General features: G+C 45.8%; 2 protein-coding genes across 2 annotated transcripts; both read right to left on the bottom strand.

Moving 5' to 3' along the window:
- Positions 1–31,954: 31,954 nt before the first annotated feature.
- LOC123053262 (protein SMAX1-LIKE 3) lies at positions 31,955–35,478 on the bottom strand. The gene is made up of 3 exons (XM_044476716.1): positions 34,044–35,478; positions 33,349–33,562; positions 31,955–33,224 (listed from the first exon to the last, which is right to left on the bottom strand). Exons 1-3 carry the CDS (start codon positions 35,243–35,245, stop codon positions 32,181–32,183), a joined length of 2,460 nt encoding a protein of 819 aa, XP_044332651.1. The 5' UTR covers positions 35,246–35,478; the 3' UTR covers positions 31,955–32,180.
- A 5,478-nt stretch (positions 35,479–40,956) lies between these two features.
- LOC123053261 (2-Cys peroxiredoxin BAS1, chloroplastic) lies at positions 40,957–44,121 on the bottom strand. The gene is made up of 7 exons (XM_044476715.1): positions 43,826–44,121; positions 43,661–43,735; positions 43,394–43,475; positions 43,243–43,322; positions 41,950–42,075; positions 41,699–41,812; positions 40,957–41,292 (listed from the first exon to the last, which is right to left on the bottom strand). Exons 1-7 carry the CDS (start codon positions 44,006–44,008, stop codon positions 41,176–41,178), a joined length of 777 nt encoding a protein of 258 aa, XP_044332650.1. The 5' UTR covers positions 44,009–44,121; the 3' UTR covers positions 40,957–41,175.
- Between the last annotated feature and the right edge of the window lie 27,968 nt (positions 44,122–72,089).

Genomic DNA, 72,089 nt, shown 5'->3' with positions numbered 1-72,089 from the left:
AGTAGCAAATTTCCCTCAAGTGGGTGACCTAAGGTTTATCAATCCGTGGGAGGCATAGGATGAAGATGGTCTCTCTCAAGCAACCCTGCAACCAAATGACAAAGAGTCTCTTGTGTCCCCAACACACCCAATACAATGGTAAATTGTATAGGTGCACTAGTTCGGCGAAGAGATGCTGATACAAGTGCAATATGGATGGTAGATATAGGTTTTTGTAATCTGAAAATATAAAAACAGCAAGGTAACTAATGATAAAAGTGAGCACAAACGATATTGCAATGCTAGGAAACAAGGCCTAGGGTTCATAGTTTCACTAGTGCAAGTTCTCTCAACAATAATAACATAATTGGATCATATAACTATTCCTCAACATGCAACAAGGAGTCAGTCCAAAGTCACTAATAGCGGAGAACAAACGAAGAGATTATGGTAGGGTACGAAACCACCTCAAAGTTATTCTTTCTGATCAATCTATTCAAGAGTCCGTAGTAAAATAACACGAAGCTATTCTTTACGTTCGATCTATCATAGAGTTCGTACTAGAATAACACCTTAAGACACAAATCAACCAAAACCCTAATGTCACCTAGATACTCCAATGTCACCTCAAGTATCCGTGGGTATGATTATACGATATGCATCACACAATTTCAGGTTCATCTATTCAACCAACACAAAGAACTTCAAAGAGTGCCCCAAAGTTTCTACTGGAGAGTCAAGACGAAAACGTGTGCCAACCCCTATGCATAAGTTCACAATGTTACGGAACCCGCAAGTTGATCACCAAAACATACATCAGTTAGATCACGTGAATATCCCATTGTCACCACAGATAAGCACATGCAAGACATACATCAAGTGTTCTCAAATTCTTAAAGACTCAATCCGATAAGATAACTTCAAAGGGAAAACTCAATCCATTACAAGAGAGTAGTGGGGAAGAAACATCATAAGATCCAACTATAATAGCAAAGCTCATGATACATCAAGATCGTGCCGAATCAGGAACACGAGAGAGAGAGAGAGAGAGAGAGAGAGAGAGAGAGAGAGATCAAACACATAGCTACTGGTACATACCCTCAGCCCCGAGGGTGAACTACTCCCTCCTCGCCATGGAGAGTGCCGGGATGATGAAGATGGCCACTGGTGAGGGATCCCCCCTCCGGCGGGGTGCCGGAACAGGGTCCCAATTGGTTTTTGGTGGCTACAGAGGCTTGCGGTGGCGGAACTCCCGATCTAGGTTATTTTCTGGAGGTTTCAGTATTTATAGGAATTTTTGGCATAGGTCTCACGTCAAGGAGGTTCTCGAGTCGTCCACGAGGCAGGGGCCCACGCCCAGGGGGTGGGCGCGCCCTCCACCCTCGTGGACAGCTCGGGACTCTTCTGGTCCAACTCTTTTGCTCCGGAGGCTTCTTTTGGTCCATAAAAAATCATCAAAAATTGGCACGTCAATTGGACTCCGTTTGGTATTCCTTTTCTGTAAAAACTCAAAAACAAGGAAAAAATAGAAACTGGCACTGGGCTCTAGGTTAATAGGTTAGTCCCAAAAATCATATAAAATAGCATATAAATGCATATAAAACATCCTAGAAGGATAATATAATAGCATGAATACTTCATAAATTATAGATACGTTGGAGACGTATCAGGGATCTTCATGGCTCGCACCCAGCCGGTTCTCGGTTCGACAGCCGCCGCGGCCATGACTTCCAGTGCAGCGGCGGTAACGGCAGCGGGTGCTGGCGGTTCAGCGTGCCCGCCGACTCAAGTTTTAACAGATCTGTTGGAAGCTCTGGCAACTCTGATGGAGGTGGATGTAACCCCAGATAACCAGGAGCAGCATAAGGCGGAAGTGGCTAAGCTGCGTGATGAGATAGCGCAAGCCAAGGTAGAGCTAGCAGCGAAAAACGCTAGGATGACCGCGGAGCGGGCCGTTTTAAATGCCCAAGCACAGCGGATTCAAGCAGATTGATACCGGTTCACGGTGGACCAGAACGCGTCAAATGAAGTCTTGAGGAGAAAATACCGGAGTCATCTGCCCTTGGTTTATGAGTCGAGGAACCTCTTCAACACACCTGGAGAAGTGGCCAGTAACCTGCCGGTGATGAACCAGACGGCTGAAGCACGAGGGGGTGGAACGCCGGGTCAGCCGCACGTGACAGGTTCTCCACATATGAATAACACCCCGCCTCAGGATGTGGTGACGCCGTCGGGTCATTATTCCACCCCTTTAAACAATATGATTGCCGCAGTTATGCAATTGGCGGCTCTGCCAGTCGAGGGCGAGACTCCGATGGCGGTTGAAACCCGAAGGGCCAGGGAGCTTCTTCAAATAGCTTTGGTACAGCAGCAGGCTTATTCCTATAGTCGTGACCGGATTCATTCGACCCCTCGTCCAAGCCGGAGCTACAGTAGGCACATTGACTCACCAGCAGTCTCGAGTACTGAGCGGCGCCATGACCAACCTCATGGGCATGACCCGGCACGCAATGGTGCCAATGCACAGGATTTGGTGGACCAGGGCAGAGCGCGCCGGGAGGCCGAGCTGGCGGCTCATCAGCACGCGTCGGTTTGACAGACGGCTTCAGTGGAGGCAGGGGTGACTTCTAGAGCTTGGGGTGTGCCGTGTTTAACAGCGGCTCTGCGAAACGAGCGTCTGCCCAAGGACTTCAAGGGCCCTCATAAGGTGCCTAATTACACAGCAGATCAGCCCCTTGAGGCTTGGGTGGAGAGTTATGAGATGGCTATGGAGATGCTGGATGTTAGTGAGGCTGCATACACTAAGTATTTCACCATGATGCTGGAAGGGATGGCTCGTACCTGGTTGAAGGGGTTGCCGACCAATTCTATCGGGTCATGGGCAGAGCTGAAGGCCCGGTTTATCCAGAATTTCAAGGATACATGCAAGCATCCTATGTCGATCGTGGATTTAGTTTCTTGTGTTCAAGCTGAGGGTGGGTCAATGACCAGCTGGGTGCGCCGGGTCTTGACTATCATACATTCTTAAGATAATATCAGCGTCGGCTCAGCAGTTTTAATGTTGGAGAAAAATTGTCATTTCCTTCCACTCAAGCAGAAGCTTGGGCGGCTTAAGCGTCATTGCAACGACATGCGGGAGCTCATGGCGGCTCTTGTCAAGTATGCCGACTCTGATAGTACCAAGGACCCCGACTCAGAGGATGAAACATCGGGAAAGGGAAAAAGAGTAGCGGTATGAGGGGACAGCAGTACAACCCGGCCAATCAAGGCGGCAACGGTAAGCGCAAAGCTGATGATTTTGTGGCTAACACCGGTGCACAGAATTATAACCAGCGTCGTAAGGGGAGGCCGGCTCAAGGGACAAAATTTGACCTTGAGGCAATACTGAATCAGCCATGTTCGAAACACGGAACGGAGCAGAGCCGTCTACCCATCTGTGGAAGGATTGCAGTATCATGAGACACTTTAGGGAATCCCTCCAGCACAACCATGGACCGAACGGCGGTTCAGGTTCCGGCTCTCATGGTCCGGGTCATGGAGGCGGCGGTTCAAGTTCCGGGTTTCAAGGCCAAGGCAATCAGGGTGGCTACAACCAGCAGAATAATCAGGGAAATCATCAGCAGCAACAGTCTGGTTATCAGAGCAACCCGAAGCAATTGAATAGTGGACAGTACCACGTCTTCACCACTAGCTTGTGTAAGCGGGATCAGAAGCTTCATAAGAGGGCAGTGAATGCTGTTGAGCCAGCGGTGCCACGTTACTTGCGGTGGTCGGAGCAGCCTATTGTGTGGAGTCATGAGGATCATCCGCCCCGGGTTGACAATCCGGGTCACCTGGCTCTAGTGGTGGCGCCTCAGGTTGGGGGCTATAAATTTACTAAGGTATTCATGGATGGAGGCAGCAGCATTAATATACTTTATTTGAAACCTTCCGTCGCATGGGACTGACCGACAAAAATCTTAAGCCGTCAAACACCATTTTCCATGGTGTGGCGCCGGGTAAGTCGGTGATACGTCCCCAACGTATCTATAATTTTTGATTCTTCCATGCTATTATATATTCTGTTTTGGACGTTTAATGGGCTTTATTATGCACTTTTATATTATTTTTGGGACTAACCTATTAACCGGAGGCCCAGCCCAAATTGTTGTTTTTTGCCTATTTCAGTGTTTCGAAGGAAAAGGATATCAAACGGAGTCCAAACGGAATGAAACCTTCGGGAACGTGATTTTCGGAACAAACGTGATCCAGAGGACTTGGAGTGGACATCAAGCAATGAACGAGGAGGCCACGAGGCAGGGGGCGCGCCCTCCACCCTCGTGGGCCCCTCGTAACTCTCCTGACCGACCTCCTTCGCCTATATATACTCATATACCCTGGAAACATCATATACGGAGCAAAAACCCTATTTCCACCGCCGCAACCTTCTGTACCCGTGAGATCCCATCTTGGGGCCTTTTCCGGTGCTCCGCTAGAAGGGGCATTGACCACGGAGGGCTTCCACATCAACACCATAGCCTCTCCAATGATGTGTGAGTAGTTTACCTCAGACCTTCGGGTCCATAGTTATTAGCTAGATGGCTTCTTCTCTCTCTTTGGATCTCAATACAAAGTTCTCCTCGATTCTCTTGGAGATCTATTTGATGTAACTCTTCTTTTGCGGTGTGTTGTCGAGATCCGATGAATTGTGGATTTATGATCAAGATTATCTATGAACAATATGTGAATCTCCTCTGAATTCTTTTATGTATGATTGGTTATCTTTGCAAGTCTCTTCGAATTATCAGTTTGGTTTGGCCTACTAGATTGATCTTTCTTGCAATGGGAGAAGTGCTTGGCTTTGGGTTCAATCTTGCGGTGCTCGATCCCAGTGACAGTAGGGGAAACGACATGTATTGTATTGTTGCCATCGAGGATAAAAAGATGGGGTTTATATCATATTGCATGAGTTTATCCCTCTACATCATGTCATCTTGCTTAAAGCGTTACTCTGTTCTTATGAACTTAATACTCTAGATGCATGCTGGATAGCGGTCGATGTGTGGAGTAATAGTAGTAGATGCAGGCAGGAGTCGGTCTACTTGTCACGGTCATGATGCCTATATACATGATCATACCTAGATATTCTCATAACTATGCTCAATTCTATCAATTGCTCGACAGTAATTCGTTTACCCACCGTAATACTTATGCTATCTTGAGAGAAGCCACTAGTGAAACCTATGGCCCCCGGGTCTATTTTCTATCTTATTAATCTCCCGTCAACAAGCTATTTCTGGCGCTGTTTATTTTGCTTTCTTTACTTTTAGTCTTTATCATAAAAATACCAAAAAATATTATCTTATCATCTCTATCAGATCTCACTTTTGCAAGTGGCCGTGAAGGGATTTACAACCCCTTTATCGCGTTGGTTCCAAGGTTCTTATTTTTTTGTGTAGGTGCGTGGGACTTGAGCGTGGTCTCCTACTGGATTGATACCTTGGTTCTAAAAAACTGAGGGAAATACTTACGCTACTTTGCCGCATCACCCTTCCCTCTTCAAGGGAAAAACCAACGCATGCTCAAGAGGTAGCAAGAAGGATTTCTGGCGCCGTTGCCGGGGAGGCTTACGCAAAGTCAAGTCAAGATTTGAACTCCCAACAACGAACCATTTCTGGCGCCGTTGCCGGGGAGTCTACGCACAAGTCAAGACATACCAAATACCCATCACAAACTCTTATCCCTCGCATTACATTATTTGCCATTTGCCTCTCGTTTTCCTCTCCCCCACTTCACCCTTGCCGTTTTATTCGTTCGTCTCTTTTCGCTTGCTTCTCGTTTGCTTGTGTTGCCATGTACCCTCTTTTTGCTTGCATCTTCGCTTGCTAAAGATCTATGGATCCTCATCCGCTTGCTAATCTTTTTAAGAGATCCAATTATGATGAACCAATTGCTAGTGAGTTTTGTGCACTAGATTATCTTTATGAAGTTTTGCTTGAAATTCGTGAATCTGAAAATTGTGATGAAGAAATTTATGAAGAGATTCACGATAGCTCCTTGAATAAAAGCATGATTGCAATGATTTTACTATAAATTCTCTTAATGTCAATTGTGCTAATAATATGCAAAACCCTAAGCTTGGGGATGCTAGTTTTGCTATGCCTACTACTTGTTGCAATTGGGGTGATTCTTCTTATGATCTTGAAAATTTATTTAAGCCCCATGATGAATATGAGATTGATAATAGTGTTAGATCCCACATATTTGGAGAATGTTCAATCTTATGGTATTTTTGATAAAAGTGGGTTTGGAGAGGTCATGACTTTAGTTAATGATAATCCCACTATTTTGGAAGAGTGTCAACTTCGCATGCATGTGGATCGTGTTGAGAATATGTTATGTGATAGCTATATTGTTGAATTTTCTTATGTTCGATCGGCTTTAGTTAGCAGCAATAGCAAAGGAATGCTCGATCGGGTTCAGTTAACAGCCATCGATCGATCGCTCGGGTTCAGTAACGCGTAGCCTGTAGTGCAATCACTCGGGTTCAGTAGGCGAACGCCTCACTCGGGTTCAGTTAGAGCCCAACGCCTCGCACCCACGCGCGTACGTGTATGAGAGAAACGCGCATCGCTCAGCCCCCGACCACCCATCGTAACCGGGAACTTCCCAATATTTTCCTCGCCCTCGCTTCTACCATGGTTTTTTCTGTCATGGACGGCCCAAAGAATGTCATGCAGCTGCGTCTCCGGCCCGCCCAGGACGAGAAAGCCCATTTTCTGTCATGATTTTTTGTCATAGAAGTACCATCCCACCACATCTATGATGATACAGGGTTTTTTCACAATTATCGTCATAGAAGTGTCATAAGCATGACAGGAAAAAAAATTCGTTTGGCCCAAGATGTCACGGATGTGTCTTTTTTTTGTAGTGATGGAGTGTGTTTATTGGTGGAGGGGGAGTAACCTTTACTTTTATCGCTTGGGAACCGCCACTAATGTGTTTAGCATGGAATATTGATAACTTTCGGTCGTGACGTAAACAGGAAGGGTGCATTTCTCAAAATTTCATTTATCTCTGTTTTAAAAACTTTGAGCTCTGGCACCGCTACATCCCTCTGCAAAGGGACTGTCTATTTACTTTTATGTTGCGTCATCACCTTCTCAAATAAGCGCCAGATCTGAGAGCACTATTGTCATCCTCTTGCATTGTGTATAGCTAATGTTGGATGCATCATGACTGGATCTTTTTTACCATGAAGTACAATGTTTAGTCATTGCTTGAACTTTGGAGGTGCTCTGCATTTATGTTTTGCGGTCTCAGAAAGGGCTAGCGAGATACCACTATTGTCATATTACATTACAACTGTTTTGACAAAGTGTTGTCATTTGAAATATTTTATTTTTGCTTTCTAGTTGCTTATGCCATTGTTGACATGGTTAGTCATAATCTTTGCTGAAAACTTGGGTGCTACTTAAGCTTATTTATGCAAACAAGAGCAAAAGAGTTCGTAAAAGTTTTTTTCCACTTTTAGTTTGTCAACTGAATTGCCTGAGGACAAGCAAAGGTTTAAACTTGGTGGAGTTGATAGGTCTCCGACGTATCTACTTTTCCTAACACTTTTGCTCTTGTTTTGGTTTCTAATTTGCGTGATTTGAATGAAACTAACCCGGACTGACGATGTTTTCAGCAGAACTACCATGGTGTTGTTTTTGTGCAAAAATAGAAGTTCTTGAAATGGAACAAAACTTTTTGGAGAATTATTTTACAATAAGTAGAAAATACTGGAGCCAAGAACCATCGGAGGGGGGCCCCCTGGGTAAGCACAACCCACCAGGGCGCCCCCCTCCAGGCACACCTAGGTGGGTTGTGCCCACCTGGTGGCCCCATAGACCCTGATTCGACTCCTTAAATACCTATATTTGGAGAAAAAATTAGGGAGGAAGAATTATCGCGTTTCACGAGACGGAGCCGCCGCCACCTCCTATTCTTCATCGAGAGGCCAGATCTAGAGTCCTTTGGGGCTCCGGAGAGGGGGATCTTCGGTCTTCGTCATCACCAACCCTTCTCCATCGCCAATTCCATGATGCTCCCCACCGGGAGTGAGTAATTCCTTCGTAGGCTCGCTGGTCGGTGAGGAGTTGGATGAGATTCATCATGTAATCGAGTTAGTTTTGTTAGGGCTTGATCCCTAGTATCCATTATGTTCTGAGATTGATGTTGTTATGATTTTGCCATGCTTAATGCTTGTCACTTTGGGCCCAGGTGCCATGATTTCAGATCTGAATCGTTTATGTATTCACCATTATATCTATGTTCTAGATCCGATCTTGCAAGTCATATTGACATACTAAGTGTTACGATCCGCAAACCCTAGTGTGACAGTAATTGGGATACTTTTCGGTGATGGTCGTAGTTTGAGGAGTTCATGTATTCACTCTGTGTTAATGCTTTGTTCCGGTTCTCTATTAAAAGGAGGCCTTAATATCCCTTAGTTTCCTTATGGACCCTGCTGCCACGGGAGGGTAGGACAAAAGATGTCATGCAAGTTCTTTCCATAAGCACGTATGACTATTTACGGAATACATGCCTACATTACATTTATGAATTGGAGCTAGTTTTGTATCGCCCTAGGTTATGGCTGTTATATGATAAATATCATCCAACGAATCCACCAATCCAATGCCTACGAATTTTCCATATATTGTTCTTGCTAAGTTGCTACTATTGTTGCTACTGTTACACTTGCTACAAAATCATTGCTATCAGTGTTACCGTTACTGCTACTATCATCACTACTATCACTATTATCATATTACTGTGCTACTGATCATATTGCTGCAGATATTTAATCTCCAGGCCTGGTTGAATTGACAACTCAATTACTAATATTTGGAAATATTCTGTGGCTCCCTTGTGTTGAATCTATAAATTTGGGTTGAATACTTTACCCCCGAAAACTGTTGCGATCCCCTATACTTGTGGGTTATTAGTGTTCCAGGTGGCGTGAGTTGTGAAACAATTCCACATTGCTTTAAATGAAGGCTAAACTCGTAACTTACATATTCGCCTCCGTGATCAGATTGTAGAAACTTTATTCTCTTGTTACGATGATTCTCCACTTCACTCTGAAATTCTTTGAACTTTTCAAATGTTTCAGACGTGTGTTTCATCAAGTAGATATAACCATACCTACTCAAATCATCTATGAAGATCAGAAAATAATGATACCCGCTGCGTGCTTCAACACTCATCGGACCGCATACATCAGTATGTATTATTTCCAATAAGTCATTAGCTCGCTCCATTGTTCCGAAGAACAGAGTTTTAATCATCTTACCCATGAGGCATGGTTCGCAAGTATCAAATGATTCATAATCAAGTGATTCCAAAAGTCCATCTGCATGGAGTTTCTTCATGTGCTTTACACCAATATGACCTAAACGGCAGTGGCACAAGTATGTTGCACTATCATCATCAACTTTGCATCTTTTGGCATCAATATTATGAATATGTGTATCACTATGGTCGAGCTTCAACAAGAAAGAACATTCATCAAAGGTGCATGACCATAAAATATATTACTCATATAAATAGAACAACCATTATTCTCTTATTTAAATGAATAACCGCCTCGCATTAAAAAAGATCCAGATATAATGTTCATGCTCAACGCTGGCACCAAATAACAATTATTGAGGTCCAAAACTAATCCCGAAGGTAGATATAGAGGTAGCGTGCCGACGGCGATCACATCGACCTTGGAACCATTCCCGACGCGCATCATCGCCTTGTCCTTGGCCAATCTTCGTTTATTCTGTAGCTCCCTGTTTTGAGTTAAAAATATGAGCAACCGAACAAGTACCAAATACCCAGGCGCTACTACAAGCATTAGTAAGGTACACATCAATAACATGTATATCAAATATACCTTTGTTCACTTTGCCATCCTTCTTATCCGCCAAGTATTTGGGGCAATTCCGCTTCTAGTGACCATTCCCTTTGAGGAAGAAGCACTCAGTTTCAGGCTTGGGTCCAGCTTTGGGTTTCTTCACGGGAGCGGCAACTTGCTTGCCACCATTCTTTTTTCTTCCCTTTCTTTCCCTTGCCTTTTTTCTTGAAACTAGTGGTCTTGTTAACCACCAATAGTTGATATGCTCCTTCTTGATTTCTACCTTCGCGGCCTTAAGCATTGTGTAGAGCTCGGGAATCATTTTCGTCATCCCTTGCATATTATAGTTCATCACGAAGCCTTTGTAGCTTGGTGGCAGTGACTGAAGAACTCTGCCAATAACACTCTCAACTGGAAGATCAATTCCCAGCTGAGTCAAGTGGTTATGATACCCAGACATTTTGAGTATGTGTTCACTGACAGAACTGTTCTCCTCCATCTTGCAGCTATAGAACTTGTTGGAGACTTCATATCTCTCAACCTGGGCATTACCTTGAAATATCAATTTCAGCTCTTGGAACATCTCATATGTTCTGCGGTGTTCAAAATGTCTTTGAAGTCCCGGTTCTAAGCCGTAAAGCATGGCACACTGAACTATTGAGTAGTCATCAGATCGAGCCTGCCATACGTTCATAACATCTGTAGTAGCTCCTGCAGCAGGTCTGTCACCTAGCGATGCATCAAGGACATAATTCTTCCGTGCAGGAATGAGGATAATCCTCAAGTTATGGACCCAGTCTGTGTAGTTGCTACCATCATCTTTCAACTTAGCTTTCTCTAGTAACGCATTAAAATTCAGGGGAATGGTAGCACGGGCCACTGATCTATAATATAGATATGCAAAAACTATTAAGACTAAGTTCATGATAAATTAAGTTCAATTAATCAAATTACTAATGAACTCCCACTTAAATTAACATCCCTCAAGTTATCTAAGTGATACATGATCCAAATCCAACTAACCCATGTCCGATCATCACGTGAGATGGGGTAGTCATCAATGGTGAACATCTCTATGTTGATCATATCTACTATATGACTCACGTTCGACCTTTCAGTCTCCAGTGTTACGAGACCATGTCTGTACATGCTAGGCTCGTCAATTTTAACCCAAGTATTCTGCATGGAAAAACTATCTTACACCCATTGTAGGTGAACGTAGAGTCTATCACACCCGATCATCATGAGGTGCTTCGAAACGACGAACTTTCGCAATGGTGCATACTCAGAGATAACACTTTTATCTTGAAATTTAGTGAAGGGATCATCTTATAAGGCTACCATCATTCTAAGAAAAATAAGATGCATAAAGGATAAACAACACATGCAATCAAAATATGTGACATGATATGGCCATCATCATCTTGTGCTTTTGATCTCCATCTTCAAAGCATCGTCATGATCTCCATCATCACCGGCTCGACACCTTGATCTCCATCATTGCGTCAGGGTCGTCTCGCCAACTATTGCTTCTGCAACTATTGCTAACGCATAGCGATAAAGTAAAGCAATTATATGGCGCTTGCATTTCATACAATAATTAAGAGACAACCCTAGGACTCCTACCGGTTGTCGATATTACAGAACATGATCATCTCATACAACAATGTATATCACATCACGTCTTGACCATATCACATCACAACATACCCTGCAAAAACAAGTTAGACGTCCTCTACTTTGTTGTTGCAAGTTTTACATGGCTGCTACGGGCAACTAGCAAGAACCGTTCTTGCCTACGCAAAACCACAATGGTGATTATCAATTTGTTGTTTTAACCTTCTTCAAGGACCGGCCGTAGTCAAATTCGATTCAACTAAAGTAGGAGAAACAGACACCCGCCAGCCACCTTTATGCAAAATAAGTTGTATGTCAGTCGGTGGAACCGGTCTCATGTGCGTGGACATGTAAGGTTGGTCCGGGCCGCTTCATCCCATAATACAGCCGAATCAAAATAATATGTTGGTGGTAAGCAGTATGACCATCACCGCCCACAACTCCTTTGTGTTCTACTCGTGCATATCATCTACGCCTAGACCTGGCTCGGATGCCACTGATGGGGAACGTTGCATGGAAAAAAAATCTACGCACATGCAAGATCTATCCATGGAGATGCATAGCTACGAGAGGGGAGAGTGTGTCTACTTTCCCTCATAGACCGTTAAGCGGAAGAGTTTATCAACGCGGTTGATGTAGTCGAACACTTCACGATCCGCCCGATCAAGTACCGAACGTACGGCACCTCCGTGTTCATCACACGTCCATCTCGATGATGTCCTCGCCTTCTCGATCTAGCAAGACGGGCGAAGTAGTAGATGAGTTCCACCAGCACGACGGCGTGGTGACGGTGGTGATGCACTATCTCCGCAAGGCTTCGCCGAGCACTACGAAAATATGACCGAGGATGAACTAGAGGGAGAGGGGCACCGCACATGGCTTGGGGATCGTGGTGTGTGTTGCCCCTCTCCCTCCACACACATATATATAGGTGGGGGCAGGAGGGGAGGCAGCGTAGGCCAATCCCAAAGGGGCCGGCGGCCACCCTTGGCCCCTGCCTAGCCTCCCCCCCTTCCTTCTTGGGCACGCGGGGGAGGCACGAGGGGTGGCGCCCCCCCCCCTTTCCTTTCTCTTAGGTGGAGGGAAGGCAGGAGGGGCTAGCCCTCCCCCTTGTCCTTCCATAGGGCCCCAGCGCAAATTTGGTTCGGAACGAATAGAACAGGGTTTACGAATTTATACCAACTATCAAGGAATTCCTAAAGTTTTGACAGCCCAGAGGTGGGGCGTGTCTGCACCTTGTGGGCTGGTGAGCTCCCCTCTTTTGGCCCATATGGCCCAATAACCTCCCGGGGCCTCCCGGAACCCCTTCCGGTGATCCGATGACTACCCGATGCATTCTAAAACCTTTCCGATGACCAAATAGTATCGTCCTATATATCAATATTTACCTCTGGACCATTCCAGAGCTCCTCATCATGCCTGCGATCTCATCTAGGACTCCGAACAACATTCAGTCATCAACTCACATAACTCATATAATACTACATCGTCAACGAACGTTAAGCGTGCGGACCCTACGGGTTCGAGAACGATGTAGATATGACCGAGACGCCTCTCCGGTCAATAACCAATAGCGAGACCTGGATGCCCATATTGGTTCCTATATATTCTACGAAGATCTTTATCGGTTGAACCTTTATGATAACATATGTAATTCCCTTTGTCTGTCGGTATGTTACTTGCCCGAGATTCGATCGTCGGTATCTTCATATCTAGTTCAATCTCATTACTGGCAACTCTCTTTACTCATTCCATAATACATCATCTCGTAACTAACTCCTTGGTCAATTTGCTTGCAAGCTTCTTGTGATGTGTATTACTGACAGGGCCCAGAGATACCTCTCCGATACACGGAGTGACAAATCCTAATCTTGATCCATGCCAACTCAACAGACACCTTTGGAGATACCCGTAGAGCATCTTTATGATCACCCAGTTACGTTGTGATATTTGATAGTGAAGGAAAAATGCCCTAGAGGCAATAATAAAGTTGTTATTTATATTTCCTTATATCATGATAAATGTTTATTATTCATGCTAGAATTGTATTAACCGGAAACTTAGTACATGTGTGAATACATAGACAAACAGAGTGTCACTTGTATGCCTCTACTTGACTAGCTCGTTGAATCAAAGATGGTTAAGTTTCCTAGCCATAGACATGAGTTGTCATTTGATTAACGGGATCACATCATTAGAGAATAATGTGATTGACTTGACCCATTCCGTTAGCTTAGCACTTGATCGTTTAGTATGTTGATATTGCTTTCTTCATGACTTATACATGTTCCTATGACTATGAGATTATGCAACTCCCGAATACCGGAGGAACACTTTGTGTGCTACCAAACGTCACAACATAACTGGGTGATTATAAAGGTGCTCTACAGGTGTCTCCGATGGTGTTTGTTGAGTTGGCATAGATCGAGACTAGGATTTGTCACTCCGATTGTCGGAGAGGTATCTCTGGGCCCTCTCGGTAATACACATCACTATAAGCCTTGCAAGCAATGTGATTAATGAGTTAGTTGCGGGATGATGCATTACGGAACGAGTAAAGAGACTTGCCGCTAACGAGATTGAACTAGGTATTGAGATACCGACGATCGAATCTCGGTCAAGTAACATACCGATGACAAAGGGAACAACGTATGTTGTTATGCAGTTTGACCAATAAAGATCTTCGTAGAATATGTGGGAGCCAATATGAACATCTAGGTTCCGCTATTGGTTATTGACCGGAGACGTGTCTCGATCATGTCTACATAGTTCTCGAACCCGTAGGGTCCGCACGCTTAACGTTCGGTGACGATCGGTATTATGAGTTTATGTGTTTTGATGTAACGAAGGTAGTTCAGAGACCCCGATATGATCACGGACATGACGAGGAGTCTCGAAATGTTCGAGACATAAAGACCGATATATTGGATGACTATGTTTGGACATCGGAATGGTTCCAGGTGAGTTCGGGCATTTACCGGAGTACCAGGAGGTTACCGGAACCCCCCGGGAAGTATATGGGCCTTATTGGGCCATAGTGGGAGAGAGGAGAAGGGAGCCTAGGAGGGGGCTCCCCCCAAGCCCAATCCGAATTGGGTGGGGGGGCGGCCCCCCTTTCCTTCCTCCTTCCTCCCCCTTCCTTCCTCTCCTAGTCCAACTAGGGAAGGGGGGAATCCTACTCCCGGTGGGAGTAGGACTCCTCCAGGGCGCGCCATAGAGGGACGGCCCTCCCCCTTTGTCAGTGTACAAAAGTAGGGGCTCTCCTTTTGACCCCTTTACTTGTGCGCGGGCAGTCAGAGCCACGCGCGCGCCACGACCACACTCAGCAGGGCAAAGGAGGGGAGCCTGAGCACAAGACGGTCAAGGCAACGCCAAGACCAGGAACACCAAAGAGCAAGAGGGCGAGGTGGGCTCCCCCGGCAAGGCCCTTGCCGGGGCAGCCTTCGCGGCCCCGGCAAGAGCCTTGCCGGGGCAACTCGCCCGATGCCAGCAGAGCGAGCCACCCTCGAGCCCACGGGTTCTGACCCAACGACTACGTTGGAACCAAGGCTCGGGAGGCACCTCTATGGTGGCATGCAGATCTTTGTCAAGATCATAAACGTGTGAGATTACATGAGGACCAGAAGACGGCGACCCTCGGCGGGATCCCAGCAGAGGGAATCCACAAGACCCCCGGCAAGCGCCTTGCCGGGGATGACTGCAACGCCAAGGCAAGACCCTTGACGGGCCCCTGGCAAGGCCCTTGCCGAGGGCGTCAGTGGGGCCACAGCCAGGCCCGCGTCGACCAAGACTCCACCTCCGTCCCCAGGCAGCTGCTAGCTCAACCAGTTGGGCAGGCACCTGCGTGGCGACGGGCGGCCTCTACGCCAACTCAGCAAGCACCTGCGTGGTGGCATGCAGATCTTCGTGAAGAACCTACCACCACGCCACCTCAGCTGCCTGCCTGCCTACATGGCACCGCATGCATCGCTGGCCCGGGCGTGTGTCGAGGCAAGGCGAGGCGGCGACGGACGGGACGGGCCCCGTTCCCGTCCCCGATAAAGCTAAGGGACACCTAAACGATGCATTAAATGCGTCTTGTCCTGTAATACAGGCGATAAACTCGCAGCACTGTAGACCTTTCCACCTCCTGTATGCCACTGTGGCAGCCCCTTTCGACTATAAAAGGAGGCCCGTGGCATACTGGAGGGGGATTCGGCTCTTTTGGGCAAGTTGCACCCCGTAGCTAGCTAAGAACACTCAATACATCCACCAAAGCAGGACTAGGGTATTACGCATCTTCGCGGCCCGAACCTGGGTAAACGATCCGTGTGCTTCCTGCTAGACCTACTCTTCTCACGACCCCGCGCCCGCCAACCGTAGAAGGGATTCCAGTGATCCCATAGGTGTCGTTCCCACCGACATCTTTGGCGCGCCAGGTAGGGGGCGCAGTTGTGAGAATCTGGTTTAGCGGCCGGCTTGGCAGTTTCTCGTGGCCACGGCTTCCAGAGAAGAAGACGGCCAAGAGAATGACGCCGCCTGCAAGCGCGAAGGACGCCGGTGCGGCGACAGGAAAGCTAAGTCATACGAAACTTCAGATATTTCCTTTTTATATAAGGTTATTCCCCTCGGAGATCTCGTTCTTTGTATGGAAAACCTGCACGCAAAGGGGCCCTCCCGCGATTGGCAACGCCCTTGTTCTGTTTCGAGTCCGCTCAACAGCTCAAGCGGCCGCGTTGAGAGTGGCAGGGTAGCCTTCCGCAATTGGCAACGCTCTCGATTCTGACTCGAGTCAAGCTCGACAGTTCGAGCGGCCGCGTTAAGGGCGGTAAGGTGGTTCGCCCGGCAGCAAGCACACCCGACAGGCCATTGGGGATCCGTCCTCAAGACGCTGCCCTGGGTTTACGCACCGGCAAGCCTACCCAGTTAACGTAGGGTGGACATACAAAGGAAAATCGAACAGGAAAATAACATGCATTGTATCAAAAGTACTACAGAGTTATATTACAGAAATTGTTGTCGCGGTTCTAACTAAAGATAGAAATTGTCTTGGTCATGAACCTGCAGCGGCAATGAGAAACGGGGTGCCTAGTCTCGGCGCTGGCCCTCCACCCTCTGGATTCCGTCGATGCATCTGATGATGGGCTTGATACGCTCCTTGAGCGCCGCGATGTCCGCATCCTCCGGCAAGCTCTCCACCGCGGCTTCAAAGTCGAGGTCAGGATTCTAGTGCGCCACCTTGGCGAGGACCTTGGTCATGGCACCCCGGCAAAGCCTCCGGGACTCATCGGCCAGGGAGGCCGCTCGGTTGGAGTGGAGCTGCTCCAGGGCTCCAAGGACACCCTCGAAGAATAGGGTCGGCTTGGCATTGGGAGTCCCGCTGCGCTCTGGGGCATACCTCACGTTTGGCATCCCCATGGTAGCCAGCTACGTGGTGATCCTACCGGCGACGTCCTTGAGGCGGCTAATCCAGCGATTCTCGCCCTGCACAAAATCCTTGTGGCTGGCGGCTTCGTTCTTCCGCTGCAGCTTCTCGGCCTCCAGATCCTTGGCCAGGGTCTCCTCCCGAGCCTTGGCCTCTGAGAACATCTCCTCAAGGCCCTCCAGTTTCAGCTTCAGGTCTTTGATGGAGTTGTTGGCTTCGGAGAGCTCCCGGGCCCTGCTGACGGTCGCGCCCTGCGCCTCCGTCAGGGCGCCGTTGAGCGTGTCCTTCTCCTTGGACAGCTTCAGGGCCTGCTCCTTCAGCTCGTCCCGCTCCACCTCCAGCTCCTTCACCCTGCCGGTGTGAACAAGAGCCTGGGCATCGAGCGCCTCCTCGTGCCTTTGCTCCAGATCTTGGGTCCGCTGCACGACGAGCTTCTCCACCTCCTCATCCTTGCCGCGGAGCGTTGCGGCAAGCTTCTCCTCACGCGCGGCAAGGTCCTCCTCCTGGGAATCCAGCGCGGCCTGGTACTGGGTTCGAGCGGCCTCGGCCACGGCAGCCAAGTTCTTCGCCGTCTCCTGGGCCTCCTCGACGTCGGCCTGCTTCATGGTGAGCTCCACATCATGCTTGGCCAGCTCGCCCTGGGCGGCCTTCAGCTCCTCACAAGCCTGGCGGAACCAAGTCTGCGTCTCGGCAACGCGCACCTTGAGGTCCGCCTCCGCCTTGTCCACCGTTGCCATCCTAGACTTGGCCTTGTCCAGGCGGGCACGGTGGAGCGCCTGGAGCTTCCGGAAGTTGGCGCCCATGGCCTGGAGAAGCCGCTCCTCCTGAGAACCGTCACCGCCGGTGCTCGGTTCATCAACAACCTCGAGCCCGGCGGCTGCAAGCACCTCCTCGTCGAACACCTCTCCCTCGGTGGGCGCCCTGGAGCTTGACGACCCCGGGAGGTGGATGAAAAGGTCGTCGGTCACCCTCAGATACCTGCCGGAGCCAGAGGCAGCAGAGGAGGAAGGCTGGTCATCAACCACCTCCTCCTCGGCAGCGGCCTTGTCGGCCTCCCCGGCAGGCCCCTTGGCGGCGTCCTCAGCAGCGCCCTTGGCGGCCTCCTCGGTGGCGATCTTCTTGGCCTCCGCTGCGGCATCCTTGGCAACATCCTTGATGACGGTGTCGATGTCCTCTGGGTCCGCCGAAGGGGGATCTAGATACCGAGAAGGGGATGAGGCGAGGCCAGGACCAGGGGTCAGAAAGAAGAAAAAGCAAACAGGAACGGAAGGCGAGTGGCTTACCCGTGCCGCGCTGGGAAGCAGAGGTCCCCTCCCCCCCATCATTTGGCGCCGAGGCAAAGCCACCAACGCCCGAGTTCACCTCCTCCTCCTCCTCCGTGTGCATGGGATCGGTGCTTGGCGCCCTTGCCGGGGACGCCCCTCGGGGCGGCGTGGTCGATGGGGGCAGCGTGTTAGGGGTAGCCCTCTGTGGCTCCTCCTGCTGCTGTTCTCCTCCTGCAACCACGGCAAGGTCAGCGCCAACTGATCGTACCCCCAACACACGTTGGCGGAGGGCAAGTGATGGACTCACGCTGGGGGCTGGGCCGGGGGCTGCTGTCCGGACTGCTCAACACCACCAGTGGTGTGCCGGAGGCGCCTGCCGGGGGCTGGCCGCTCGTCGAGGTCCTGGCCCTCTTCACCGTCTGGGCCAGCGTCTCCACGTCCCTGCAAAATGAAAATAATTCAAGATAAGCGGCACTATTTGAGGAAACGGAGATGACAAAAGGGGGAATAAAAAACTTACTCCACCTCCTCCTCCTCTGTTGCCTTCCTCTTCCTCCTTGGGCTGAGGGATCTGAAGTCAAAGGTGACCTCTGCGTCAACGTTTGCCGGAGGAGGGGAAGGAGGTGGCGTCTGGCCGCGCTTGGACGAGGAAGAAATGGATGCCTTCTTCTTTGCCACCGCGGCCTTCACCACTTTCTTTGCTGCCGCGGCCCTCGTCTGGCGTGCGGACGTCTCCTGGGCCTGCCACAGTTGCGCGGCCCTGCCGGGCCGGACCGGCTCGCCGGAGGTGGCCCGCCGCAGAACCCGCCCTCTCCCCATGGCTGGAGGGTCGACGGCCACGGCCTCCTCCTCCTCGGCCTCCTCCTCCGACGACTCTCCGACCACATCTTCGACGAGAGGAGCCCCGGTGCCGGCGCTGCTGGCCTCCCCAGCGGCCTCCGCCCATTGGGCGAGCTCCTTCTCCTCCGCTTCCGCCGCGGCCTTGTCCTCCACGCCGCCGGCGTTGCCGGCCTCCTTGGCGAGCTCTGCCTCCGCCGCCCTGGCGGCGATGTAGTCCAGCTCCGCCTGGGTGGTGTCCTGGACGAGCCGCGGCTCGGCGGTGACGTACCCCTCATGCAAGGTGTCGAAGAACTCCTGCACTTGAATTTCCTCCGGCTCGACCCAGCTCGGGTCAAGACCATGCGCGTTGAAGTCCGGCATCATGGCGATGATGTCGGTCCGGCGGGAGTTGTTGCTCAGTGGGACCACTCCCGGCAGCAACCTAAACAAGGGCCCCTTGGCAACCTTGCCGGCCTTCGCGGCGGCCCTCGTGGCCTTGCCGGACCGCTCGACCTCGCCATCGCGGTTCATGTCGAGTTGAAAGAGCCGTTGGCAGAGATGGGCGTGCCTCATCACCGTGAGGTTGTGGTCGAGGCCGGGGTGGAGCCTTATGATGTCGGCGGCGTTCGTGAAAAGCCAGGCCGGCCTCCCCTTGTTGTGCGGCAGAGCGATTTGGCGGCGGATGAAATCCGCCCCGATCATGTCAAGGGTGAGCCCAGCCTCGGTGAGGCGAAGAATCCTGTTGGTGGCGATCGTGAGCTTCGCATCGTCGGCATCAACATCGCTCCAGTCGCTCCGCTGAACCGGCGGCGCTTGGCGAACCTGGCAGAAATCTCGTGGATCATCCTCCTCAATCCAGCACCACCGGCCCCGCCATTCTTCCCACCTCTCCTTCTGAGCGCCCTCCAGGTATGCCCCCTTGGACCGTGGGATCCAGGCGACGTAACCGGAAATGGTGCCCCTTGGTTGGATCTGAGGGAAGAAGTAGTGGCGGAAGAGCGCCGTGTTGGGATGCACCCCGGCGAAACCCTCACAGAGGTGCGCAAAGAGAGCCATGCACACCACGGCATTTGGAGTAAAATCCAGAAGGTGGAAGCCGTAGGTGTGCATGAAGTCATTGAAGAAATCAGAGAAGGGGGGGCAGAGGCCGCAAGAGAAGTAATCGACGAAGAATGGATACCGATTTGGGGCGGCCTCGGCGCAATTGGCGGGGATGACACGCGTGGCTGGATGCCCCGTCGTCTCCCCCCCCCCATCTTACACCCCCACAGGGGCTTGAATTAGTCCCGTAGTTCGACCGCGTCGACCGTCGAGGGGAAGTAGGCGAGCTGCGTCCGTCGCGCCACCTGCTCACTCTCCGGCGGCTCCGTCGCCCAGGCGTCTTTGGCCACTCCCTTGCCCTTGGTGGATTTGGGAGCCATGGCGGTTGCGAGAAGCGAGGGACGAAGGACAGCGAAGGCGCAGCGGCGGCGAGCAAAGGCGAAAGCTTGGGAAGGAAGGAGAAGGGGACGGCGGTTCCGAGATTGAAGAAGTTGCAGGGGTAAATGAGCAGCGCGCCCGCGGTTATTCCTTTTTACGGGGAAGGCGCGGGCCGCCTCTTTTCCCAATAACTGTGATGTGACGCATGCGTGCGGGAACTGCATCGCGCATGACCCCCCCACGTCGCGCGTTCAACGCGGGTCGCGGGGAAGCGCAGCAGACAAAACAGTTACTGCGGTAAAATCCGCCCCACCTGCCCGCACACCGTTTTGGGCCTGGCCCAACAACGTGTCGCGCTTATGTGTGGCCCAAGCCCGGGGGCTCCTGTCGGTGTACAAAAGTAGGGGCTATCCTTTTGACCCCTTTACTTGTGCGCGGGCAGTCAGAGCCGCGCACGCGCCACAACCACACTCAGCAGGGCAAAGGAGGGGAGCCGGAGCACAAGACGGTCAAGGCAACGCCAAGACCAGGAACACAAAAGAGCAAGAGGGCGAGGTGGGCTCCCCCGGCAAGGCCCTTGCCGAGGCGGCCTCCGCGGCCCCGGCAAGAGCCTTGTCAGGGCAACTCGCCCGATGCCAGCAGAGCGAGCCACCCTTGAGCCCACGGGTTCCGACCCAACGACTATGTTGGAACCAAGGCTCGGGAGGCACCTCTGTGGTGGCATGCAGATCTTTGTCAAGATCATAAACGTGTAAGATCAGATGAGGACCAGAAGACGGTGACCCTCGGCGGGATCCCAGCCGAGGGAATCCACAAGACCCCGGGCAAGCGCCTTGCCGGGGACGACTGCAACGCCATGGCAAGACCCTTGCCGGGCCCCCGGCAAGGCCCTTGCCGAGGGCGTCAGCGGGGCCACAGCCAGGCCCACGTCAACCAAGACTCCACCGCCGTCCCCAAGCAGCTGCTAGCTCAACCAGTTGGGCAGGCACCTGCATGGCGACGGGCGTCCTCTACGCCAACTCAGCAAGCACCTGCGTGGTGGCATGCAGATGTTCGTGAAGACCCTACCACCACGCCACCTCAGCTGCCTGCCTGCCTACATGGCGTCGCATGCATCGCTGGCCCAGGCGCGTGTCGAGGCAAGGCGAGGCGGCGACGGACGGGACGGGCCCCGTTCCCGTCCCCGATAAAGCTAAGGGACACCTAAGCGATGCATTAAATGTGTCTTGTCCTGTAATACGGGCGATAAAATCGCAGCACTATAGACCTTTCCACCTCCTGTATGCCACTGTGGCAGCCCCTTTCGACTATAAAAGGAGGCCCATGGCATACTGGAGGGGGGTTCGACTCTTTTGGGCAAGTTGCACCCCGTAGCTAGCTCAAGAACACTCAATACATCCACCAAAGCAAGACTAGGGTATTATGCATCTTCGCGGCCCGAACCTGGGTAAACGATCCGTGTGCTTCCTTCTAGACCTGCTCTTCTCACGACCCCGCGCCCGCCAACCGTAGAAGGGATTCCAGTGATCCCATAGGTGTCGTTCCCACCGACACCCCTCCTCCACTCCTTTATATACGGGGGAGAGGGGCACCCCATAGACACACAAGTTGACATTGTCTTAGCCGTGTGCGGTGCCCCCTCCACCATAATCCACCTCGGTCATATCGTTGCAGTGCTTAGGCGAAGCCCTGCGCTGGTAGCTTCATCATCACCGTCATCACGCTGTCGTGCTGATGAAGCTCTCCCTCGACACTCAGCTGGATCAAGAGTTCGTGGGACGTCACCGAGCTGAACGTGTGTAGATCGCGGAGGTGCCGTACTTTCGGTACTAGGATCGATCGGATCGTGAAGACGTACGACTACATCAACCGCGTTGTCATAACGCTTCCGCTTTTGGTCTACGAGGGTACATAGACAACACTCTCCCCTCTCGTTGCTATGCATCACCTAGATGGATCTTGCGTGTGCGTAGGAATTTTTTTGAAATTACATAAGGTATTCCTCCGGTATCCGGGAGTTGCACGATCTTATAGTCGAAGGAATATGTATTTGACATTAAGAAAGCTGTAGCAATAAACTGAACGATCATATGCTAAGCTAATATATGGGTCTTGTCCATCACATCATTCTCCTAATGATGTGATCCCGTTATCAAGTGACAACACATGTCCATGGTTAGGAAACCTTAACCATCTTTGATCAACGAGCTAGTCTAGTAGAGGCTTACTAGGGACACGGTATTTGTTTATGTATCCACACATGTATTTAAGTTTCCGATCAATACAATTCTAGCATGAATAATAAACCTTTATCATGAATAAGGAAATATAAGAATAACAACTTTATTATTGCCTCTAGGGCATATTTCCATCAATAGGATCTGCCAAGGATTTGTTCGCCCCGTTCTCTCGCCTGGGCTTGGGTCTCTCTTTTATTATTATACTAGGAAACATGCATGTGCATTGCAACGAGAGTAAAAAAGCCCAATAAGCAAACATGGCTCAAGCAGAACCCTTCCCACTCCTTTATTTCAACAAATGGTGGCAAAGTCATTGTCTCTTCTTCAGGCTATGGCTTGTTGGAAGGCGCAATTGGACATGTCTTCTCGGGACCGCGGGCGAAGGGCTAGGCAAAGCCACATCAAAGCGGACCATGCGAGGGCTCACCCACATCGGACGAAGTACGAAACGGCATATCCTATTTGGCGCGTAGGTCGCTCGTTATCCACATAGCGCATATCGCCTACAGTGTCCGGTTCCCTTTTGGGCCCGCCCATTTCGGATTCCCTGAACCTTTTTTTCGTTTTCTATTTTTTCTTTCCTTTTCTTCTTTCCTTTTTCGTTTTCATTTAATTAAACTGTTTATTTTTATTTCCTATTTTTCTTCCTTTTTTCCTTTCCTTTTTCCTCTTTTGCGACCAGATTTCAAATTTGTGCACATATTTTCTCAAATTGCGAACAATTTTTGAAAATCATAATCATTTCTCAAACTAGTGAACAATTTTGAAATCGTGACCATTCTTCAAATTCATGAAAAAAATTCAAAAATGCACGAAGAATTTTTTTAACATCATGAACATTTTTTCGAATTAGGAACAATTTTTTAATAGACGAACATATCTTACAAATTAGTGAATATTTTTTTTATCAATTTGCAAACATTTTATTAAACCCGTGAATGCTTGTGTTTGAATCGGCGAATATTCTTCAAATCGATGAACATTATTAGGAAATTGGGGAACAATTTTGTAATTCATGCACATTTTTTTCTTTTTCGAAATGCATGAATACTTTTCCAATACCTGAATAATTTTTGAATCAGCAAATATTTTTTGAATGGATGAACTTTTTTTAATTCATGACTTGTTTTTTGAATTTTCTGAATAGTTTAAAAAATCATAAACAAATTCTGAATTTGCAAACATTTGTTCAATTTCATAACCTTTTTTAATTCATGAACATTTATTTCCAAAATAATGAGTTTTTTAATATGCGGTCATTCTTTTATAAAATGAAAAACATTTTTTGAATTTGTGAACATGTTTTCGAAATTCTGAACATTGTTAGAATATGCTAACATTTTCCATAAAAGTCATGGAAATTTTTTTCAAATCCACTAACATTTATGATTTTTTGAACATTTAAGCCTTCCTTTAGCACAGTTTAAAAAATGGAACGTGTTGAAATCCCAAATTATTTAAAATACAAAAAACAGAAAAGATAAACAAAAGTGAAATTGAAGAAAACACATTAAAAACAGAGCGCGCCCTGCATGGGCTGCCCCAAAAGGGCCTGCTGGGGGAGTGAGGGGTGCGCTGCGCAGGCTCGCTCAGTAACCAGTACACCCTTCTCAACAAAAAAAAGTAACCAGTACACTGGCCATACTTGTCGACTACCATCAGGAAATAGCTCTATCTGAGCCTTCATCTAGAACAACATTAATCTCTCAAAAAACTCTAAGATGAAAAACTAAAACACCAAAAAAATGGAAAATTTAATTCAAAATAGCTCACGGATTTGGAAAACACGTTCACAAACATAACAAAAAATTCACAAATTTTAAATAAAGTTCACCTATGTAATTTATCAATTTTCAAACAAATTCACAAAATAAAAAAAAGTTCACCAATTTGAGAAAAAATAATTAAATTTTTTAAAAGAGTTCAAAATATTTGAAAAAAAATTTCATTGATTTTGAGTTCATCGAATTTGAAAAAAACATGGATTTTCAAAAAATAGGGCACAAATTCAAAAAAGTTCATCAACTTGGAAAAGGTACATGAATACAACAAAATTCACCATATTTGATTTTTTATCGATTTTGATAAGAAAAGGTTACACTTTGAGAAAAATAAAAACTAAATGGAAAAGGAAAAAATAAAAAAGAAAGAAGGGAAGGAAGGAAGGGGAAAAAAAGAAAATAATAAAATATAAGAAATAATAAAATGATGTAACTAATCAAATTTGGTGGGTGGCCTGTTTGGTTACCGTAGCTTATTCTAGAAGAAGAGAGGTCGAGCATTCGAATCATAATTCTTTTTTGGGGAGCTTCTAGTCAGCACCTTGAGCGTTGGTTGCTGTACAGGTCCATCAGCAAGGTGCTTGCATCGCTCGGTCCGTTTCACTATATTTGATTGCTTAATCCTGTTCACCGTGGACTTCTCAAAGGTCACTAATTTTTAAAAAGGTTCATCTATTTGAAAAAATGTTCATCGGTTTCAAATAAAAGTTCAGCAACTTCGAAAAAGTTCACAAAATGAAAGAAGTTCATTAATTTTGAAAAAATTAATCAAAATTTGGTAAAAAAGTCCATTAACTTTGAAAAAATACGTTCATCAAATTTTAAAAAAATTACATCAAATTACACAAATAGCTTAAGAATTTAGAAAAGTTTGTCAACGTAAAAAAAGTTCAGGAATTCAAAAACAATTCACCGGATTTTGATTTTTCATCATTTTGATAAGAAAAGGTCGCATTTTAAGAAAAATAAAAGGAGAAAAGAAGAAATAAAGAAGAGAAGGAAAAAAAAGATAAAAGAAGGAAGATCTGAAAAAAAAAGAAAATAGAAGAAAGATCTGGAAAAAAGAAAGTTAAAAATAATAAAACGATGTAAAAAATTACATTTGGGGTGGGTGCCCTGGTTGTTCCGTAGCTTATAGTAGACAAAGAGAAGTCGTGGGTTCAAATCATAACGTTTACTTGGGGAGCTCCTAGTCAGCGCTTCGAGCGTTGGTTGCCGTACTGGCGCTCACGGGCACGATCTGGTGGTCTGACCCGTTAGCAAGGCGCATGCATTGCTCGAGCTGTCGACAACAGGATCGATCCTCGCTCGCTCTGTTTTGCTATATTTATTTGATCATTTAACCCTGTTGACCGTGGACTTCTCAAAATTTGGAAAAAAAACTTTATCAAACTTGGAAAAGTTTTCAAAAAATTGCAAAAGTTCATTGAGTTTGGAAAAAAAGTTCATTAGATTCGAAAAAAGTTCAACGGATTTGAAAAAATTCCATCGATTTTGAAAAAAAATCATCAATTTTGAAAAAAAGCTTCATTCAATATTAAAAAAAAATCATCGATTTTGAAAAAAAAGTTCATCGGTTTTGAAAAAAGTTCACACGTCTGGAAAAAGTTCATTCAAGTGCTTAAGATAGTTCAAAAATTATAAAAAAAATCATCGATTTGGAAAGGAGTTCATGAAGTTCTGAGAAAGATTTTCAATTTTTAAGCAAAACTCATCAGTTTAAAATCACACATTTAATAAAAAGAAATAAATAGTAAAAGAAAAAAGAATAGAAAAAAGAAAGAAAAAGGAAAAGAGATGCGAACTGGAGAAAGAATAAAAGACCGAAAGAAGCTACTATGCGCAAAGTGTGTGTTGTTCCTAGCCGTTATTGTGGCGCGCTGTGAACGTACAAGTCTCGACTTCGATCTATCGCACGCGCACCATTTTTTGCACTTTAAACCGATAAAAGAAAAACGCAAAATGGGTCGGCCCAGCTCGCAACAGAGGGTGTGCATTTCAGGCGTCCATTTGCAAAATAATCTACAACGGGCACCTAAAGCGCCAAATATGAACCGCCCCTTGCTTGTACATTTTTTGTTTTTAAAAACAGGAAAAAATAGATGGGCTGGCCTCACGAAATAGACTGCCGATAGGAAATGCCTCCTCCCTGTGTGCAGCGCGTGGTATAGGAGGTTCTGTACGAAACACCATAATGGGAATGTTCTATTTGTCGGGCTCTTATCAAATTGGCGCACAAACACACTGGCCCGCCCATTTACTTACTGCACAATCCGTTTTCCCCTAGAAAATCTGTTTTAGGGAACCTTGTAAAAGGTTCCTGACCGGTTTTGGGGAACCTTCTACAAGGTTCATGAACCGGTTTTCCCTTTCTCTGTTTTTTTATTGGATTTCTTTCTTTTATTTATTTTTTTGAGTCAAAAAATATTAGGAATTTTAAAAAATCATATTTATTAAAAAAATCAATATCTTTCTTATTTTGAAAGTATCACAGTTTTCGAAAAATGTTCGATATTTCAAAATGTATTCACAATTTAAAAAATGATTAAAAATCGAAGTTTTCTCATAGTTTTAAAAACATGTTTGCAATTTCGAAAAAAACTATTTAAAATAAACGGTCCTGGTTTAGAAAAACATTTGTGATTTTAAAAATTGTTCCCAGTTTTAAAAAAATATTCAGGAATTTCAATAATATGTTTGTGCTTTAAAAAATGTTCATAGTTTCAAAAAAGTCGCCTTTTACAAAAAAATGTTCAGATTTTCAAAAAAAATCAGGCTCTTTAGAAATAGTATTGAAAAAAACCCGGGAAAAAACCATGTGCTAGTGCCGATAAGTCACTATAGTACGTACAATAGAAAAATGTGAAACACGGAAACAAAGGACATGAATGGCGCTAATGGGCTGGCATGTGGGCTCGTGCCTGTGCGTCTTGGGGTATATTTGATGCAAAATGCATCATATAGGTACCCCCCCCCCCCCCCCACCGTTCCCTAAAAAACATGTTGTGCCCAAAAATGGAGAAACAATTGGCAAGGTCTTAATTGCATGTTGATATTAGGTATACATTAATTAGGGGAATGTGCTTCTCGCAAAAAAAATTAGGGGAGGGTGCTAACTTGTTTAGTGCTAAACACAGACGTGGTTGAACGTATGAGATATATTGGCTCTCCATAACTCGCTCTTTTGAGATATAGATATAGATTACCAAAACCAATGTATATAGGATTATGATGCATTTTCAAGTTGTTTATTGGCTCACCATGCGAAAGAGATATGCTTCGGTACACGATTGGTATTAGACCGGTGTATTTTTGCGCCCGCTTTATGTTGGCTTAAAAAACGAGACAATCCAGAACTAGCCTAGCCTTTGAAGGCATTGTTAACATAGACTATCACATTTAGGTTCAAGGAGTTATCTTGTAGCTTTTTAATTCTGGTGGGAGGTTATGCGTGTTGTAATTAATCTTCTCTCTTTCGTTTTCTTCTCTCCTTGTAACCCACGCATATATGCACCTCCAGGGATTTTTTTTTTGACGAAACGCTGTCGGAGCAGCTTCTCTTTTTCATTTATAAGAGGAAAGGTGTTACAAGTATTTGGTCGGAGCAGGCCGCTATACATCAACTATGCCAACAGCCGGCAGCCCAGCAACATACATCAGCACATAATTCAGTCTGGCTCTCGAGGTCTGTCCAAAAACAGTTGAATCCTATGACGCCCAGCCTGGTTCCATGTCCTAAATTCATCAATCTAGGTTGAAGACCGCACTGACGGTGGACGCCTTGCTTTGGAAAATCCGGGCATTCCTCTCGCACCACGTGAACCACCAGATTGCCACTGCCAGACCGCCCCAGCCCTTTGAGTTGGTCAGGTTAGCGTTCACCATGTTGGACTCCCACCAATCAGCAAGGCTGGTTGTCGCCGCCGTCGGCGCAAGAGTGGTGGGGAGGTTCCAGCGGTTGAGCATCAGACTCCATAGAGCTTGGGTGTAGGAGCAGCGTGCTAGGAGGTGATCAGCACACTCGTCCGCCGCCCGGCAGAGAAAACAAATTTGGTCGCCTCTAACGACCAAATTTAACCGCACCTCCAGGGATATGCCCCTGCATATTTAACACGAAACCATCGCCTCTAACGAGGTAAGACGTTCCACCTATTTCCATAGGCATGTTTTTATAGAAGAAATCTTTAAACACTAGCGCCACTCTGCTGGTGGGCTAGCACGCTCCATGCGAGCCTAGCCAACAGGGTGACACCATGTTCTCTATGTGTGGCTTTGCTAACGAATACTAACATGCAATGTAGTTTTGAACATAAAGAGTACCATGCAAGCACAATTTTTTTTCTTGTAGGGACCTTGCACGCAAAATTTAATCATACAACAAGTTCCACTTTCCTTGACAAAAAATCATCTTGCTGAATTAAAGCTCTATATAAAGCAAGCTATGCTGAGAGTCGTGTGGCTTTCCTAAAAGTAGGCAAGACCTGCGGCCGGTCTCGCGGTATCGAGGCTTACCTCGGGATTATCATTCACTCATCTCTTGCTGACCCACACAAGACATAAGTTTTGGTTGCTACCGTCCCATGCATGGTATACTATTCTCTTCTCCTTGCCACATCTTTTCTTGACCAGTCCATATGATCTACCTAGCTTCCATGTTGATCAAATGAGTATTTTCTCTTTTGGATATTTTGCCTTACGAAAAGACGCACCAAAAGAAGGAAGAAAAGAGAAAAGAGGTGGTAGAACGCTAAAGAGAGCACATCGTCATGATATGTATGGCTTGCTTGGCTGTCTAGGCCTTTTCTGCCATGTAGGCGTATACGTATGTACGTAGCATATCATGATGCGTCATGCAAAAGAGATCTAAGGGATCAAACCTAGCTCTCGATCGTATCCTTGGATCCCCAAGCCATCATAAACCACTCTCAGTCTAGTACTTGAGATACATATGTAGCTCTAGTTAAGTACTGCCATCACATCTTTTAGTGCATATAGTTACATTATAAGTATACTACCGAGCTACCATGCTTTAAGCCGTCTAGCGATCATTAGTTGTAGTGATGACTAATGAGAGATCCGAGAGTAGGGCATTTTGGGGACCAAGCTCCATGGAGCCATTTATTTTTTAAAAGAGTATTCAAAATTCAAACTTTTTGATTTCAGAAAAATCTGAAAAAATATGCAAGTATACAAGGATGAAATGTACATGTGCGTAAAAAATCAGGACGAAATACCTTTGAAATGGGACCTGTTCAAAAAAGTCAAATATCTGGACTTTAAGGATGAATGGTATCATGTGTTGAAAAGCCTCAGATTTGTTTATGTTTTTTCCACATCCCTCATTTGAACGTACTTTGTCCTAAAAATTTACACACATGTACATTATACCTCCATATATATCTGTATTCTTTTAGAATTTTTTGAAATGTAAAAATATGAATTTTGATAAATTTTGAATTTTGCAAATGGAGGCCTCCATGGAGCTCGGCCTCCTCCAAAAGTGTGTGTGTGTGTAAACTTACACACATGATGAAAAAGACAATTCAGCAAAGAGAACTCTTCTTCCTAGGTATAAATGTATAAACGTACAGATGAGTAAATGTTGTTAGCACACTGATCCCTCGTTTCTGAATAAAATTATTGATCTTGTGAACGTGGTTGACCGAAAATGCACCTCCGCCAAAACTTTCGGTGGCAAGCAGACGAATTTCTCAGTCATTTCTGCTAGGAGATTCAAGTACCTGGGATACGACAACATATATCCGATATGGGAACATATATCCTGTGCTTACTTCTCTCATAACAGACCTTCGTTGAGCTTTATTTATAAAGTCCAAACGGCCAAACCGATACATGGTGGTAGGAAAATCCCCCATACAAGTGAGTCAAAAGATAAACATGGCAACCGAGAGAACAACAAGAACACCACCAACCCGAAGTTGAACAAGACAATATGAGTTGCCACACCTAATATGAGACTGAGCTAAACTACCGAACCGGGATAGAACCGCGCCGCCTGGGAAAACTACAAAACCCTGATGCACCGAACATACCAAGAATCATCAGGGAGGGCAAGCATCTGCCATCTCACTCCGGGGCATGGAGCTTTGATCCTGCGAGCAGATCATAAGGACCGAGAACGATGACCACAAGGACACGTGTAAGTGATAGGAGACCAACGAATTCACACCATATCAGACCCAAAGAAGCTTCAAGTTAGGATCAAGGCAAGCCCGAAGATGTCGACGCACAACACTCGGGTGGTATCTTAGTTCCCTAAAGAAGCCCCCAAGAGGGTAATGACGTGAAGTGTCGCTGCCGCCGAGCCTGAGTCGACGCATTAGGATTTTCATCTGGACCCTACATGAAGGAGGAGCCAAATGGCCGGCACGAGAACTCTAGATCCAAACTAGGAAGCCACAACGCCGAAGCCACCATAACGCAATGATCACCCACCACCCCTCCCCTTGCTGCCCCCATAGCCAAGAGAAGGCCCCAACACCACTGACGCATTGCTCACTACAGAGCTAAGTGCGCAACCTCACCATATGGGGTCATCGCCTCGGCATCCATGACAGACTCACCACTGCCACAGGAGCAACAAGATGTCCGAGAACCAGGCAGGAAGAACCGGACAGAGTTACAGAGCAACTGTCGTCGGTCAGCACCGGACATCCTCGACGTCGGTCCACGCAATGGGAGCCCCACCTTGGCTCGGGGGCATGGATCAAAGGAGGCAGACAACATCATAGCTGAGGCAGCCCTCTGGCAGCCGGAGCGATGGACCTCCACGGGCCGGATCAGGTCCAGCACTGGAGGCCCTCCACAAACTAACCCTAGATAGTCCACCACCGGATGTAGGGAAACCTGCACGCCACCACAGCCGCTGCAAGCCATGGCCTGGCCCGAGCACAAGCACCCATGCACCGCGCCGACAAAGAGGTTGCCATGCACCGCCCGACCATGCTGACACTCTAAATTCACACCACACCGCCTCCAAGGGTCATCGCGCCGGATCTTATGTGCTAGTTTGTAAGTATTGCAGCCATGTCGTGATTTTGGTGATGGGATTTGCCCCTTTATAGTGACCGTTTGGCATATTCTTGCTATTTTTCTAGCCTTCTTTTCAATAAATTATTATTGTAAGTATATCTTCTAACATTGCAAGAGGCATGGGCAGGGTGGATGGCCTTCCATTACCTACAAAATCCATGTTGCCTGCCCCCACATTTTTGTTGTTTTTGGATGATCCTTAGTCTAGCTTCTCAGTTTGGAGGGGTAAGTCTACTTATCGGCGTAATAGCATTGTGAGGAAAGGTAGAAGCACTAAAGGAAACACCTGGCCTCTACATAGCTAAGATACACACAGTCAAACATCAACAGTTTGACAGAAAAAATTAAAATAACCCGACATATCAGCAACAATAAAGTCATATAGGACCGACACTATGCCTTCCAACTCCATATAGTAACATTTTTTACACTAGAATACAGCTTACACGTCAAAGTGCTGGTGTGCACAATACCCAAACCGTAGAGTAGATGAAAACACATTAATATCACCAGAACAAATTTACATCACCTCCATTTAATATGCCATTGATCCAATCCTTAAACCCTGGTATCCCAAAAACCAAACCACAAAGAAAGAAACTACAAGTTTTGAACGAAGAAACAAACGGAAAGAAGAGCTAATCATACATGTAGTTAATCTAGCTTCTTTTTTTTTCCCCATCAGAAACCCCCTGACGATGAACACATGCATGGATCCTTTCATGTGCACAATCACAAGTCCTCCCGTCTTCTGAAAAACAGCGTCCGGTCGACCGCCGTGAGCAGGCAGACATCATGCTCATCCGCATGCTCACTCTCTATGTTGATGTTCAAATCAAAGCAAGACGAGGAGGTCTCAGCTTCTTTGTGATCATGATCAACCGTGTGCTCCTCCTTGGTCTCCGGGTTCATCTGCTTGGTTGGCGGCGAGCAAGCTCTAGACTTGGAGTCGAAGCTCTCGCAGCAAAGGATGACGATGGTGTCGCTCACGCCGACCTCGTCGCCGGTTTGACTCCGTATCACCCCGCTGTCGATGGCTTCCTTGATGCCGACCTGGCAGTACTGATCGGCCTGCTCGAAATCCTCCATGAGAATGACACGGTGCGGATTCTCGGAGACGGCGTCGTAGAGCCGCTCTAGGTAGGCCTCGCCCTCGGTCGCCGCCGACGTCCGGGGCCGCTTGCTCCTGTGCTCCTCGGTGGAGCAGGATGCGGACGTCGATGAGGCGCCGAGTTTGATGGACACGAAGTTCTTGCGCGAGCCGAAGACGAGGTTGGCGAGCTCACTGGCCACCCTCTCCTTGCCGTCGGCGTCGCCTCCGAGGAAGAACATCCACGTCTCCTCCTTGGCATCCGTCGACCTCGACTTGTCGCGCCTCTTGGCGATCCCTGACCGGCACTGAAGGACGGTGCTCGCGATCTCAGGGACGATCTCCTTCTGCCACGGCACCTCCTTCTCCAATGCGGCGCAAAGAAGCTTGAGGTTCTCGGCGTTGAGCTCCTTGAACCTGGAACGGCACTCCACCTCCACGGAGCCGTTGGAAGCGCCGGAATCGTGCGACGAGACCTTCTCGTCGGCCTCGCACTTGGGTTTCCATGGATGCTTGCCGTCGAGATCGGCGAGAAGCCATGACTGGCGAGGCTGGTGGCCATGCTCATAGGAGGAGATGGAGGAGGCCGGAGACACGGGTGCCGAGAAGTGCAGCGTCATCCGCTGAGATGGTTTGCTGCAGATGGAGCTCCAGTTCCTGCTGAGATCCATGACATGCGTAGGCTCCTGCAGGTGCAAACACAAAGGTCAGTGATGAAGATCAAAACAAGATTGGATCGGAGCAACTAATTAATAACGTGCATCAAGATTTATGATGATGATTGGACACTCGAGTACTACGGTACAGTACCTGATCGCGGCAATGCTGGAGCCAGGATGGGATGGTGGACGAGGACACGAAGGAGGGCGGCAATGCGGCTTTGGTGTCAATCCTGACGCCGGAGCAATCGCCGCAGCATCTAGAGTTCAGCTGGGCGCCGCCCAAAAGCGGCCAGCGGGGCACCGGTCCGTTCCCATCCATGTCGGAGCTCGCTTTCATGGACTGATTGACTGCGCCCAGTGCACTGCACAAAGAAAGAACAAACGGAATAAGATTCCACTGTCACCTCACCTCACCCATCGATCCACATGTCCTCAGCTAATCCAATCGACTATGAATCTATGATGCTAGTAAGATTGATTAGTTGGGCAAACAAATTAAAGATTGCTGTTGAGAGGCGCTAGCTACGGCCCTAAAGCTTTTGCCAGGAAAGCACGCAAAAGGCGAAAGCTTTCACTGATCGGTCGCTCACGCTCATAGCAGCCTGCCTCAGCAAAGCATGAAAGCCACATTGCAGGCCGGGGCAGAGACCAGAGAGTCAGTGCTACAAGACAACTGAGAACTACTACTAGCAGGTAGCAGCTAGCTAGGCTACTTGCCCAGCAACGAATTGTCAGAGACACGTCTTGTTCGGACTGATTCCTCCACCTGAAGTGACAGGGACATTCACATACTGATGCGCCCTGGGAAACGTATCAGCTTTAGATCGGGACGGCCGGATTTACCTGTCGTCCAAGGCGCAGGTGAGGCTCAGCGCGAGGCTGCCGGCGGGGACGGTGAGCGTCTGGAGCCCCCACAGGTTCTCCAGCGACGGCTGCCCCGCCCTGCACTTCGTGTACGTCTGGTAGCTCCCGAACCCGACGAGCCAGAGCCCGTGCTCACCGCCGGCCGCGCACACCAGGGCGCGCACCTCGGTCACCACGTGCTCCACGGGGCAGTAGTACCCTCTCCGGCCTCCTTGGACGTGGCCGCTCCAGAACTCGGCCGCCCACTTGAGGTCCTCCACCACCAGCAGGACATGCCCCCGGCTCTTGATGAGGCACCGCAGCTCGCCCAGCCGCCTCTCTGCCTCCTCCCTCGGCATCTCCCGGAACGAAGACACGCGGAGGCTGACCACCTGCGCGCTCCGTAGGGCGTCGTGCTTGGCGTCGCCTCTCTTGACCTTGTCCATGGCCGCGCGCACCGTGGCCTCCGCCGCGGCAGTGTTCTCAGCGACGACCACGACCCTCGTCTTGCTCCGGCCGGCCAAGCAGTGGAGCACGGCGGCAGCATCCTCGTCGCGCGCCTGGCCGAGTGGGAGCTTGGCCTTGGAGGTTTCTTGATGCTTGCTTGTGGTGGTCGTGCTGCTAGGGTTAGGGTTTTGGTGGGGATTGGTGTTGGTGGCCGCCGTGGTGGTGGTGCTGCACACGGTCTGCTCGACGTTGGCCTTGATCTGCGTGCTGGAGAAGCCGGCCTCGCGCATGACGCGGCTGACGCTGGGGTCGTCGAGGATGGAGACGACGAGCTGCTCGAGCTCGATCTTGACGGCGAGCACCGGCTGCTGCTGGCTATCGACGGACCCGCGCCGCTGGTGCGCCTGCGCGCGCTTGAAGGCCGCGACGAGCGCGTTGGAGAGCGACGGCGGGTAGTAGTGGTGGTGGCCGTGGCCGCCGAGCAGCGGCGAGGAGGCGACCGCGGCGGAGGCCGGCAGTCGGTTGAGGGCGACGTTGAAGCACAGCTCCAGCGCCTTGCACTGCAGCGGGTGCGAGTGCGACCGGAGGCACGCCGCGCGCAGGAGCCCCGCCGGCGCCGCCAGCATCGCGCTGGCCACGTGCAGCGGCGTGACCTGCGCGTTCCCCCTCCGGCGCGCCAGGCTCACAGCCTGCTTCACAACCCCCGCCGCCTCCGCCGTGAGCGCCTGCTGCACCGTGCACCCCCCGGCCCTCATGTCGAGCTACCGCCAATAGCTACCTAGCTAGCTCCAACCGATCCGATGGACGCAGCTAGCAACGGTACGGCAGAGCAAGCAGTACGTACGTGCAGCCGGCTGATATCTAGCTCAGAGGATGTGCGGACAAAGACGGCGAGCGAGATGTGTAGATATAGACGAGGTGCCACTGCAGAGCAAGTGGTCGCTGTGGTGCTGCTTTATATTGGTGAATGAGTGTTCATCTTTTGAGCAGGCTAGCAGCTAGGGGTTAGGGGTGAAGGAGGAACGGATTTCGGTGTATGAATTTGTGCCTTTCTTGTTGGGGAGGGCTGCGTATGTTTATCTCTCTTCCTCTTTCCCTTTCTCTTTCTCTTTCTCTTTGGGGGACTCCATTTTTTTGGGTCCAAAGTGGATTTTGTGGTGGGAAAGAAAAAGGTGTTGTTGGCTTGGTGAGTAGAGGAGAATGCATGTGCTGACAAAGCACATACACAAAGGCGCCTCAGCTTTTCCTCCCATTCCCCCTCTCTATCTCTACCACAGTGTCTCGGAGACAGGTGAGGATAGGAGATCGTATGGACGTACGCAGTATCTTTGTGGCCAGAATTTTGTATGTCATCACTTGCCTCTAAAGAATGACCAGGGAGCTAAATTCTATGCGTCACTGCATCAAAGTGAGCAAACTGACAAGCATAAGATTTTTCACCCGATCTGGAAGGATTTGGACAAGTGACAAATGTGCATTGCTCACTGGCCTGGTTTGGCTCAGTGGACGTACGTACGCAAGAGTTTAAACATCAACTTTGTGAAAGATAGGTCTCACTAAAATAGTACATTAAGGTTCCAACACAGAGACATGACACATGCAAATGATGATATCCAGCACGCAAATACTTAGCGTTGGCGTCACAATTAACTTACAAAAATCTATTTATATGAGCATCAATTTTTTTAGAGAAAGCTCGGATTTTATTTATTTATTTGCGAGAAAGAGAAAGCTAAGAATACATATGTTTGTGAGTTGTGACGGTAATCATCATCGCCAGGAATCTTTTGTACAACTAGCGAGTAAAATGGCAAACGGGAAGAATCCATACAACGGTAGCCTGACATATACTCCCTTCGTTCCAAATTACTTGTCTTAGATTTGTCTAATGTTAGATATATCCGTATTTAGACAAATTTAGAAAAAATAATTCGGGATGGAGGTTGTATTTAGCAAAGGGACGGCTCTTTCGTACAACTCACTCTACTTGCAAAACTTAGAGCAAATCTAGCAGAGCCGCTGAATGGGTCAAACACCATAATAATTGTCATTTTGGCGAATGAGGCGCAAAATAGCACTATACCAAAGTCATCAACCCAGATCGCATCACTGAAATTGCCGAGAGCGCCCCAAAACGAGCCCTGTGTCCTTCATATTTGGAGGAAGGGGGATATGTTGGGGTGCACCCATCCCGCAAAATTTCTTTGGCGTGACGGGCATTTCTGTTCTAGCTCCTTCCTGCAGGCGACGGTGTCGTCTTGCCTTGCCATAGCAACGCTTCCAGCACCCACTACCCCTGTTGACGACACCATGGACTATACAATGACCCCCATGTCCCATCCCATCGACGCCTTGCAGGATCTTACGTCTCCCGCCTCGTTATCCAGCCGCCGCCTAAGTCAGCACCTTGTCGGAAACCGACGATGACATGGATGCACTAGTGAACAACCCTTCACCACGATTACCGACGTTGGCTCCATCCTCCTACCCCCCCCCCCCTCCCGCCGCCGCAACCCTCCGCAACGGGTCCGTTACGGTTGAGCGCGCATCACGAACAACAATATTCAAAAGTGCAAGAAGGTGTCAAGCTCTACTGCGCCCCATGTGACTCCTATCCCCCCATCGTCCTGGCAGCTGGCAAAATCAATGGGCGAGAGTGAGTGAACGTTCAATGAAATGTCGAGTAGGTATGTTTTACCTTTGTCTTTTCATTTGTACGCTTCAATTCTGCAAACTGATGGTGATCGAATTCAAACAATGGTGGCAATTGTGCAATCTTTTTGTGAAGTGGTGGTTTTATTAACTAGAGTATACATGCACAAATATAGCAGAAATAGCAGAGAAAATTATGATGGCTTCAATTTTGAAGAATCTAAGTTTGCACATTGCCTCGGCAGCCTCTAAAAAGTAGTGGAGTGCACTTCAATTGTTGTGGAGGCCAACGTTTTGGCAGTCATGGAGTGAGCTCCAATGCGTTTTGAATGCTACCGTTTTGGCCACTCTGCTAAAGTTGCTCTTATGGCCTTGCCATCTCTCCATGCTACCATATACTCCTCCGTCAAAAACTTAAGAGCGTTTAGATCACTTTTTTTACGGAGGGAGTACGTGCAAACCCCATATAACATATCTTCACAAAACCTTACTGTAGTATCAACAATTAGTAACAAATGCAAACGAGCGTAGCTTAGATATACGCACTGGTGCTCGCATTATCCTGGATTTATTTCAGGCTTTTCGACGATGTTTGTTTAGTGGGAGACATTCCCGTCTGATCTCAAGATGTTATTTGCCTATGAAGAATCAACAATTATTTATGCTCATATAAACATCAATAATTTTAGAATGTTCCATTTACATAGATGCATACATACACAAGCAGCACCTCAAGGCTCCAGTTAGGCTAACAAATTCAACTTTTCCGACAGAGGGTGAACTTTAAGCTTAAAATAAAGCATCAAGAGGATACAAAACTCAATGAGCACACACCCGATCTCTGCGTAACGAGGATACACACAGCCAATACAAACACATATGAAAACACGCCGGCAACTAGCAAAGTCATACAAGCCAAAGGTATGTGTAGGCGAGAAAAAAAACCCAAAGCGACAAAATACATAAAAGAATATGCCTGAAATGCACAGTGGTAGTAAGGTGTCCATACACCTTTATTTGATATATACTCCCCGGTCGTATAGTGATACATTTGATCGCATTAAGAAGAGAGAATGTGTCTGATCGATGCAGCAATGATGACGATACAACATGTGATGCTTTATGTGATCGATACGATCGATCGGATGTGGCCTGCCTGCAGTGACCTCTCATCTTTTGAGAGGGCCCGGTTCAAATTGGTTTTCTTTTTCCGGGGAGAGATCTCTGCGCCCTAAAAGAATCGGGAACTGTGTACGGCCTCTTTCTCCCCAGACTCAAAGTATAAGGAATAAAGCGCGTGCACTCCGACTCCCCTCTACGCCCCCATATGATCGATGTATGTATGTGTGTGTAGGAGTATATGCATGGCATGGCGTGGCAAAAATTACCAGTAGCAGCAGTAGGCCAGGCCAGTAGCACATAAAACACGACTCAAAAAAGTGGCGCATAAAACAGCCACATGGTGTTCAGCAAAGCTGGGGCTTTTCGGCATTCCTGCTCCCTTGAAAGCAGGCTGCGTTGCTTGACGCATCAGGGATTGACGAGCTCGTTGATCAGGTCCAGATTAGTACTACTAGTTCCCTGGTTTCAGTGCCGATCCAAATGTGCCTCCCTATAGGCTAGCTAAGCTAGAGTGCAGAGAATATACATATATGTATGCTAGGAAATGTTCTTGTGAGATCTAACAATGACTTAATAACAGCATGCATATATTTCTAATGCTGCAAGCTTAGTGATGTTTGAGTTGCAAACGCCTTCAAAGTACAAAGAATTAGTACTACGTAGCAAAGGGAGAACTCCTAGAAGCAGGAGTGTTCAAGTGGTTTGCAATGGTACGTACACTAGCGCCACTAGGAGCGGAATTAACTGTCAGGGAAAAGCCAAAGGATGTAACAAAGCCAGGTTAACAGCATCATTGACCGGTCATTACTGTGTGCATTTGCATCAAAAGCCGTGCGCGAACAATGTTCTTTATGGGGATACGAAGAGCGAAAAGGGGTCGAGTGATCAGCCGTCCATAACAAAAGGATCAGAAACGCATGACTTCCCGCTCACGCCGCCGGCCCAAGAGAAATCTTATCAATCAACATCCCATCTAAGTTTCACCGCTGCAATGCGCGTGAGTTTCTATTATTCACAACCGCATGTACCAGCAAACCTACTTAATGGTTAGTTATAACTTCTCCTAAGCTCCTAGTAGTACCTGAGGAGAGCAAGCCTATCAGCTTCAGTCTAGGATTCTGGCATTGCCATGTAGTAGTAGTGTGGTGTGTCTGTGCACAGTATGATGTGTTCAAACTAATCTGAGCTAGTAGTGGTCACAGTCAAAGAAATCTTTGGTCACATATGACCCAAAAGGGAAGCAAAAGGGCCAAGCCCTAATCATCACAAAGCCATTCGCCCCAAAAGGAGCGCTTCAAGGGAGAAAAAGTATATACGCAGTTTGAGAAACGACTCGACTCGAGCAGAGATCGAGAAGAGCAGCAAATACTACTGTAAAAGAAAACACAAAGACAAAAGCAGAAAAGAAACCCTAATCACTGCATGCCCTTCTTTTGATCTTTTCTTTTCTTTTTCTTTCTCTGTCTACTACGTACTAGTATAGCTACTTAATGGAAGCAGCAGTTAACTAGGCTGCTGTTTAGATCTTTCATGGCAAAGGGGCAGTTTGGTGTGCCCAGGGATTAAACAAGCACTAAGCACTGTGTTGCCGCAGGCAGCTTTTTAAAGTGGAGCTAGAGTGGATGCTAAAAAAGTGCATAAGTGGCATTATCTGCAGGAAAGCTTCCGCATTTTCATACCTCAGGCGCGCTGCTAATGGGAGCAGAAGCTGCGGCAGAGCCACTATGCTACCTCTACAAGGTAATGGAGAAAGGACACCTGTGCTTCTGCCAGTGCAATTATAAGTAAGATATGTATATAAGATGGTGGATAGATAGCACCTGCCATGCTCCTTTTTCCCTCCCAAGAGCCTGTATTACTGCACTATTAACCTGATTTACTCTGAGACAAGAACACCATATGCATTATTCAGCTTGCTTTAAAGGCTGTTTGTTGTACACGAAAAGTTGGTGAAGAGAGTACCTTGAACAAAATATAGAAGATGGTCTTGGAGCTGCATAAATTTAGCGACAGCAACCGCTTCCAGCCCACCACTTTGTGCTTTTGGAGCTCCATTTTTTTCATTTTACTTCTTTTTGCCTGAGGCCCCCACAAACAAGAGGCAGATGCATATAAGAACGAGCTTGATCGAAAAGTAAAAGCCATCCAGATGGATGTATTCTACACGCAAGAGAACCAAGAAGATTCATAAACATTTAGCTTTATGATAGAAACAGATTTTTTTTTTTAGTTGATATGATAGGAACAGATAAAAGGGGCATGATACTTACAGCAAGTTATTTGGGCTACATGTTAGCACCTTCCCGTCAGCCTTGCTGGGCCGGGCTCTGGGGCTGACAGAAAGCGATGAGCATGTCCGCCACTAAGAGTACTAACATTTCCCACCGCTATGTATTCTACACGGAAGAGAAACAACAAGACTCAGGCTGAATGTTACCACCTTCCCATCAGGCTTGCTGGGCCGGGCTCAGGAGCTGACAGAAAGAGATGAGCATGTCCGCCACTAAGAGCACAAAAAAAATTCTCAAGAAAAAAAACCTACTCCCTCCGATCCAAAATAAGTGTCGCAATTTTGAACTAGTTTTGAACTGGGGTTACACTCTTTATGGATCGGAGGTAGTAGCATTAACATTTCAATTTTACTACTTTAATTAGCTTCACAGCATCAAAATTTGTAACAGACAATGATCAATTCCAAATAAAGCCATTGGCTGGCATAAGATAAGATTTTATTTCCAATCTTGTATTGTTCTTTCCAAATTGGAGCAGGGAAGATCCACACACAGACAAACCCTTATTGTAGAAATTACAGAGTCAATTGTACGCATGATAACTACAACTCGGGTCACAAAAACACATGTAACCGAGAAACGGCCATGACAAAACTCGACAGCGAGTGCAAAGGACGCATCTAGATGGCAGCGAAGTACTCCTTGCTGCCCTTAGGGTCAGGCTTCATCGACTTTTCCCCAGGTTTCCATCCTGCCGGGCAGACCTCGTCTGGGTTTTCTTGGACGTATTGCAGAGCCTGTCAATGAAGAAAAATGTTGATCAGGTTATACAAACTTGTATCGCCTTTTCTATCAAATACTCCCTCCGTCCGGAAATACTTGTCCGAGGAATGGATGTATCTAGATGTATTTTAGTTCTAGATACATCCATTTGTATCCATTTCTACGACAAGTATTTCCGGACGGAGGTAGTATTACAGTTTGCATTAATAGCTAACAGGTACTACTGAACCAAAACCACTAGATCGATACTACTGAACTAAAACCACATCACTTGTTTTTGGGACTGAGGGAGTATTAAATAACAATTAAAAAGCAGAAATTGGCATGCATCCTTACTCTGTCAGGTACTATATCAAAATTAAAGAAATGTCATGAAAATGCACTTTATTTAAGATGTTCTTTTTTCTCTTGTTATTCTACCTGAAGGGTTCTCAAGGTCTCATCCACACTGCGGCCAATACCAAGGTTGTTAATAGTGGAATGCTGAATCACACCCTCCTTGTCAATGATGAATAATCCTCTCAGAGCAATTCCCTGGTAAAAAATAACATTCAAGAACCTTATAAAACTTCACAACAAACAAGGAAAGGCATAATAAAAGCAAAATATCCAGGAGAAATGAGCAGTTCATATGAAACTAGCAGGTGGTCAAAAACAAACATCAGTAACACCTGATCAGGGATCAATACACCAAAAGACTTTGAGATTGATTTGGTGACATCAGAAACCAGTGGATACTTAAGATCACCAAGTCCACCAGATTTCCTCTCTGTCTGCACCCATGCAAGATGGGAAAACTGCAAGCAGAAAGCATTTCAAGTGTGAAGTTAGTAGGTGAAATCGATTAATATATGTCACAGTTACTTATCACTTCATAGAATAATTAAAGAGACTAATGACTATAAGGTTATAAAATGAGATGCTTGATGCAAAACCAGATCAAAACAAAAAGGACAGGGTAGCAATACTGTTTGCGCACCAGCCACTAGTTTTCTGGGTATAGGTTACAACGGTGCACTTTATAAGCAGAAGGGATACAAGAAAAAAAATGTGTTAGCCCTAAATCGTCCTCAATGGAGTTAGTGGGCATATCTAACACGTGGAATACAAAAAACTAGATCCATTTATCTGATTAATACAGATCATTCATTACTCTCCTACTCGCACAAGGCATAATTTACATCGCATATATTCATCCAAAAGAAAAGCTCCATCATTGTACCACTGCAATGTTAACTCTTACGTTCATCCTCAATGGAGTTAGTGAGCATATTTAGCACATGGAATGCAAAAATCTAGATCCATTTATCTGATTAATACAGATCATTCTTTACTCTCCTATTCACACAAGGCATAATTTACATTGCATATGTTCATCCAAAAGATATAACAAAACTCCAGCGTTGTGCCACTGCAATGTTAACTATTATGTTCATCCTCAATAGACCTACATTCATCCTCAATGGAGTTAGTGAGCATATTTAGCACGTGGAATAAAAAATATAGATCCATTTATCAGATTAATACGGATCATTACTTATTATCGTATTCGCATAAGGCATAATTTATGTTGCATCCCTGCATCCAAATGATATAACAAAGCTCCAACATTGTGAGACTGCAATGTTAACTCTTATGCTCCAAACGTGCCCAGATTCAATTTTCACATGAAGAAAGAACATGCATTCATTGACACAATCCAAACTTGGTGTTTCAGTTGATAGTGTGGGTCACCGAATAGCTGATTAACTGATTTATTGGCCGATTAACTGGAAAATTCGCCTATTTATCCCTACTCAGCACCCGACCAATATGGTACCAGTTAGGCGATGTCGGTATTCATTGACACAAAAGGATGAATACTTCACTATTAATTTCTAGATAAGGCACTTAATGCATGTCAGAGCTAGACGAATAGTTTCAAAAGAGCAGCTATGTGTCCAGATGGATGGAAAGTAACATACCACACTATCAACTGAAACACCAAGAATTTCAGTGTTTATCTTCTCGAACTCCTCATGTCTGTCGCTGAAAGCCGTAATCTCTGCAAATTTTGCATGTATGCGTTTTAGAAATGGATAGTTTCCGTCACAGAGCACAAGATGGTTAACGCACCAGTTGGGCAGACGAAGGTGAAGTCCAGAGGGTAGAAGAAAAGAATCACATACTTCTTCCCAATGTAATCAGATAGCTTGACCTGTATGTAGTTACACCAAAAGGACACCATTAAAAACATCACATCCCCGACCAAACATACAGCTGCAGCGTTAATGAACCGTGCACCAAAATCTGAATTATCAACCGGGCAGAGCACAGTTTTCCTCGTGTAAGCAAATTGGGTAAACAAACGCGCATGCGCAATGCAGTTGGTTACGGTCGTACGTTGATGAACTCCTGGTCGAACACGGCCTCTGCCGCGAAGTCCGGCGCCTTGTTCCCCACCAGCGGCAGGTCGTACTGCGGACACAGAGACGCATACACGCATGAAAATTCTACTCGCGGCACGTACCATGGCGAAAACAGATACCGAATCAAGGCGCAACAAACCTCGGCTGCGGCGCGGGCGACGAAGCTGCGGGCCCTGGCCGTCCTCGAGCCGGCGGCGGCGAGGCGGGAGGGCCTGGCGGCGGCGCGGGGAAACGACAGGCACTGCGGCACCCCGGCTGGCTTCGGGGACGCGACGAGCGCGGCGGCCGTGGACACGGTGGAGGCGGAGAAGGCGCACGCCATGGCCGCGGCTGTCAGGCGGGGAGTGCCGGGGAGGGGATTAGGTAGCCTCCAGATAGATAGGGTTCCCGAATATGAAGAGGCCGTTTAAGCAGAGGACGTGCCACTCCGCCAGTGGCTCTCCTCGCTGCCGCGTGAGGCTGGGCCGGGAATTCTGGAAGCTTCTTAGATCCATTCTAGGCCACGGCCCGGCGTGAAAAGCCCGTGTATGTAGCTTTCGCCCCAATAAGAGATCATCTCTAAGTTCTTTTTTTATGGTAATATGTGTCTCATTCATATCATAGAAATAAAGTATAAGTCATGTAAGGACATGACAAAACTGAAAAGATAGCATAACGTTTCCGAGCTTGACATCAATGCCCGTCACCTGCCTCTGGCACCACCATAGCAGCCACCGAAAAAAAGAATGACGGATCACCTCCTTACCCGAGCTCAACGCGACTCCATCGCTGATATGCAGCTTTGCGTACCTCCAAGGTGGCTCATCAAAAGTGAAGCCATTGTCTTTGAACGAATCAGGTCGGGGCAACACCCCGGACATGTCATCGAACTCCAGATCTCGCACCCCACCACGACTAAGACGCCGAAGGAGGAAACCATACCTATCATCCACGAACCACGAACCCAGCATATGTTCCGTCTTCCAGATGTCGTCGATGTAGACCACATTCTTCATCCACTCCTGAACTACCTCCCAAGCTCCACGTCGACGCTGGAACAAACGTCGTCGCAAAGGTGGAGCCCGAGGATACAGGTCCACCACGAGGATGTCGCCGCCACGTCATCCTTACTTGAACAGACTGGTTTCCAAATCCATCCCCAACCATAGGACGATGGCCTCCACAGGGAAGGATCGGAAGAATCTTTATCCAGCGCCGTCATCGTCACCGCCGAAGCCAAGACGATGAACAGTCTAAAAACCTAGACTACAAGGGAGTAAAAACTGGATCCCCCCCCACCACCACCACCGACGACCGAGGTCGCCGGCGGAGGGGAGCCGTCGGAGAACGGCGCTGAAAGGTGGGCTCTCCTGGCGGCGGCTAGGGTTCCAGCCATCAGGGAGGAGAGAAAAACGATCTACACGTAACCCGAACGTTGCCTTCGCCTCGCCTTCGCTTGATGCAACGACGATCATCTCGAGTTTGATGCCGAATATTCTTGCGGAGCCGGTGTACGAAAAGATCGCGGCAAGGGAACGGGGCCGTTACGCGTCGCGGCGCGGCGCATCGCGGCACGTTAGCGTGCCCTGGCCGCCAAATCAGACGGTGGGACGAGGGTCCTCGCGCCGCTAGAGGGTCCTCGGAAGAGTGAGGGTGTCAGGACGTGGAGAAATAACGCGAGGTCGTGTCATAGGCTCACGCTACGCCATTTTTTCTCGCTGCACAGTCACTGGACTCTTTTCGCACGGTATGGCCCTTCCTTCCGGACGCACTTAAACTGACCTCGAGCTCATGTGAGCTCGATGGGTGAACACTAAAATAAATAAATAAATAAAAATTCATTTTTTAGCCAACATTGACAAAATATTTTGCTTCCTAGCAAAATTTCAACATCGGATGACATTCGTGAAAATGTGGCAAAAAACAAAATTGATGCTCCAAATGTGGTAAAGCATTTTGGAGCATCAATTTCTTTTTTTTTTTTGCCATGTCCTCCACTAATGCCATTTAGTAATGAAGCATTACAAGCAATGAAAACATTTTTCATTTTTTGCTAAAAATCAGAATTATTTGTAAAAAAATCTTTCAGTTTTACTGTGTACTCAAGCTCACATGTTTCAAACTCATGAAGAAGGTGTGCAAGAATGTTATGTCATGCATGACTAATACTAGTGGGGAAGCTCTCTTTACAAGTGTTCCCTCCATTGGGACTTCATGGATAAGCTTGTGACACCAAAAGTTAAAGGTGACATGGGTATCCGAGATTTGCACTCAATCTTGTGATGCTCGGAAAGCATGGCTAGCATCTTTTTATCGGCCAGAGTCCTTGTGTGTGCGGGTGTTGAAAGAAAAATATTCTCCCACACTGATTTCCTCCATGCAGCAACCCCAGCTCGATCTTGGACGACCTTGAAGGACATTGTTGCAGGCGGGAGGCTCTGAATGTGTTTTATTTTGTAACTTCTTTATTTTCTACGTAACTTTATAAGTATTTTTTGTGATCTCCTCCACAACCATCTCTACGTGGACGAATAGCCAAATATCGTACACTTCTTCACTGAAACTAATGGGGCGAACTGGCACTACCCCGTTGGACAAGGTATCAAATCTTATTGACAACTACATAGGAAACTGAAATGTGGATGTTGTTCGTGGAAACTTCTTTCGGCCGAATGTGGAGGAGATTCTGAACATACCTTTAAACCCTGTCGGCAGTGAAGATTCTTTGGCTTGGGCTTTGAAGAAGTCGAACGTATAGTCTATCAAATATGTGTATCGCTCTTTAGTGACTCGTAACGAGCATATTTATCTATAGGAAGAGATGATTATGAAAGCTTAATCAATAAATAAACAGTTGTGGACTACTTTGTGGAAACTTCATGTGGTTCAAAATATCCAAGTCTTTTGGTAGAGGGTACTTCAAGGTATACTCACTGATTCGGTTAATTTGCAATGTATACACATCAAGCAACTTGGTATGTGATGAGTGTTATTTTTACACTCATCATACCCGGGTTTAAACCGGTTTATTTCATAAAAACCGAGATATCTGCTCTGATATTCATACTAATGGCTAATGAATGCAAAAAATTCCAAAATTCTCTTTTTACTTTGTTTCCACGGGAAATTGGGCTAGACATGGACTAAATCAAGCATATATATGGACGGGAGCAAATCGGAGATGAGGGTAGCCTAATGGGAGGCGTAAAGAAGCCACTGATACGTCCACTTTGCATCATGCTTTTATGTTGATATTTATTGCATTATGGATTGTTATTTCACATTATGGTACAATACTTATGCCTTTTCTCTCTTATTTTACAAGGTTTACACAAAGAAGGAGAATGTCGGGAGCTGGAATTCTGAACCGGAAATGACCAAATCTGATATACCTATTTTGCACAACTCCAAATGTCTTGAAACTTTACGGAGAATTGTTTTGGAATATATAAAAAATATTGGGCTCACAATCATAATGAAAAGAGCATTCCAAGATAGTCCAAGAACACATCAAGAGGAAACTTTATTAAGAATATGTCTTGCAATAGCTGTCGGGTGCGATACACGACTACAAGTGTGGCTAACTTGGTGGTGAATGCTGCGGTGATGGTGATGGGGATGGGGAAATGGCGGCAACTAAAGTTTCCTATTCTGAACGACTAATTTTCTCAAGTTTGAAAATAATTAATGGGGCTCACAATCATAGAAGATGTTCAGGATAGTATATTTATATATGAAATCTCTCTTCCTTTAATATTCTTTCATGAATTGTTCAAGTCACCAATGTCGTGTTTGCTAGCTTTCAATAAATTTTACCACATATACTTCTTATATGTGAAGTCATTACTCCCCATGGGATAAGCATATGAAACATATATAATTTCAGATTTATGATATTCAATTCATTCAACCATTTACTCGTAGGATATAAGTGAAGCACGATAGTAAATGACAAAACTACTCCAAAAAGATATAAATGAAGATCAATGCGTAGTCAATTAGTTAAATAGCCATGTGAGGACTCTCTCTCATTCAAGATTTCGGATCCAATGATTTTATTCAAACATCTAGTAAAATGAAAATACGCTCCAAGCAAAACACATATCATGTGATGAATAAAAATATAGCTCCAAGTAAGGTATACCGATAGTTTTGAAGATGAAAAGGGGATGCCTTCCGGGACATCCCCAAGCTTAGGAGCTTGAATATTCCTTGAATATTATTTTGGGGTGCCTTGGGCATCCCCAAGCTTAGGGTCTTTCCACTCCTTATTCTCCTCATATCGACATCTCACCCAAAACTTGAAAACTTCAATCACACAAAACTCAACGGAACTTTGTGAGATGGGTTAGTATAGTAAAACAAATCATTCACTTGGGTACTGTCAAAGACAAGTTTCATAATTGTTTCCACATAATGTCTAATGTACTCGATAATTTCCACAATTTATATTAAGCAATATAAGCCATAGAAACTATAAAACAAGCAAACTATGCATTGAGGGCAGAATCTGTCAAAAAACAGAACAGTCTGTAATGATCTGAATACTTCCTATACTTCTGTAACTCCAAACATTCTGAAAAATTAGGACAACCTAGGCAATTTGTATATCAATCTTGTGTAAAACATTTAGATCAAAAGCCCACTTCTGTGATTTTTTAAAATTCTGGCAATGAGCGCAAAAGTTTCTGTTTTTCAGCAAGATCAAATCAACTACCACCATAGATCATCCCAAAGGTCTTACTTGTCACTTTATTGAAACAAAAGCTACAAAACATGATTACTACAGTAGCATAATCATGAGAACACACAAAAATAGTAGGGGTAAATACTGGGTTGTCTCCCAACAAGCGCTTTTTTTAATGCCTTTTTAGCTAGGCATGATATTTTAATGATACTCTTCCAAGCCCAATTTTGATGATAATTTTTATTCATACTCTAAAAGATATAAGTGAAGTTCATAAAGAATTCCACAATTAATATATACTGACCAATATCCAAGCTCGAAATATAAAAGTGAAGCACACGAAGCATTCTATAAAGCCATACTCAAAAGATTTAAGTGAAGCACAAAGAGCATTCTGTAAAGCCATACTGAAAAGATTTAAGTGAAGCGCATGAAGCATTCTATAAATCAATGAAGGACTATCTCATACTATCATGGTGCATAAAGAAAAAAACACAGCAGACGCATATCATGTGAACAAAACAAAAACCGAGGTATACCGATAATTGTTGAAGAAGAAAGATGGGATGCCAACCGGGGCATCCCCAAGCTTAGATGCTTGAGTATCCCTGAAATATTTACTTGGGTGCCTTGCGTATCCCCAAGCTTGAACTCTTGCCTCTCCTTATTACTCTTTTATTGATAACTCCTCGATCTTCGATCACTTCATCCACACAAAACTTAACAAAACCCTCGTGAGATCCATTAGTACAATAAAGCAAATCACTACCTTTAGGTACTGTTGTAAACTCATTAAAATTTCATATTACCATTATATCTACTGTATTCCAACTCCACCATGGTTCATACCCCCCGATACAACCCATAGATTTATCAAAATAAGTGAACAACACATAGAAAATATAATCTATCAAAAACAGGACAGTCTGTAGCAATATGAACATTTACCATACTTATATAACTCCAAAACTACTGAAAGAATAGGAAAAATAAATAATTTGCATAATAGTACTATGTAAAAATTTCAGAAACTTTTGACGTTCCAGTAAAAAATGTAAATTCACGCACTACAACAAAAGTTTATGTTTTTGCACCGCACATAGCAAACAAGCAATCTAACCATCCTAAAGCCAAATCTTGGCACATTATTTTTATAATACAATGGATATGTACAAGGGGATAATTATTTTTGAGAAACTTCCATGAAAAATTCTACATTGTTTCCATGAGCATGAAAACAAGTGTTCAAGATCGACCCTCACTTCTCCAACGCAGAACCTTCCAATCACTTCTATTTTTGAAAAAGGTTTTAGGCATAAGAGGCAAGTAATTTTTTTGTATTTTTTATTCTTTAAAAAAATTGTTTGTTTCACCCACAACTAAAGAAAACAAAATCTACTTAGTGAAGAAAGCAAACAAGCATACACAAAAATATTAACCCCACGCTATTGCTCCCTGACAACGGCGTCAGAAAAGAGCTTGATAAAGGAAGCGACTCATAGAATGGCAGAGGCAAATAGAGATCTTGCACATTTTTTGTTAATCCATGAACATAATCTATGTATGTATACCCCAAGTGCAAGGAATCATCGTAGCAATTTCCAAAGGTGGAAGTGATAAGTATAGAGTGTCAAACCCACAAGGAGCTAAAGGTAAGATCAATATTCTCTCAAGTCCCACTGGTGCGCGTCGGTCCTAAACAAACGGTTTAAAACCCCTTTCCGTGACGGCATTTGGAACCGTCGCCAAGTGAGTGTGGGCGATAGGGGGTCCTTCCCACATGACCCAGAAATCGTCGGGGATAGGCCCTCGTGGGACCCAGGCTGGGGCCGTGTGCGATCGGGCGAGGCATGGAAACCCAATCATTTCCATAGATATGTACATCCCACACGGTGAATCCCAGACATCATTTCCGTAGGTATGTACATCCCACACGGTGAATCCCAGAAATCATTTTCGTAGGTATGTACATCCCACACGGTGAATCCCAGAAATCATTTCCGTAGGTATGTACATCCCACACGGTGAATCCCAGAAATCATTTTTGTAGGTATGTTCATCCCACACGGTGAATCCCAGAAATCATTTCCGTAGGTATGTACATCCCACACGGTGAATCCCAGCAAATCATTTCCGTAGGTATGTACATCCCACATAGTTCTTTGTGTGGAAACATGTGTGCAAGGTGGCCTAACACAAACAGTTCGCTACTGGAAGCCGTGTGTGATTGTTAGTTGATCGAACATGCCTACTTTCTAGAAACCGTGCGGGTTGTTTGAGTTCATCACCCACGGTGCTTGTCGTGGTATTCTCACGGGGGGTTGCGAGGCGACAGATGCCACAAGGGCTTAGTGTGAGGGTAAGACTGCTGCTGATAGGACTGGGAGCGGGTATGCGAGTAGCACGCGCTAGTTTACCCAGGTTCGGGGCTCTCCGGAGAGATAATACCCCTACTCCTGCATGTCTGAGTATATATATCTGGGGTGTACATCGGGCAGTACAAAGTGCTCCTGGAGCTGTATCTGGGATCAGTGCCACGGGCATCTGACTCTGTATATGTGTATGGCCGGAGTGAGCATGCATGCTCTTGTGGCTAGGCATGGCCGTGGTGGAGTGTGTGGCCGTGGGAGTCCATCCCCTGGATGGATGGATGCGTGCCTTTATATAGGCATGGCTAGCTTACTTCCTAAGCTATGTAGTGGCATGGACAAGTGGTCATGGGGGCATGGTGTGGGTGTCATGCTTGTCTCCTGGGTCACTTCATGAATAGTGCCCAGGGACAAGTGATACTGTACATGATGGCGTCGCGGTACAGTTGTCTTGTCCGCGGTATGGCCGTCTCGTCAGGATCTTGTCGCTGTCGGTGTCGGGTCGAGCTGCAGTCGGCAGCCGGCTGGTTGGCGCAGTCGGTAGCCGGCAGCCGGCCGTGTGGAGCAGTCGGACGGGGAGCCAGCCGGAGCGGCCAGGCAGTCGGACTGAGGGGCTTTGCCAGCCCCGATGTCTTGAATTATTGTCTCGCCGTCTTCGGGGTACCCGTGGTCAACTACTCCGTCAGTGCTGTCTGAGTAACCGTTTGCAATAGAAAACCCCAATAAGCAGGGTAATTAGCCTATTACTGATAATCCATGTACTAATCAAACTGATATTTCTTATAAAACACGCAAGATATTTCATATCCGTATAAAAGCAACCAGGATTTCATAATCGAATTACATCAGATAGCTTTGGCACTCAGTTACGCCATTACACAGCAGCACCAAGCTTCACATGCAGCATCAAGAACCTTTGGAAAGTAGCATCATACACGGTAAATAGACAGATGAATCTCATCTGGGAAACTGCAAAAGCGGAAGGCAAATATTGAGCCTTCAGTGATGTTGAATGTCCTTGCAATTTTAGGCCAGTGGCTATGGATAATTGCCCGCCCAACCTTTGTCCTCTTCAGCAAGACTTCAATATTGTACCGTGGGTGTTGAATGAATACCTTCCTCACCTCTTGACCATGCAGGTGGTTTGAGAGGTAATCGTCGGTGAACTGCTTTGAAAAGCACTGAAAACAAAGCTATGCATAAATCGCTGTTGTAAATTTTGAAATGGCGCAAGGGGTAAAAACAAGGTAAAAGAGTTGGTACCATCCTATAGTTGATTGATGTCTTCTTCATTGTGCAAACAAATATCTTGCTGTTATTCATCGCAAGTTTCTTCATCCTAACAATCTTTTTGAGTTTCCCCATATGCAAAATGGGACGAATAGTGGGTCTAAGCCTCTGACAGCAGGACCTACATGTGCAAGACCAAATTGTAAGAAACCTAAATATTAGAATGATTCCTGCAACTGCACAATAATGTGCTATTAGCCAAAGGACCCTGCTTGAACAAACCTCGATGGTAAACCGTAGTGTCTCCGATTGTTTCTCTGCAACACACATAAGGAAGATCTTGATCAGGTTAACTGAGAGTTGCCATACTATCAGTAGAATATATATTGAGTACAGCCAAATTCAATTGGTGTCACATGCATAACAATATAAAATTGTACCCACAGCAAATGAAAATCAAATTGCAGAACTGAACCAAACAGTTAAATGGACAGCAGACCAAATGAACCAAAATAGTTAACTGAGCATGACATTGCAGAATAGAAACATGTACTAGAAGATAAGACAGTTAACAAAACAAAGAATGCTTGAGAACAGTACTACGAAATGTAGCAATTGTTGGACCAAAGTGTTAACTGAACATTACATTTCAGAGGACCAAATTGTTAACCGAACATCAGATTGCATATTAACATTATAGAGGACAAATCACTAGAAGGCACTGGCGGTGGCCTCGATAAAACATCATGAACTGTATTTTAAAGTAGACAACCGTGCGGCGGTGTCGACGGTGGCCTCAAAGACGAGGTGCTCCTCCAAGATCTGGCGGTCGACACACATGTCAGCCATAGCGACCTCGTTCGCGCGTGCGGCCGCATGCTACTCAGCTCCACGTTATACTGCGTGTAAAATGGCTGTGGGCGGCGCTTAATTGGAGGAGGGGGCAGTGATTTCGGTGGAAGGTGTCGCTCCGTCAGTCGGGGCATGTGGGACGGGAAAGGAGGAGGATGGTGTGGGTGGGGTGTGGATTACCTGACCATATCAACGAGGCCGCGCAGCAAGAAGAAGGGTCGGCGGCGAGGAGGTCGCGCAGCAAGAAGAAGGGTCGCCGGCGAGGAGGCGGCGCTGCAAGAAGAAGGGTCGCCGGCTAGGAGGCGGCGCTGCAAGAAGAAGGGTAGCCGGCGAGGAGGCGGCGCTGCAAGAAGAAGGGTCGTCGGCGAGGAGGCTGAGTTGCGAGTAAGCAGCAGTGAAGGTTTGAACTTGGAAAGCAAGGAGGGACAGTGGAAATGTGGCTTTTGGTAGGAGGGAGGGGGCGGGGAGATAGATATTTCCGCGGTGGCAAAAAAAATTTGCTCGATGCCGTGAGAAACTGGCGTGCAAGTGTGGTTCAAGCGGGGGCGGTGGACTGTAGATGACGAAGCTTCCTGCGTAAGCCAGACAAGACGGTGCGCCAAGATATTTTATATCGCATCCCACACGATTCTTTCTAGTAAACTATTTGTGGTATACCTGATTTTTTCATTATGTTCTAAAAGACAAAATGGTGTTACAGAGGGAAAGGATGGTGTTTGAATTGCTAGAACATTTACGTACAGTGAACATGCAACTAGTACATGAGTGACGTGTTTAAATTTGGAATTATTCCGGGTTCATTTGGCATTTTATGCATTAATTGAGTTTCTGGGCATTTAATGTGCATAATTCAAAGTTGAACTACAAGCACATGCTCCAATGCACCAAAGTTTGCTAAAAAATCACATGTGTGTCTTTGGGTGAATTTATAGGTCCCATGCAAGAAATGGGAATAAAATTCAAACATCTGGGTGTCGTGGCTCAGCCGGAATGATTGAGAAACTTGGTTTTTTAATTCCTGTAAATCCAAAACACGACTGAAAATCATGAAACTTGGCATGGTGTCATGACATGGCACCAACATGCTGCAGTAAATTTTTTGGCCGAATTGGGACAAGCTTTGTTGTAAGCTTCTTGCAAACCGGAGCTTCCCTCAAGAAGGCTCGTGGTTCTGAGAGGGAACGTGTCACCTCCGTGTGCGAAACGACATACGTACACTACCTTCTCCCGCCTTAATTTTTTTACACAGCTAGATTAGACCAAATAGAAGTATCGTGCTAAATTTTGGAATTATTCCATGTTCGTTTGGCTTTTCTATACATTAGTTGAGTTTCTGGGCATTTAATGTGCATAATTCAAATTTGAACTACAAGCACGTGCTCCAGTGCACCATAGTTGTTTGAAAAATCACATGTGTGTCCTTGGGTGAATTTCTAGGTCCCATGCAAGAGATGAGAGTGAAATTCAAACATCTGGGTGTCGTGGCTCGGCCGAAAATATTGAGAAACTTGGTTTTTTAATTCCTGTCATTCCAAAACACGCCTGAAAATCATGAAACTTGATATGGTCTCATGACATGGAATGAACATGCTGCGTTAATTTTTTAGGTCGAATTGGGACAAGCTTTGGTGTAAACTTCTTGCAAACCGGAGCTTCCCTCAAGAAGGCTCGTGGTTCCGAGAGGGAACGTGTCACCTCCGTGTGCGAAACGACATACGTACACTGCCTTCTCCCGCCTTAATTTTTTTGCACATCCAGATTAGACCAAATAGAAGTACCGTGCTAGATTTTGGAATTATTCCGTGCTCGTTTCACCTTTTTTATACATTAATTGAGTTTCTGGTCATTTAATGTGCATAATTCAAATTTGAACTACAAGCACATGCTCCAGTGCACCAAAGTTGTTTGAAAAATCACATGTGTGTCCTTGGGTGAATTTCTAGGTCCCATGCAAGAGATGGGAGTGAAATTCAAACATCTGGGCATCGTGGCTCGGCCGGAAAGATTGAGAAACTTGGTTTTTTAATTCCTGTAATTCCAAAACACGCCTGAAAATCATGAAACTTGGCATGGTGTCATGACATGGCACCAACATGCTGCGGTAATATTTTTGGCCGAATTGGGACAAGTTTTGGTGTAAGCTTTTTGCAAACCGGAGCTTCCCTCAAGAAGGCTCATGGTTCCGAGAGGGAACGTGTCACCTCCGTGTGTGAAACGACATACGTACACTGCCGTCACCCGCCTTATTTTTTTACACAGCCAGATTAGACCAAATAGAAGTACTGTGCTAAATTTTGGAATTATTCCGGACTCGTTTCGCCTTTTTTATACATTAATTAAGTTTCTAGGCATTTAATGTGCATAATTCAAATTTGAACTACAAGCACATGCTCCAGTGCACCAAAGTTGTTTGAACAATCAAATGTGTGTCCTTGGGTGAATTTCTAGGTCCCATGCAAGAGATGGGAGTGAAATTCAAACATCTGGGCGTCGTGGCTCAGCCGGAAATATTGAGAAACTTGGTTTTTTAATTCCTGTAACTTCAAAACACGCGTGAAAATCATGAAACTTGGCATGGTGTCATGACATGGCACCAACATGCTGCGGTAATATTTTTGGCCGAATTGGGACAAGTTTTGGTGTAAGCTTCTTGCAAACCGGAGCTTCCCTCAAGAAGGCTCGTGGTTCCGGGAGGGAACGTGTCACCTCCGTGTGCGAAACGACATACGCACACTGCCTTCTCTCGCCTTATTTTTTTTACACAGCCAGATTAGACCAAATAGAAGTACCGTGCTAATTTTTTGAATTATTCCGGGCTCGTTTCGCCTTTTTTATACATTAATCGAGTTTCTGGGCATTTAATGCGCATAATTCAAATTTGAACTACAAGCACATGCTCCAGTGCATCAAAGTTGTTTGAAAAATCACATGTGTGTCCTTGGGTGAATTTCTAGGTCCCATGCAAGAGATGGGAGTGAAATTCAAACATCTGGGCGTCGTGGCTCGGCCGGGAAGATTGAGAAACTTGGTTTTTTAATTCCTGTAACTTCAAAACACGCGTGAAAATCATGAAACTTGGCATGGTGTCATGACATGGCACCAACATGTTGCGGTAATATTTTTGGCCGAATTGGGACAAGTTTTGGTGTAAGCTTTTTGCAAACTGGAGCTTCCCTCAAGAAGGCTCGTGGTTCCGAGAGGGAACATGTCACCTCCGTGTGCGAAACGACATACGTACACTGCCTTCTTCCGCCTTATTTTTTTACACAGTCAGATTAGACCAAATAGAAGTACCGTGCTAAATTTTGGAATCATTCCGGATTCGTTTGGCTTTTTTATACATTAATTGAGTTTCTGGGCATTCAATGTGGATAATTCAAATTTGAACTACAAGAACATGCTCCAGTGCACCAAAGTTGTTTGAAAAATCACATGTGTGTCCTTGGGTGAATTTCTAGGTCCCATGCAAGAGATGGAAGTGAAATTCAAACATTTGGGCGTCGTGGCTCGGCCGAAAAGATTGAGAAACTTGGTTTTTTAATTTCTATAATTTCCAAACTCGCCTGAAAATCATGAAACTTGGCATGGTCTCATGACATGGCACCAACATGTTGTGGTAATTTTTCTGTCTGATTTGCAAAGGCCCACACATTAACAATCAACAAAGTCATTTTGGAACAAGTGTTGTCACGTTACAAATCGGAAACACAAGTATTATTGAAATCGTGGGTGTTCGACTTACCAATTACATGCGGCCACGCGTCCCCTTTTTTTATTGGCTAGGAGGTGCCGTGCGGGGTAGCTATTTGAGTACGGGAGGCGTGCGATCAGACCCATGCGCGTGCTCATCGGGAGGAGAGCCCTTTGACCGCTACCCGCCGCGCACCTCCCTCCCAACGTCTCCATTAATGGCGCTCGAGCACCTGTTCTACAGCGTGGCTATATGTCTCATTGGACTGAGATTTAAGAGAGAAAAATGAAAATTTGAAAAGAAAGTTTTGCACGGATCTTGATGTAAGATCCGACGGACCTATATAGCATCTACTACGACTTATAGCAAGCATGATGAATATAAGGACGATGACAGTGGATAATAATTGTCTTACATATTTAGAAACATAATTAAAAAAAGCCACATGCGGCAACACCCGAAATACACAAGGGCAAAATAAGAAGGAAGACAACGATCTGGCTCGCTGATCTCTACTTTCTTGATGCATTGCTGCAGGTCCGGGGAACTAGTCTCTGCGGCGAGCGGCGACGAGCTCTTTCTTGTCCTCAAGATGCTGTTTGAGAGCATCCACGGATTCCTCCACCAGCCTTCTGCGCTCGATGCGCAGCTTGTTATTCTCGTCCATAAGTTTCTCGACGATGACGTCGGTCCTCTTCAACAAGGCAGTGGTCTGCTCCTGCTGCTCCGCACTTCCGACGATCTTCGCCCTCAGCAGGTTGCGCTCGGCCCGGAGCTTCACATTGCTCTCATTTAGTTGCCGGATGATGTCGGTAGACTGTTCAAACGAGGCTTGCAGGTCATCCTGCAACCTCGCCCACCTGGAGATCTGATCCATCTGCCTATGGACGAGGGCACGCATGCACATGTAAGAGTCCTCGCTTGCCCGCGAGGCATTTTCCCAGGTCGCCGCGGCAAGGGAGGACATCTCTGCTGCATTCGCGGCGCGATGGGACATCTCTTCTGCTTCTGCGGCGCGGCGGACCAGTCTGCTGCATCGACGGCGCGGCGGGTCCTCCGTGCTGCTTCGGCGGCGCGGCGGGACCTCTCTGCTACTATGGCCGTGTGGCGGGACATGTTGGCTGCTATCGCGGCGAGGAGGGACATCTCTCGTGCTCCCGCTTCCAGGCTCACCTCTCCCTGGTCGCAATCTCTCGACCCAGAATTCACGCTGGCCATGGCGGACGCAAGGGAATGATGATGAATGACTTGTTTGTTTTTGACTTTTTGTGGATGAGGAGTTGAGGAAGAATGTGCAGTCATCTTAGAGTAGTAGTATTTATAACCGCGTAGTAATATGCTCCTAAGTGGGAAACCGTTTAGGTTTTGATCGGTGTGAACAGGTTTGCAATTTGGAATGTGACGGGATGCATGCTCAAAATTTACTGACGGTTATAAGTGCGGCACTATTCCCGGAAGGCGTAACGTGGGCACATATGCCTTCTCGGCCGCGTACGTGGCGTTTACACCATAGGGTGCACCGCAATAGGCAATGTCAGCACACGTCTTTTAATTAGAATGGGTGTGCCCGTCTAGTGCACACACGTTGATCTACCTAACTATTTCAGTTTGTTGTGGCTAATCGCAAACAGTTCATCCATGTGAAGTGTATGCCATCAATCGCAGACACTTTGATCTGGCTTACCCGTTTCTGTTCTGTTGCCTAATCGCACACAGATAATCCTTCTGAAGTGTATGCCCTCAATCACACACACCTTGATCTGGCTGACCGTTTCTTTTGTGTTGCCTAATCACAAACAGTTCATTCGAGTGAACCGTATGCTGTATATCGCACACACCTTCATCTGGATGCCCGTTTCTTTTGTGTTGCCTAATCACAAACAGTTCATCCGAGTGAACCGTATGCTCTATATCGCACACGCCTTCATCAGGCTGCCCGTTTCTTTTGTTCCGCCTCATCGCAAACAGTTCATTGGACTGAACCGTATGCCCTGGATCGCACACGCAACTAAAATCTGACCATGTTTGATGCATCCTCCGTCGCAAACATTTTCACCTTTTTTGACGGTTTTCATACAGCACCGTTTGCGATTATGGCATCGCACACAGTTTCTCGAAGGGTCTCTGATCGTAGTGTCGCATTAGTAGCATCCTGCAGTAGTGTCCCATCTGTCACCGATACAACTCTACGTACACCGAGCGTTTGCTTTCATCTAGAAATGAGAAATAAAACTACGTTGTGGGTATAAAGAGTATAGCTTTGCATGACATAGGAGAGCTAAAATATAAAAATAGGTGATGTTAACATAAAGTTAGAATATATTATAATACATTACAAATAGTGAGTGTGGAATAATGATGGATTGGTGTGTGGAATTGTCCTAGGCAATTGTTAACAAGATCGGTAATCCTTATTGCAATTTTATATGAGGGAGAGGCATAAGCTAACATACTTTCTCTACTTGGATCATATGCACTTATGATTGGAACTCTAGCAAGCATCCACAACTACTAAATAGCATTAAGGTAAAACCCATCCATAGCATTAAAGTATCAAGTCCTGTTTATACGCAAACACCCCCTTACTCGGGTTTAAGCTTCTGTCAGTCTAGCAACCCACTATAGGCGAATCATGAACATATTGGAAACCCTACAGCGGGAATCCCTCACGTGTGCACGACATGGAGGGCACCCTAGGACAGCACCAAAATAAAACATACAACTCAAACCAATCTAGATCATCAGTCAACCCAAAAGACAAAAGAAATCTACTCAAAACATCATAGGATGGCAACACATCATTGGATCATAATACGTGGCATAAAGCACTATGTTCAAGCAGGGGATTACAACGGCGTGCGGGAGAGTGGACCGCTTAAAAGAGATGAGGAAGGTGATGTTGATGAAGACGATCACCGCAGTGATGGTTCCCCCGGCGGCACTCCGACGCCACCGAGAGAGGGAGAGAGAGTCTCCCCCTTGTGCTTCCTCCTCCATGGCCTCCCCCTAGATGGGGATAGGTTCTCCCTCTAGTCCTTGGCCTCCATGGTGATGATGGCCCCCTCCGACTTCCTCCTCCATGGCCTCCAGTGATGATGGCCCCCTCCGGCAGGGTGCCGGAGAGGGCCTAGATTGATTTTTCGTGGCTACAGAGGCTTGTAGCGGCGGAACTTCCGATCTAGGGTTCTTTTCGGAGGTTTGGGTATTTATAAGATTTTTTGGCGTCGGTCTCACGTCAAGGGGGTGCACAAGGGGCCCACAAGCCGGGAGCACCCTCCCTTGGGGGGTAGGGCGCGCCCCCTAGGCCCTTCGCAGAGGGTAGTAGAGGTTCTCATGCGATTTTTTTGGATGTGCAAACCCTTAATGCAAAGGAACATCACGTTGTATTGCCCTTTGTGATAGCAACCTTTATTATGCAATCCGTCGCTTTTATTTCTTTACCATCACAAGTTCGCACAACACTTATTTTCCCTTACAATAAAAGATCATACATATTTAGGAGCAATTTTTATTGCTTTTTGCACCGATGACAACTTACTTGAAGGATCTTATTCAATCCATAGGTAGATATGGTGGACACTCATGACAAGAAATAGGGTTTAAGGGTTTTGGGATGCACAAGTAGTATCTCTACTTAGTACAAATTTTTGGCTAGCAAAAGATCCTAGCAAGCACCACATGTTGTTGCAGGATCCATAACAATATAACCTCATTACGTTGTCTTCCTTGTCCAACTTCAACTAATTTGCTCAAGTTTGGAAATAATTAATGGGGCTCACAATCATAGAATATGTCCAAGATAGTATATTTATCTATGAAATCTCTCTTCCTTGAATATTATTTCATGATTGTTCAAGTGACCAATGCGGTGTTTGCTAGCTTTCAATAAATTTTACCACCTATACTTCTTATATGAGAAGTCATTACTCCCCATGGGATAAGCATATGAAACATACATAATTTCAGATTTATGATATTCAATTCATTCAACCATTTACTCGTAGGATATAAGTGAAGCATGATAGTAAATGACAAAACTACTCCAAAGAGATATAATTGAAGATCAATGCGTAGTCAGTTAGTTAAATAGTCATGTGTTGGGGAACGTTGCATGGAAAACAAAAAAATTCTACGCGCACGCAAGATCTATCCATGGAGATGCATAGCAACGAGAGGGGAGAGTGTGCCTATGTACCCTCATAGACCGTAAGCGGAAGCGTTTATTAACGCAGTTGATGTAGTCAAACTTCTTCACGATCCAACCGATCAAGTACCGAATGTACGACCGATCAAGTACCGAACGTACGACACCTCCATGTTTAGCACACGTTCAACTCGGTGACGTGCTCGCCTTCTTGATCCAGCAAGATGGGTGAAGTAGAAGATGAGTTCCGGCAGCACGGCGACATGGTGACGGTGATGGTGAACTCGTTCCCGCAGGCCTCGCCGAGCACTGCGGAGAAACTGGATGGAGGACTAAACTATGGAGAGGGGCACCGCACACGGCTAAGAGATTGTCGTGGTCTTGTTTGGCGGTCCTCCCTCATATATGTATATAGGGGGAGGGGAGGCAGCCAGGAGGCGCCCCAGGAGTGGTCGACCGGCCCCCTTGGGCTCCTGCCCTCTAGGCCCCCTTCCTTGTATGCATGCGGGGGGGGGGGAGCAGGAGGATGTGGCACCCCCCTTTCCTTCCTCCAAGGTGGAGGGAAGGAAAGAGGGGCTAGCCCTCCCTCCTTTCCATCCCTAGGGCCAGCGGCCAAGGGAAGGGGTGCGCTGATACATCTCCAACGTATCTATAATTTTTTATTGTTCCATGCTATTATATTATCTGTTTTGGATGTTTTATATGCATTAATATGCTATTTTATATTATTTTTGGGACTAACCTATTAACTTAGAGCCCAGTGCCAATTTCTATTTTTTCCTTGTTTTAGAGTTTCGCAGAAAAGGAATACCAAACGGAGTCCAAACGGAATGAAACTTTCGCGATGATTTTTCTTGGACCAGAAGACATCCAGAGGGATTGGAGTGCACGTCAGGAAAGCCACGAGGCGGCCGCAAGGTCGGGAGGCGCGCCCCCCACCCTTGTGGGCCCCTCGTGACTCCACCGACCTATTTCTTCCGCCTATATATTCTCAAATATTCCAAAACCTACCAGGAGAGCCACGAAAACACTTTTCCACCGCCGCAACCTTCTGTACCCGTGAGATCCCATCTAGGGGCCTTTTCTGGCGTCCTGCCGGAGGGTGATTCGATCACGGAGGGCTTCTACATCAACACCATTGCCTCTCCGGTGAAGCGTGAGTAGTTTACCATAGACCTACGGGTCCATAGCTAGTATCTAGATGGCTTCTTCTCTCTCTTTGATTCTCAATACCATGTTCTCCTCGATGTTCTTCGAGATCTATTTGATGTAATACTCTTTTGCGGTGTGTTTGCCGAGATTCGATGAATTGTGGATTTATGGTAAGTTATCTATGAATATTATTTGAATCTCCTTTGAATTCTTATATGCATGATTTGATATCTCTGCAAGTCTCTTCGAACCATCGATTTGGTTTGGCCAACTAGATTGGTTTTTCTTGCAATGGGAGAAGTGCTTAGCTTTGGGTTCAATCTTGCGATGCTCAATCCTAGTGACAGAAGGGGAACCGACACATATTGTATTGTTGCCATCGAGGATAACAAGATGGGGTTTTCATCATATTGCTTGAGTTTATCCCGCTACATCATGTCATCTTACTTAATGCGTTACTCTGTTCTTATGAACTTAATACTCTAGATGCAGGCAGGAGTCGGGCGATGTCTGGAGTAATAGTAGTAGATGCAGGCAGGAGTCGGTCTACTTGATACGGACGTGATGCCTATATTCATGATGATTGCCTTAGATATCGTCATAACTTTGCGCTTTTCTATCAATTGCTCGGCAGTAATTTGTTCACCCCACCGTAATATTTTCTATCTTGAGAGAAGCCTCTAGTGAAACCTATGCCCCCCGGGTCTATTTTCCATCATATAAGTTTCCGATCTACAATCTTAGTTTCTTATTTATTTCTTTGCAATCTTTTACTTTCCGTTCCATAAACCAAAAATACCAAAAATATTACTTTACAGTTTATCCATCTCTATCAGATCTCACTTTGCAAATAACCGTGAAGGGATTGACAACCCCTTTATCGCGTTGGGTGCAAGTTGGTGTTTGTTTGTGCAAGTATTCGGTGACTTGTGCATTGTCTCCTACTGGATTGATACCTTGGTTCTCAAAACTGAGGGAAATACTTACTCCACTTTGCTGCATTACCCTTTCCTCTTTGATAACCCACAAGTATAGGGGATCAATTGTAGCCTCTTTCAATAAGTAAGAGTGTCGAACCCAACGAGGAGCTAAAGGTAGAACAAATATTCCCTCAAGTTTTATCGACCACCGATACAACTCTATGCACACTTGACGTTCGCTTTACCTATAACAAGTATAAAACTAGAAGTACTTTGTAGGTGTAATGGGATAGGTTTGCAAGAATATAAATAGCACGTAAATAAAAACTAGGGGCTGTTTTAAGTAAAGAAGCAATAAAGTTACTATAGAGAGTGTGGAAAAGTGGTGGTAGGAGTTGCGAAATTGTCCCTAAGCAATTGACTACTTTACTAGACCGATAGCAAGTTTTATGTGGGAGAGGCCACTGCTAGCATGTCATCCCTGACTTGGAATTCTATGCACTTATGATTGGAACTATTAGCAAGCATCCGCAACTACTAACGTTCATTCAGGTAAAACCCAACCATAGCATTAAGATATATTGGTCCCCCTTCAATCCCGTATGCATCAATTTCTATGCTAGGTTGAAGCTTCTGTCACTCTTGCCCTCCAGTACATAGTCCTATCAACATACAACTAACCCTATGGTGTGATCCACGCACGCGCTCATATGCTGGGCACCAAAGGACAGCAACATAACCACAAGCAAATTAAACCAATCATAGCAATTCACCAATTACCGATAGGACAACAAAAATCTACTCAGACATCATAGGATGGCAACACATCATTGGATAATAATATGAAGCATAAAGCACCATGTTCAAGTAGAGGGTACAACGGGTTGCGGGAGAGTGGACCGCTGTAGATAGATGGGGAAAGGTGATGGAGATGTTGGTGAAGATGACGGAGGTGTTGGTGTAGATTGCGGTGATGATGATGGCCCCGACGGCGTTCCGGCGCCACAGGGAGAGAGAGAGAGGGGGAGAGAGCCCCCCTTCTTCTTCTTCTTCTTCTTCCTTGACCTTCTCCCTAGATGGGAGAAGGGTTTCCCCTCTGGTCCATGGCCTCCATGGTGGCAGAGGGGCGAGAGCCCCTCCGAGATTGGATCTGTCTCTCTGTCCCTCTCTGTTTCTGCGTTCCAGATTCTGCCCTTTCACCGTTTCTTATATTCCCGGAGATCCGTAACTCCGATTGGGCTGAAATTTGAACACGATTTCTATCCGGATATTAGCCTTCTTGCGGCAAAAGAAGGGCACCAACCGCCTTACGGGGCGTCCACGAGGGTCAGGGGCGCCCCCCTGGGGCGCGCCCCCCTGCCTCGTGGGCCCCTCGAGCATCGTCTCGCGTTGATTCCACTTCCCAAAATTCAATATGTTCCAAAAAAATCTCCATCAGTTTTTATCCCGTTTGGACTCTGTTTGATATGGATTTTCTGTAAAACAAAAAACATGCAACAAACAGGAACTGGCACTGGGCACTGGATCAATATGTTAGTCCCAAAAATAGTATAAAAAGTTGCCAAAAGTATGTAAAAAGTTGTAGAATATTGGAATGGAACAATCAAAAATTATAGATACGACGGAGACATATCACTCTTCAAGGGAAAAACCAACGCAAGCTCAAGAGGTAGCACGCGCCAGCCCCTTGTGGGCTGGTGTGTTCCCCCTCTTGGCCCATAAGGTCCATTAACCTCCCGGGGCTTCCCGGAACCCATTCCGGTGATCCGGTGACCCGGTATCTCCCGAAACTCTTCTGGTGTCCAAATAGCATCGTCCTATATATCAAATTACCTCCGGACCATTCTGGAGCTCCTCGTCATGTCCGTGATCTCATCCGAGACTGCGAACAACATTCGGTCACCAAATCACATAACTCATATTACACTATACCATCAACGAACGTTAAGCGTGCGGACCCTACGGGTTCGAGAACTATGTAAACATGAACGAGACACCTCTTTGGTCAATAACCAATAGCGGAACCTGGATGCCCATATTGGTTCCTGCATATTCTATGAAGATCTTTGTCAGTCGAACCTTATGAAAACATACGCAATTCCCTTTGTCTATCGGTATGTTCCTTGCCCGAGATTCGATCGTCGGTATCTTCATACATAGTTCAATCTCGTTACCGGCAAGTCTCTTTACTCGTTCCATAATACATCATCTTGTAACTAACTCCTTAGTCATTTTTCTTGCAAGCTTCTTGTGATGTGTATTACCGAGAGGGCCACAGATACCTCTCCAATACACGGAGTGACAAATCCTAGTCTCGATCCATGCCAACTCAACAGACACCTTCAGAGATACCTGTAGAGCATATTTATGATCACCCAGTTACGTTGTGACGTTTGATAGCACACAAGGTATTCCTCCGGTATCCGGGAGTTGCATGATCTCATAGTCGAAGGAATATGTATTTGACATTAAGAAAGCAATAGCAATAAACTGAACGATCATATGCCAAGTTAACAGATGGGTCTTGTCCATCACATCATTATTTTTATAATACAATGGATATATACAAGGGGGTAATTATTTTTGGCAAACTTCCATGAAAATATTGGAAACCCTACAGCGGGAATCCCTCACGTGTGCGCGGCACGGAGGGCACCATATGACATCATCAAAATAAAACATACAACTCAAACCAATCAAGATCATCAATCAACCCAAAATACAAAAGAAATCTACTCAAAACATCATAGGATGGCAACACATCATTGGATCATAATATGTGGTATAAAGCCCCATGTTCAAGTACGGGATTACAGGGGGGTGCGGGACAGTGCACCGCTTAAAAGAGACGAGGAAGGTGATGAAGAAGGTGATGTTGATGAAGACGATCATGATACGTATCCAACGTATCTACTTTTCCTAACGCTTTCCCTCTTGTTTTGGACTCTAATTTGCATGATTTGAATGAAACTAAGCCCGGACTGATGCTGTTTTCAGTAGAACTACCATGGTGTTGTTTTGTGAAGAAATAAAAGTTCTTGGAATGGAACGAAACATTGCTAGAATTTTTTATACAATAAATAAGAATTTCTAGAGCCAAGATCCACCGGAGGGGGGCACTTGGGTGGGCACAACCCACCAGGGCGCGCCCCCTCCTGGCGCGCCCAGGTGGGTTGTCCCCACCTGGTGGCCCCGCAGACCCTGAAACCGACGCTATAAAATCCTATTTTTCCAGAAAAAAATCAAGGAGAAAGAATTATCGCGATCCACGAGATGGAGCCGCTGTCACCTCCTGTTCTTCATCAGGAGGCCAAATCTGGAGTCCGTTTGGGGCTCCGGAGAGGGGGATCTTCGTTCTTCGTCATCACCAACCCTTCTCCATCGCCAATTCCATGATGCTCCCCACCGGGAGTGAGTAATTCCTTCGTAGGCTCGCTGGTCGGTGAGGAGTTGGATGAGATTCATCATGTAATCGATTTAGTTTTGTTAGGGCTTGATCCCTAGTGTCCACTATATTCTAAGATTGATGTTGCTATGACTTTGCCATGCTTAATGCTTGTCACTTTAGGCCCGGGTGCCATGAATTCAGATCTAAACCGTTTATGGTATCATCATTATATCCATGTTCTAGATTTGATCTTGCAAGTTATAGTCACCTACTACGTGTTATGATCCAGCAACCCCGAAGTGACAATAGTCGGGACCACTCCCGGTGATGATCGTAGTTTGACGAGTTCATGTATTCACTAAGTGTTAATGCTTTGTTCCGGTTCTCTATTAAAAGGAGGCCCTAATATCCCTTAGTTTCTAATATGGACCCCGCTGCCACGGGAGGGTAGGACAAAAGATGTCATGCAAGTTCTTTCCATAAGCACGTATGACTATTTACAGAATACATGCGTACATTATATTGATGAACTAGGTCCTATCATTTTTCTTCTTCTTTTTCTTCTTAGAAGGACTAGGTGGACTAGTGTTATTTCTTTGTGAATCTTGTTCAATTATTTTTGGGTGTCCCTCAGGATAAAGTGGTTCCTGGGTCATTTTACCTCCTCTAGTTGCAACTCTAACAGCAAAGTCATGCATATTATGATTCATTTCATCAAGTAATTCTCTTTGTGATTTAGCAACTTGTTCTAGTTGAGTTTGAACCATAGAAGCATGTTTTCCCACACCTCTAACATCATTTGAGATTCTAAATAACAAGTCACTCAAGCGAGCAATCATATCAGAATTATATTTCAACTGTTTCATAACATTTGCATTGAAGTGATCTTGTTTTCTAATATAGTTTTCAAACTCATAAAGGCATTGACTAGGATGCATATTGTGAGGATTGTCATTTTCATTGAACATCATAAGAGAATTTACCTCTACCACCTTAGGCAGTGGTGGTGTATTAAGCCCATGTATTTCTTTCATAGATTTAATACCTTTTTCTTTCATAGATTTCTTTGCCTCTTGCATATCCTCAGGACTGCAATATAATATACCCCTCTTCTTCGGAGTGGGTTTAGGCGGTGGTTCAGGAATAGTCCAATCATCATAATTTTTCAATATGTTATTCAATAATTCTTTGCTGCCTCTTGAGCACTGCGTTGGTTTTCCCTTGAAGAGGAAAGGGTGATGCAGCAAAGTAGCGTAAGTATTTCCCTCAGTTTTTGAGAACCAAGGTATCAATCTAGTAGGAGGCTACGCGCGAGTCCCTCGCACCTACACAAAACAAATAAATCCTCGCAACCAACGCGATAAGGGGTTGTCAATCCCTACACGGTCACTTACGAGAGTGAGATCTGATAGATATGATAGGATAATATTTTTGGTATTTTTGTGATAAAGATGCAAAGTAAAATAAAAGCAAAGTAAAAGGCAACGGAAATAACTAAGTGTTGGAAGATTAATATGATGAAGATAGACCCGGGGGCCATAGGTTTCACTAGTGGCTTCTCTCAAGAGCATAAGTATTTTACGGTGGGTGAACGAATTACTGTTGAGCAATTGACAAAATTGAGAATAGTTATGAGAATATCTAGGTATGATCATGTATATAGGCATCACGTCCGAGACAAGTAGACCGACTCCTGCCTGCATCTACTACTATTACTCCACACATCGACCTCTATCCAGCATGCATCGAGAGTATTAAGTTCATAAGAATAGAGTAACGCCTTAAGCAAGATGACATGATGTAGAGGGATAAATTCATGCAATATGATTAAAAAAACCCATCTTGTTATCCTCGATGGCAACAATACTATTCGTGTCTTGCTGCCCCTACTGTCACTGGGAAAGGACACCGCAAGATTGAACCCAAAGCTAAGCACTTCTCCCATTGCAAGAAAGATAAACCTAGTAGGCCAAACCAAACTGATAATTCGAAGAGACTTGCAAAGATAACCAATCATACATAAAAGAATTCAGAAGATTCAAATATTGTTCATAGATAAACTTGATCATAAACCCACAATTCATCGGTCTCAAAAAACACACCGCAAAAGAAGATTACATCGAATAGATCTCCACGAGAGAGGGGGAGAACATTGTATTGAGATCCAAAAAGAGAGAAGAAGCCATCTAGCTAATAACTATGGACCCGAAGGTCTGAGGTAAACTACTCACACTTCATCGGAGAGGCTATGGTGTGTTGATGTAGAAGCCCTCCGTGATGGATGCCCCCTCCGGCGGAGCTCCGGAACAGGCCCCAAGATGGGATCTCGTGGGTACAGAAGGTTGCGGCGGTGGAATTAGGTTTTTGGCTCCGTATCTGATCGTTTGGGGGTACGTAGGTATATATAGGAGGAAGGAGTACGTCGGTGGAGCAACAGGGGGCCCACAAGGGTGGAGGGCACACCCTGGGGGGGTAGGCGCGCCCCCTACCTCGTGGCTTCCTCTTTTGTTTCTTGACGTAGGGTCCAAGTCTCCTGGATCATGTTCGTTCCGAAAATCACGTTCCCGAAGGTTTCATTCCGTTTGGACTCCGTTTGATATTCTTTTTCTGCGAAACTCTAAAATAGGCAAAAACAGCAATTCTGGGCTGGGCCTCCGGTTAGTAGGTTAGTCCCAAAAATAATATAAAAGTGAATATTAAAGCCCAATAATGTCCAAAACAGAAGATAATATAGCATGGAGCAATCAAAATTATAGATACGTTGGAGACGTATCAAGCATCCCCAAGCTTAATTCCTGCTCGTCCTCGAGTAGGTAAATGATAAAAACAGAATTTTTGATGCGGAGTGCTACTTGGCATAATTTTCAATGTAATTCTTCTTAATTGTGGTATGAATATTCAGATCCGAAAGATTCAAGATAAAAGTTCATATTGACATAAAAATAATAATACTTCAAGCATACTAACTAAGCAATTATGTCCTCTCAAAATAACATGGCCAAAGAAAGTTCATCCCTACAAAATCATATAGTTTAGTCATGCTCCATCTTCGTCACACAAAAATGCTCTCATCATGCACAACCCCGATGACAAGCCAAGCAATTGTTTCATACTTTAGTAATCTCAAACTTATAAACCCTCACGCAATACATGAGCGCGAGCCATGGACATAGCACTATGGGTGGAATAGAATATGATGATGGGGGTTATGTGGAGAAGACAAAAAAGGAGAAAGTCTCACATCAACGAGGCTAATCAATGAGCTATGGAGATGCCCATCGATTGATGTTAATGCAAGGAGTAGGGATTGCCATGCAACGGATGCACTAGAGCTATAAATATATGAAAGCTCAACAAAAGAAACTAAGTGGGTGTGCATCCAACTTGCTTGCTCACGAAGACCTAGGGCACTTGAGGAGGCCCATTGTTGGAATATACAAGCCAAGTTCTATAATGAAAAATTCCCACTAGTATATGAAAGTGACAAAACAAGAGACTCTCTATCATGAAGATTATGGTGCTACTTTGAAGCACAAGTGTGGTAAAGCATAGTAACATTGTCCCTTCTCTCTTTTTCTCTCATTTTTTGGGCCTTCTCTTTTTTATGGCCTTTCTCTTTTTTTTTATTCCTCACTTGGGACAATGCTCTAGAAAATGATGATCATCACACCTCTATTTATTTACAACTCAATGATTACAACTTGATACTAGAACAAAGTATGACTCTATATGAATGCCTCCGGCGGTGTACTGGGATATGCAATGAACCAAGAGTGACATGTATGAAAGAATTATGAACGGTGGCTTTGCCACGAATACTATGTCAACTACATGATCATGCGAAGCAATATGACAATGATGAACGTGTCATGATAAACTGGATGGTGGAAAGTTGCATGGCAATATATCTCGGAATGGCTATGGAAATGCCATAATAGGTAGGTATGGTGGCTGTTTTGAGGAAGATATAAGGAGGCTTATGTGTGAAAGAGCGTATCATATCACGGGGTTTGGATGCACCGGCGAAGTTTGCACCAACTCTCAATGTGAGAAAGGGCAATGCGCGGTACCGAAGTGGCTAGCAATGGTGGAAAGGTGAGAGTGTGTGTAATCCATGGACTCAACATTAGTCATAAAGAACTCACATACTTATTGCAAAAATCTACAAGTCATCAAAAACAAGCACTACGCGCATGCTCCTAGGGGGATAGATTGGTAGGAAAAGACCATTGCTCGTCCCCGGCCGCCACTCATAAGGAAGACAATCAAAGAACACCTCATGTTTCAAATTTATTACATAACGTTTACCATACGTGCATGCTACAGGACTTGCAGACTTCAACACAAGTATTCCTCAAATTCACAACTACTCAACTAGCATGACTTTAATATCACTACCTCCATGTCTCAAAACAATCATTAAGCATCAAACTTCTCTTAGTATTCAACGCACTCATAAGAAAGTTTCCACTAATCTTGAATACCTAGCATATTAGGATTATTTAAGCAAATTACCATGCTAATTAAGACTCTCAAAATAATCTAAGTGAAGCATGAGAGATCAATAGTTTCTATAAAAAAAATCCACCACCGTGCTCTAAAAGATATAAGTGAAGTACTAGAGCAAAAACTATATAACTCAAAAGATATAAGTGAAGCACATAGAGTATTCTAATAATTTCCGAATCATGTGTGTCTCTCTCAAAAGGTGTGTACAGCAAGGATGATTGTGGTAAACTAAAAAGCAAAGACTCAAATCATACAAGGCACTCCAAGCAAAACACATATCATGTGGTGAATAAAAATATAGCTCCAAGTAAAGTTACCGATGGAAGTAGACGAAAGAGGGGATGCCTTCCGGGGCATCCCCAAGCTTTGGCTTTTTGGTGTCCTTAGATTATCTTGGGGGTGCCATGGTCATCCCCAATCTTAGGCTCTTGCCACTCCTTGTTCCATAATCCATCAAATCTTTCACCCAAAACTTGAAAACTTCACAACACAAAACTTAGCAGAAAATCTCGTGAGCTCCGTTAGCGGAAAAAAACAAAAGACCACTTCAAGGTACTGTAATGAACTCATTATTTATTTATATTGGTGTTAAACCTACTGTATTCCAACTTCTCTATGGTTTATAAACTATTTTACTAGCCATAGATTCATCAAAATAAGCAAACAACACACGAAAAACAGAATCTGTCAAAAACAGAACAGTCTGTAGTAATCTGTAACTAACGCAAACTTCTGGAACTCCAAAACATCAGCCAAAATAGGAAGACCTAGAAAATTTGTTTATTGATCAGCAGCAATTGGAATAAATATTTTATCACGTTCTGGTGATTTTTAACAATTATTTTCGTGAACAGAAAGTTTCTGGAAATTACAGCAAGATCAAATAACTATCATCCAAGAAGATCCTATAGGTCTAACTTGGCACAAACACTAATTAAAACATAAAAACACATCTAACTAGAGGCTAGATCAAATATTTATTCCTAAACAGAATAAAAAAGCAAAAAACTAAAAATAAAATTGGGTTGCCTCCCAACAAGCGCTATCGTTTAACGCCCCTAGCTAGGCATAAAAGCAAGGATAGATCTAGGTATTGCCATCTTTGGTAGGCAATCCATAAGTGGCTCTCATGATAGATTCATATGGTAAATTTATTTTCTTCCTAGGGAAGTGTTCCATGCCTTTCTTTAATGGAAATTGGAATCTAATATTCCCTTCCTTCATGTCAATAATTGCACCAATCGTTCCAAGGAAAGGTCTACCAAGAATAATAGGACATGAACGATTGCAATCTATATCAAGAACAATATAATCTACGGGCACATAGTTCCTATTTGCAAAAATAAGAACATCATTAATTCTTCCCATAGGTTTCTTAATAGTGGAATCCGCAAGGTGCAAGTTTAAAGAGCAATCATCAAAATCATGGAAACCTAGCAAATCACACAAAGTTTTTGGAATCGTGGAAACACTAGCACCCAA

Source organism: Triticum aestivum, chromosome 2D (genome assembly GCF_018294505.1).
Source record: "Triticum aestivum cultivar Chinese Spring chromosome 2D, IWGSC CS RefSeq v2.1, whole genome shotgun sequence".
Taxonomy (NCBI): Eukaryota; Viridiplantae; Streptophyta; class Magnoliopsida; order Poales; family Poaceae; genus Triticum; species Triticum aestivum.
This window is presented reverse-complemented; position numbering and strand designations above follow the sequence as displayed.

What these genes read in the sequence shown, in the direction of transcription:
- LOC123053262 (XM_044476716.1), bottom strand. Translation starts at nt 35,245, where the DNA reads ATGAGGGCCGGGGGGTGCACGGTGCAGCAGGCGCTCACGGCGGAGGCG. An exon ending in ACCTGCGCCTTGGACGACAG is followed by an intron (nt 33,563 to 34,043) that starts GTAAATCCGGCC and finishes TTCTTTGTGCAG; the next exon opens with TGCACTGGGCGCAGTCAATC. An exon ending in TCCAGCATTGCCGCGATCAG is followed by an intron (nt 33,225 to 33,348) that starts GTACTGTACCGT and finishes TTGCACCTGCAG; the next exon opens with GAGCCTACGCATGTCATGGA.
- LOC123053261 (XM_044476715.1), bottom strand. Translation starts at nt 44,008, where the DNA reads ATGGCGTGCGCCTTCTCCGCCTCCACCGTGTCCACGGCCGCCGCGCTC. An exon ending in TCGCCCGCGCCGCAGCCGAG is followed by an intron (nt 43,736 to 43,825) that starts GTTTGTTGCGCC and finishes CTGTGTCCGCAG; the next exon opens with TACGACCTGCCGCTGGTGGG. An exon ending in CACCTTCGTCTGCCCAACTG is followed by an intron (nt 43,323 to 43,393) that starts GTGCGTTAACCA and finishes CAAAATTTGCAG; the next exon opens with AGATTACGGCTTTCAGCGAC.